The sequence below is a fragment of the Rhipicephalus microplus genome, chromosome X, assembly GCF_043290135.1.
Source record: "Rhipicephalus microplus isolate Deutch F79 chromosome X, USDA_Rmic, whole genome shotgun sequence".
Classification (NCBI taxonomy): Eukaryota; Metazoa; Arthropoda; class Arachnida; order Ixodida; family Ixodidae; genus Rhipicephalus; species Rhipicephalus microplus.
Genome location: NC_134710.1, coordinates 450,310,387 through 450,382,475, shown reverse-complemented (window position 1 = coordinate 450,382,475; position 72,089 = coordinate 450,310,387). Strand labels below are relative to the sequence as shown.

Sequence of the window (72,089 nt, the reverse complement as noted above, 5' to 3'; positions counted from 1 at the left end):
TCGTCGACTCGTGGGAGTGGGTACACGTCTCGCTTCGTGACGAGAGTGAGTTTTCTGTAATCAACACAGAACCGCAAGGTGTTGTCCTTCTTCTTCACCAGTACTACCGGTGATGCCTATGGGCTTTTCGAGGGCTGTATGACATCGTCATCGAGCATCTCCTGTACTTGTTTCTTTATCGCCTCCCTTTCTTTTGGAGCTACTCGGTATGGATGCTGACATACTGGTCTAACATGCCCTTCGATTACAATGCGGTGCTTTGCTACAGGCGTACGTCCGACTTTCGAAGAAGAGGAAAAACACTCTGCGAATTCCTTGATCAACTCCACAATGTGGTCTTTCTGCAGAGATAAAAGCTCTCGGTCAATATCTATTTTCTCGAAGACACTGTCCACTGTTGAGGGCGTTGTAGGTACTTTTTCTATGGTGCAAACATCTGAGACTTGTACGTAGTCATGAAGTGATGCTATGGCTGCTCCCTTCGCCACATGCTGTACCTCGTTGGTAAAGTTAGTCAATAGCACATCAGTATATCCGTTCCGCAGGTTCACTAGACCTCTCGCCACGCGTATCCCCTTTGTGAGCAGCAGTTCAATATTTCCATCAGCTAGTCAGGCATATTCACGAAAAACACCGCTTTTCACAGAAACTGTCACGCTGCTACGTGGCGGCACTGTCACACCTTCACCACAATACGTCTTCGTATTGTGGTGAAGGTGTTCGTCTCTTGACGAAACAATTCGTTGCTCCGCATGACACACGCAACAGCGTTCTCTGTGGAGAAAGAAACTTAGGATTTCTGCAAGTCGATGATGGCACTGTTTGCTTGCAGAAACTCCATGCCCAGAATTGCCTCACGGGAACATTCAGGGAGAACAATAAAACTGCAGACGTACACATGGCCTCTTATTCCCACTCTCACTGTGCACAATCCTACGGGGCTGACTAATACCCGCCGGCGGTGCGTATCTGCGGTCCGGTCCAATGAGTGAGAACTTTCTTCAGCTTCTTTGCGAGCATGCTACTTATTACTGAGTAGTCTGCACCTGTGTCTATTAACGCTATGGTTTCGACGTCGTCTATTCTGACTTGTAGCTCGGATGTCACGTCACCATTACTGCGCTTGTCCGTCGTTGTGTCAGTGTCGTCGTCTCATCCTGTTAGCGATGGAGGGTTTTCAGTTTTCCGAAAATCAGCGGCCCTGCCTCCACAGGTTGCTGGTTCTAGTTTTCCCATCGCGGGCTTGGTGAACGACGCCTCGCGAAAGTATATGATGGGTGTGGACTCGGCGACCTATTGCGCATTGGTGCAATCGACCGCGATTCATGTCACTGAGTTTTTGGATAGGCATAGCGCGAAGATAAATATTCTTCGATTTCGTCAGGGCGCTCACCGTTGCGAGGGCAGAATGCATTGACTGGGAAGCCACGTAGCCCGACCCGACGGTAGTGGCATGTCCGATAAAGATGACCTGCCTCCCCACAGTGGTAGCAGAGGGGCCGCCGATCTGCCGTGCGCCATACATCACTTTTGCGGGGTCTCGCTTCTGGCATCGGCGGTGGCGTACTGCGAGGAAAGGTCGGTGGCATAACGGGAGCTTGTGCAAAGTTCGGGCGTCTCATGTCTTGCCGTACGACCTGCGCGTACGACAGCTGTGGCTGAGGTTCCAGTTGCGTGTGGTGTGGCACCTGAGGCTGCGGTTGAATAATTGCTTGCCGCACTTTTCCGCGATTGAGGGCATCGCTGGAGGACTTTGGGGGAGTTGCAGTTTCTGGAGCTCCTCCTTAACAATAGCCCTCACCATTTTCCGGAGGACATCAACATTGGTGGGGAGGGTTGTTGACTTCGCCCTGACTGAAGAGACGCTGAAGTCTCTGTTGTACAGTCGCGCACGTTGTTGTAGTTTCCTTTCCATGGTCGTTGCCTCGGACCGGAACTCCACCACAGTTCACGGTGGATTACGCACCAGGCCTGCAAACATTTCTTCCTTTACTCCGCGCATTAGGTGCCGCAACTTCTTCTCCTCGGCGATGTTTTGGTCGGCTCCGCGGAAGAGCCGTGACATGTCTTCTATGTACATGGCCACGCTCTCGTTATTCCGTTGGTTCCTCGCCTGAAGAGCAGCCTCTGCCTTCTCTTTGCGGTCCGTGTTCGGATAGGTTGCGATTAGCTCTCGTCGAAAGTCGTCCCACGACAGCAAGGACGCTTCGTGGTTCTCAAACCACGTACGTGCCGAATCTTGCAGGGCGACGTAACCGTAACGAAGTTTTCGGGCTTCGTCCCAACCATTCAAACGTGCAACGCGCTCGAAACCTTCAAGCCAGTCCTCGGCGTCTTCAAAGGTCTCACCGTGGAAGACCTCTGGTGTACGTGGCGAATCCACAATGAGGTGAGATGGAGATGGCATCGACTGGGTGGCCATCGCAGTGACGCTTGTGCTTGAGGTCTCGACAGGTCTTGATGAGTCAATTAGGGGGCCAAACTTGGGCTGCTCACCACGTAGTCGGCGACTCGTGCGTTGGTTCACAGGTGTCAATTCTGCTGGCTCCAATCTTCTGGGATCTGGGCTTCTCTCCCTTGCCTGTGGTGGGCTTGGAATCATACCCAGCACCTCCACCAGATTGTTACGAATAAATATAGCACCTGGTACTATATAAACTCTTTATTTAGGGCGAACTTGTGCCCGTAAACTCAAAGCTATAAATGGTGAGCCGAAAAAGTGTCTCTGCTCGCTGACTCTAACTTCGTTGGTCTCTTCCTCTGCCCCTCGAGTCTCGTGCCGGTCCCATGACGTAGCATCGTGGAGCGTGCAGGACGGCGTTCCATGGCGCGGCTTTCTTGCTACTTGCTTGACTACTTTTACGAACGCGAATTGTGGTACGCGTCTTCTGCGATGGTCGAGCAGTGGCAATATGTAGAAGTCTTCTGAAGACTTCTACATATCAACAAACACTTATGTGTATGTGATATGTAGAAGTCTTCTGCAACCTTCGCACCTCGTTAGTGCCATCCCCGCACCCAAAAGAAGATTGACTTCTGAAATGTAAGTCCAGCTCTTCGCTTCCCAGTTGCAGTGCCACTTTCCTTAAAGTACGAAAACTTGCTGACAAACGAATTAGACATGAAATGCATAAATCAACATTGCAAATGTGCCTTCGTGCTAGAATAGCCCCCAAGGGTATGACACTCTCCCTCACACCAGCCGCTACAAATCTAGATGAACACGACCAAATAACATGGAAAAACGTCCTCCTTGAGGCATCTCTTTAACTAACAGAAATCGCTCTTAATCACAGTGATAAGCAGGTAAAGAAACTGGTCGCTATGACCAACACCATTCTTCGCCACAACACTTTATCGAACGAAGAAGAGATCACGCGATTAACAGAATTTGAACAGAATAAATACCAAGCCATCATGACCACAAAAATTCATAAACTAAAAAGAGACCATGTGCCCAAACCCACGTTCCCTGATATAGTCCCTTATCACTACAACACCACCACGCAGGAAATCACTAATAGTGCAAACGAGCACCCATCTAGGAACACACCCTGTGACACTGTGGTTGTAAACTTATCGGACACGAGCTTGTCACCTGACGAAGAAAAACTGCTATCTAAGGGACTAAGCTTCTGCCCGACCACAAAATTTTTCGATGAATTCCACTTGCTCCGAGACCTCAACAACTTCGCTCGAAGCTCAAGGTTGCGCAAATATTTCTTGGACAGGCCTTCTAACCACGAACCGGTTCACCGTCGTAAATCAAATGATTGGACACCAAACAGTAATCGAGACAAGTGCTTGGATCTTAATATCACCGCAGTACAGAAAGATATAGTACACGAATACCAAAAACAGAAAGGAAACCGAGAAAACTTGACAAAATTTGAAAAAATAAGTATGAAAAATTTGGCATCTAGGACAGACATAACAACAAAACCCGCTGATAAGGAGGAGCAATTGTAGCCCTTAATACAACCAACTACTTACAAGAACCATACCACCAACTAGACGACTCAAGATTTTACGAACGCCTCCCAGGTGATCCGACAGACGAATACAAACGTATCGTGTCAACAGAACTAAAGAAACTGTTGGATGCAGAAAAGATAACCAACACTGACCACAAACTGATGCGACCAGCATACCCTCGTCCTGGTCGCTTCTACATCCTCCCAAAAATTCATAAACCCGGTAACCCAGGTCGACCAATCATATCCGGCATCGGTACAATAACTGAACCCATATCAGGGTACGTGGACAAACTAATAAGCCACATTCCATGCACCCTCGCGTCGTACATAAAAGACACCACACATTTTCTTCGAGACATTGCAGGTCTCTGTGTGCCGAAAAACTCGTACTTGATTACTCTTGATGCCTCTTCATCATATACAAATATTTCTCACGATGACGTCATAGCTGCATTACAAAACATGTACACAAACCATAGACAATCTAACACCCAGATTTGTCTGCCATTGAAACTTTGACGAGGATGGTCCTCGAAATAAATTCATTCGAGTTTAACCAAGAGTATTTTCGACATATCAGCGGGACCGCTATGGGCACCAAAATGGCACATAATTATGCCAACATATTTAAGGGAAAGCTAGAATCTGAATTTCTTGCACAAAGTTCCTTGAAACCAATGTTATACAGAAGATAGATAGGCGACATCATTCTTATTTGGACCCACAGCGAGGACGAACTTCTCAGCTTTATCGACACTTACAATGCAGTACATCCGAACATACACTTCACACACACATACTCGCAAGTTACCGTAAATTTTCTTGATGTTACCATAACGATAGAACAAGAGAAGCTGTCTACAACCCTATATCGCAAACCAACGGATCGGCAACAATACCTCCATTACCAAAGCGATAACCCACGCCACTGTAAAAACAGTATCCATACAGCCAGGCTCACCGGTTTAAGCAAATCTGCTCTAGAGACGCTGTCTTTGACACGAGCTCACACAGGCTAAAACTTATGCTCGAGAAACAAATATACCCCCCACATGTAAATAATGACGCTGTTGAAAAAGCGAGAAAACAAAAGCGTGAAGACCTACTTCTGAAGCGACCACCACGAGAAGACCCACAACGAACAAACCTCTGCTTGACTTACAGCACACCTTCCCCAATGTAAACAAAATCCTTGAACGACATTACAACATTCTGGAACAAAGTGAACGTCTGCAACGCGCATTCTCATCCGCTCCAGGCGTCGTGTACCGACGACCACGTAACCTCAAAGACACCCTTGTTCACTCCCAAATTAACACATCACCCCCAAATAATTCATGCCGCCCTTGTTTAAAGCCACGTTGTCTTGTATCTAAGACGATGCGAGAAACAGACAAAGCAACCAGCACGCAATCCAAGTTTTCGACTAACATAGGAGGAAACCTAACATGCGATTCCTCTAATGTGGTATACCTACTCGAATGCAACGTGTGTGGTAGGCAGTACATCGGACAAACAGAAACACCATTTAGGATTCGCTTCAATAATCGCAGAGCCCGTGCGAAATCAGCCCCAAGCCTACCTCTATCAAAACATCTCAATTTTTCCAACCATGCATTCGACAAACTATCAGTAACGCTCTCAGAGAGGGAATTTAAATCAAATCGAGAACGTGAACAACGAGAGTCATACCTTATCCACCGATTTAACACCCTCGATAGAGGAATAAATGAGAATCCTGGCACACTTGCAGCAATTAAAGCATTAGAAAACAATAACGGCAACAATGAAAATAGTAACTGAGTTCACGGCACTGCAGCTGCGAAGAGCACTGGACAACCCAAAAAAATTCCAAGTGTAAAACCTCTTCCCAAGTGCAGCTGTCGTCTGTTTTTCGTTTTATTTTACTACCCAATCAATTGTGCCATGCATGACATGCCCAACAGCAACCCTGTGCAAACCGGGAGGCCCCCAATACACGCGTAATCCAGAAGCGGGCAAGGAATTCGCATTGCGCCCGCTTGCCAGCCTCTACCGCAATACGGGGCACCCCTCTTTTTACGACGAAATGTTGACAGGGCGCCGAGTAGTTAATGGCTTAGAACTTCCTAAAATGCCCGCTTACCAGCCTCTGCCACAATACGCGGCACCCCTCCTTCTACGACGAATTGTTTACGGGACTCCGAGTAGTTAAAGGCTTAGGACTTCCTAAAAAAGAGTAGTTAAAGGCTTAGGACTTCCTAAAAAAGCTCTATTTTGCCCCACACCGAACCGCCAGTGCCAGGAGGCGCCGTCTGATCGGGAGAAATGCGCTAGTGAAAGAAAACATACACAGGCCGCTGACATCAGAAAGGTGAAGGGGAGAAGGGGGAAAGAGATGAAGGGGGAAGTGAAGGGAAGAGTGGAGGGAAGAAGTGTAAGGAAGGGTGGAAGGGGGCGCCCGAGGGGAGTCCACAGTTTCTTATTTTTTTCTTCTCTCTTTTTTCTTCTTTTTCTTTTCTTTTTTTTCCTTTGTTTTTTTTTGTCTTTTTTCCTCTTTCCTTGCCGTGTGATTTGAGATTGTATAAAGCTGAGCACCAACACACTGTATCTTTAATCCTGATGAAGGCCAGACTCTAGGCCGAAACGTCGAAATAAACCACGTTGTGATCGCTCACGGAGGATCTACTGAACTATATATATATTTATATATATATATATATATATAATAATATATATATATATATATATATATATATATATATATATATATATATATATATATATATATATATATATATCAACGATGAGAATAACGTTTTGATGACGAATTCGACTCAGATTGTATTTTGTTACAACGCGTACGTGTTCTTCATACGGGAGACTACTAGCAAACAGGAAAGGCAACGGCTTCCAGAAGACCCCGAAGTGATTGAAGAGCTCCGCCAGCAATGACGTGCCCGTATATTTATGAGCTGCTAACGTTTAGTTTGGACGCGGGTTTCTGTCACTGAAGTTTGGGAATCCTTGTCCTGTTTGTGATTGTTCGTGGTTTAGAGCAAACCTGCGCGCTGAGAATCAACATTGAAACAGCCTAGCAAAGCTTAGCTAAGGCTTAGTGGCAACATAGTAGACTAGAACAACTTGTATCACCTAGGTAAGGCTTGCAAAGAACCTAAAAGCAACCAATTTCGTCATTAGAATCTTTCAGTTTCACCGTTTCAATCCTTGCGCTGCATACAAGCTTCACCAATAAATACATTTATTATACATCCACGCGGTTCCCTTCATCTGGGTCTGGCGTGATGTCGTGAGGCACCACAACCGGAAATGTAGTCTTTTCACGGGCATATTTATAGCACCCCCCACGCGCGTTCCTCTGCTCTTGTACACCCCCCCCCTCCTAAAGGGTGTTTAGAGGCCTCACGAGGCCACTCCACCAGCCGCAACATGAGTTGATAAAGTATCAGTCCTTTTCCTTTGTTCAACGTGTCTTTCTTGAATGTCATATATACGGAATAATGAAAAAAAGAAAGCTCAAAGGTGAGAAACGTTGGGGCATGGAAGGTGAGATGTATTTTTTAACAGTGAGGCTGTTTAAGCTATCGGCAACATCTAATTTGTCGTGCGCAAGTCCACCGGTGGGCATGCCCCAGGAATCAGGCAAGCCCCACTGACTAGCACAGAAGGGGTGAGCATTAAACAAAAGCTTTGCTCGGTGAAGCGATTACGCAAAGCACGTAATAGAGACGGGAAAAAATTAAAAGAAAGGGAAAACAGGTATATATAAAGAAAGTGAAACAGAAAACTTGAGAAAATAAGAAGAACATATAAATAAACGAATGCAAAAACGAGAAAGATTAGAATTATAGAGAAAGAGATGGAAAGGAACAGTCACAAAAAAGCGATAGAAAAACAAAGAGCGGGACGGAAAGAAAAAGAAACAGTGAAAAACAGAACGAAAACTGGAGAGAAAGGTAGATGACTTATTTGTGCACGCTATATTGTGTGGTTATAGGGGGAAGAGCCATAGCACGAAATTTCTTTCGGTTAGGGAGGGAGGAGAGGGAGCACTTGCTGAAGTTTGTAAAGTAGCACTGAGGCGGTTTTGCGTGCATATACGACATCTTACAACCTGCCTAAGGCAGTGTTTTTGAAACTTTTGTGTAAACAGCGGTGCTATGAGCAAAGAATGCTTGACCGAAGGAACGTCCCTCGCCCTTACGGCGCGCCCTGAGCGCAGGGGACAAGCGTGTGAGAGAGAGGGACACGTGGGTAGGTGACGTTGGCTTCGGGATCGAGTCGGGCCACCGGGACCACTCAGCTTGCTACCTTCGGGATTGTTCCTCGTTTCTGCTGCGATCTGCTGCCTAACGAAGCATCAGTTCTGCCAGTTCATAGGAATTTTTTACCATTACACCATTTTCTTGTGGCTGGAGACTTTCATCTTCCGTCATTCACTATTTTTATGTTTGTGCAGTGTTGAAGTGGATTCGCGATGTCGAATCAATGCGCGGCATGTGGCTGCTGCACCACTTTAGGTCGTGATGAGGTCGCTTTTCACAAGATTGCTCGGGATCAAAATATGACTGAAAAATTGGTTACCGCAGTAAAAACTAAAGGCTTCAAGTCTACGAGAAAAAAAAAGTGCTGTGTTCCAAGCACTTCCCTGATAGCGACTACATACGAAGCCCGGCTCTCATGCAGTCGTTGGTATGGACGTTTTAGTGTGTGCGACTGAACAGTGACGATGTTCCTTCTGTGTTTCCACGCCAGAGGGGACCCTCGCCGTCGCCACGACTTGCCTACGCGAAAAGAAAAACTGAGGCAAGGTTGTAAGACTACTTATGTGCCATAGCAGCGCGTCTTAGTTGATGAGCACCTGCTCACCGCAGCTGTGCTCCGCTCAGTGTGCTGTCTCGCTTCCGCGGCGCTCACTTCGAATCTCCGTGGAACGTGCGGATGGCAAGCTGTCACGCAGACACCGTTTAGCGTAGTTTTGCTTGATCTGGGACCCATTTGGCCGCGATCTCCTTCTTGCAGTGACAGCTTGCGATTACGCCTTTAAAAGTATTTATCAGAGCGAGTCTTCGTCGCGAATGAAAGTGACCATGTAAATCGCGCGCTTTATTTTGATTCCGACTCGGCTCATAATTTTTAACCAAAACGTTTACCTGAACTATGCGAAACGCTTTCTTGTTGATTGACAATCTTCACAAGAATACCAAGATGGCTGGTGTTGAGAAGGTGCCTAAATGTTCACCGGGTAACACAATAGTGTGACTAACACACCAACAGACCGACAGGGAGACCAAAATTTTAGCGTTAATCTTCTTGTCTTGTTCACCAATTCATCGTGGCACATACCCACTATAGGTGATTGGCCAAGAACCGAGTGGTTCTAAAACGAATTGTTCAGATTTAGAATAATGTAGATATAATAGAAAGATTACCGATAACCTAGGGAAGTGTAGTGCTTGATCTAATGCATACAATCATTTAAATAAAGAAACGAGCGTTAACGTAATTCACCAAAATGATGTTCTCTGTCCTAATAAAGCCTAACTGGAGTGCCTCATATGTGTTATGTGGCAGCTGAGGCATAAAGGGCGTTCGGCTTATTGCGCAGCATGATGAATAGAAAATATAGTGTCCATAGGGATAACATGATAATGTTATACAAGACGCACATGCCTGAACATATAGAATTTTTATGTATATTATTTTCGGGCTGCCTTGGTCATGAAACTTAACCACTGGTTCTCTTGGAGGGAGAAGCTCGACGCTTGTGTCAGGGGTCCCCTGGGTTTGCAGCTAATAATGCTGTTTATCAGGGACCATACCTTCCAGCATTGCTTCATCAATTCCATGTATTAACAGTACAAACACTTCTAAAATTGTGTTTCTCGCTGATGAGAAGATCTGAATACGAACTTAGTAGTGAGCCAGGCTTCTTTTTTCTCGCTGATTAGGCCATGGTTTCGACCACAACACACGATTTTTGTACTAAAGGAACTAGAAACCCTGAATGTGAAAATTAGAGAGATTGTTGTGACTATGCCTTAAATCGCAATATTATGATTCAATATGGTTGAATTTTCATCTACAAAATCTTCAAGAACAGAAAACGTTAGGCAGTTTTAGAATACCGTTTGCAAGCGCTGCGGGCATTGCGGGCGTTTCGGGCGCCATATGAGCTTTAGAATAGCCTTCGCCCTTCTGCGAGCCACAACGCAAGATCGCAGCGACATCGAAGCCTTGAAACCAGCGCTTACAGGCCACATGCGGGCCGCCATCAACGCCCGTAGCCTCGAAAACAGCGCTTGCAGGCCACAAGGGGCCACCATCACCGCACGCAATTTCGGATTTTTTGCGTGTGGTCCGCGAACGCCAACGCCGAATCACGTTTCGCCGCATGCGCAGTGGCAGCGACTGCACCGCGTGGGCTCGTGGTGCGCTATCCTAAACCTCCCTATTACCTCGTACATGCACAAACACATCACATAATAATCACATATGCTTCCTTGAATAACGAAACTGCCGCATGAGGATTTGTCCCCCTTTCGTTTGGCTGGTCATTCACCATGAGGCTGCCTATTTTCACTGATTGATTGCTGTGTGGAGTTTAACGTCCTAAAACCACCATATGATTATGAGAGACGCCGTAGTGGAGGACTCCGGAAATTTCGACCACCTGGGGTTCATTACCGTGCACCCAAATCTGAGCACACGGGCCTACAACATTTCCGCCTCCATCGGAAATGCAGCTACCACAGCCTGCATTCGATCCCACCACCTACGGGTCAGATAACTTAACCACTAGACCACCGCAGCAGGGCAGCCTAATTTTACTCCAGTTCTCGAAACATACCCTATGGCTATCTTAACGGCGCCGTGAAAACTCCCGACAGCGGAAAACAGTGTAGTCATATTACCAGATTTCCTTTCGGTATGTGCAGCTTTTTTATCTTCACATAAATTATTACCTCTGAAGAAGGCCCTATCTGGCGGCTATAACGGATGGCTTCCGCGAAAAAGTGCGGTGGCAGGCGCAACCCTTCGTGTACGCGCCCCCTTCCGAGGCTCCACATTTAGCGTATGGAGAAAAGTTACCTTCTCTTGCACCGGCAGTCGGCAATCTGTCGGTCCACCAAGCTTACGACACTGTTGCACTCAGACCCACCGCATTACGAGAGCCCACGACTGAACGTGCGGAAATCCAGTGTGTGGCGCGCTCCAATGATCTCTCTCTGTTACCACTGCGGTCATTATTATCATGTCTACCACGAGTGTACGTTTACCAACACACGGGCCACCGCGGCTTTTATTCAGATGCCCCATGATCCAAGGATGGTAGGCGGCCCTGTGCTATCACTGAGTACTTGCAAAGCCAGCAGTAGTTAACACTTCAGCGACGCCAGTCTCGTTCGCTGTCTCGTCGACTCTCCACGTCACCTGACACAAACTATACCTTTGCCGACGTCGCTGCGGGACGATTACCTAGCTTCCCAAGTGATAGCCGAAGAAGCCAGCTAGGAACAGCGATAGGGAGGAGGTCGTCGTTCATCGACCATTAACATGCCTTGCTCTGAACCACCTGCCGATATCCGATGACTTTCTTTCGCATACCATCGACGACAAACATGTATCTGCAGACATATTCATTCTTGTCGACCACGATCTGGTAGCTGCTTTGGTAGATATGGGTTCTACTATAACGTTATCACTGCTGACCTCAATGCTGAGTAGAGAAATGCAATAACACTTTGAAGATGTAAACCAAACCTCCGGGCAGCAGGAGGTCACCTTTTGACAGTGACTGAGATATGCACCACCTGACTCCAAATTTTATAAAAGTAAACATACGTAGCCTACATTCGATCTTCTTTTGTGAACGCGAATGCTCCTCAGAAATAATCTTCAGAATAGATTTCCTCCGTGAGCTCGCAGCTGTTATCAACTTTAGAGATCTGCTTATTACGCTTTCTGACGATAATGTGCCCTAACGAAAGGATACCATTACGCAGAGCACAGCACTTCAAATTGTTGACGAGCCCATCGCACACCCACCGCAAATCGGTACATTGGCAACTGTGGAGAGCTACTCCGAAAATACCAGTCACGGTGCAGTCCCTGGAATCTATTCTAGGGATAGCAGTCGTGGTATTGCGAAAGCCTATTTGTCAGTGGTTTTAGTTTGGCAAATCCGAACCACCCGCGATATAACCCAACTGAGACGTAGGATGACTCGGCTCCTGATCACAAATTTCAGTGGTGAGTGTCAACATTTTGCTAGGCGAACAGCGATCGCTCACTTTGAAGCCGTTGGTGATGAACCATCTTAAAACTTTGCTTCGATTGCCACAGCTTCTGAGCATGACATAACAGTGGCCAGTACAGTCAATGTAAATTCTAAAATTCAAATCGTGCAGGAGCAGATGAGCACTGTTTTACACACGTGTAGTGACTGTTCTGCGTCCACTTCAAAATTCGAGAGACCCAAACCGCGAAACACCGCAACATAATTACATAGCGCTCCGTATGCCCAAAATTTATTTACAATGAAAGTTTGAGGGTTCCTTCGGATGTTTGCATATTATATATATATATATATATATATATATATATATATATATAAGGGAAAGAAGGGTATACCTAAGGGCTCGTTTTTTTGTGTTTTAACACAATATTATTGAGATCTAACAGACAGTAATGCCAAGGAATCTACAGGGGAAGATATTAGAACAATGAAATGTAAATAAGAAGAAATAAAAGTGGATAAAAAAATAACCAGCCGTGACCAGGAACCGAACCTACGACCTTCGAATAACGCGTTCGATGCTCTAACCACTGAGCTACCACAGCGGCCTTCCCTCCATCCACTTTTTTGGGTTTATATGTGAATTTAAAAGTAGGAGTGACAGTCAGCGCCATCTATAAGCCAAACGACGAGTGTGAAAACACTCTTAATTGCATATTTGGCGTCAAGTAGCACGTGAACTTATTATGAGCGGGCAGCTGTTTAATTGTCCCTCTTATACAACCTAAACACACCAACTCTGCCAGTACGAGACCCTCGTTCAATGAAATAAGGGAAAAAAAGAGTATACCTAAGGGCTCGTTTTTCCGTGTTTTAACACAATATTATTGAGATCTAACAGACAGTAATGCCAAGGAATGTACAGGAGAAGTTTTTAGAACAATGGAATGTAAATAAGAAGAAAGAAAAGTGGATGAAAAAATAACCAGCCGTGAGCAGGAATCCAACCTATAACCTTCGAATAACGCGTTCGATGCTCTAACCACTGAGCTACCACAGCGGCCTTCCCTCCATCCACTTTTTTGGGTTTATATGTGAATTTAGAAGTAGGAGTGACAGTCAGCGCCTTCTATAAGCCAAACGACGAGTGTGAAAACATTGTTTATCGCATGTTTAGCGTCACGTAGCACGTGAACTTATTAGGAGCGGGCAGCTGTTTAATTGTCCCTTTTATACAACCTAAACACACCATCTCTGCCAGTACGAGACCCTCGTTCAATGAAAAAAAGAAAAGAAGAGTATACCTAAGGGCTCGTCTTTTCGTGTTTTAACACAAGATTATTGATATCTAACAGACAGTTGTGCCAAGGAATGTACAGGGGAGGTTATTAGAACAATGGAATGTAAATATGAAGAAAGAAAAGTGGATGAAAAAATAACCAGCCGTGAGCAGGAATCGAACCTACGACCTTCGAATAACTCGTTCGATGCTCTAATCACTGAGCTACCACAGCAGCCTTCCCTCCATCCACTTTTTTGGGTTTATATGTGAATTTAGAAGTAGGAGTGACAGTCAGCGCCATCTATAAGCCAAACGACGAGTGTGAAAACACTCTTAATCGCATGTTTGGCCTCACGTAGCACGTGAACTTATTATGAGCGGGCAGCTGTTTAATTGTCCCTCTTATACAACCTAAACACACCATCTCTGCCAGTACGAGACCCTCGTTCAATGAAAAAAAGAAAAGAAGAGTATACCTAAGGGCTCGTCTTTTCGTGTTTTAACACAAGATTATTGATATCTAACAGACAGTTGTGCCAAGGAATGTACAGGGGAGGTTATTAGAACAATGGAATGTAAATATGAAGAAAGAAAAGTGGATGAAAAAATAACCAGCCGTGAGCAGGAATCGAACCTACGACCTTCGAATAACTCGTTCGATGCTCTAATCACTGAGCTACCACAGCAGCCTTCCCTCCATCCACTTTTTTGGGTTTATATGTGAATTTAGAAGTAGGAGTGACAGTCAGCGCCATCTATAAGCCAAACGACGAGTGTGAAAACATTGTTTATCGCATGTTTAGCGTCACGTAGCACGTGAACTTATTAGGAGCGGGCAGCTGAATAATTGTCCCTCTTATACAACATAAACACACCAACTCTGCCGGTACGAGACCCTCGTTCAATGAAATAAGGGAAAGAAGAGTATACCTAAGGGCTCGTTTTTCCGTGTTTTAACAGAATATTAATCTGTTAATTTTCAAATTTCTCATATTGGCAAAAATGTACTGCAGTGAAATTTGAATAATAAAAAAACCTCATCTTCAAGTTTTCTTAAAATTTCGTAAATAGACAACCGAAGGCCGTCATACAGTAACATAGAAAAACATGTTGCATTATTTTGTTTTTAGCGACAATATTCGTGGTACGAATCCGAGCTTTTCGAGAATCCGCTGATAAGTGGAGAAATCTAGAAATTGGAACGGGAACGCGGCAATAAGCTTCAAATGCGAGCAAACGTGACCGCATTTGGTGAAGAAAGGCTGTTTTAGCACTGTGACAAATACGTACCCATGAAGGCGCATTTATGCTCCTGATAACACAGCTCTAATGGAGGAAATCTTCGACACTGTAACTCAGTTGCAAAACATCTGTCTATATTTGCAGATAAACTGAAACATGAAAATGTTCCAATGCAAGTGTTGGGTCTCGCAAGAAAAAGCATATGCGCTTGAAATACCCTCACTGGTATTTTGGTGGTGACTGCGTGAAACAAGAGATGCGCTCAAAATGGCTACATATTTTGCAGATCACATTTAGCAGTACGTGACGATAACAAAACACGACCACAATCAGTGCCCTCAGATGTGCTTAGCCAAACATGCCAAAAACGTATGCCTGGAATACGTGGCAACAATTTCCACTGGCTCCTCTTAAACTGACGGAATGTTTCTAGCTCGTCTGCATTTGCACACAGCAGCTTGACATTCCTGAGCTTCGCGCTCATTTGCACCATCATTTGGGATGCTGACATAATCACAGCTGAGCTTGCCGCTCTGAGGTTGTAGAGCGTGGCCTGATGCTTTATTAGGCCACCAACGCCGTCACGAGTTCTTGCCATGTCCTGTGGCCGAAAAAATCACTTTGTTTATATATATTCTTTCTGACATAAATAGAACAACTGGTACTTGGTTTTGAAGTGACTGCGTGCACCATCAGAAATATAAGTAACATGCGTGTCAGGCTTAAGTTGTTCCTTCATATAGTTCTGGATTATTTGTAGAGTAAAACAGGCATGTGCAGCATCATGGCATGTGCCATCACTGATGACGGCAAAACTTTGAATGGATTGCTTTCTTGTGATGACACACGTGAACATAGACACTTGTCTTTTGTCCCAGTGATACGACTGTACCTCAATCGGTAAAATGGCTGTCCAATTTTCGGCAAAATCAAAGTGAAAAATGCAAGATTTTTTTCTTGGTTCTCTTTCGCTTGGTGAATGGCTGATTCTTGAATATATCTTCTGTAATCATGGGTAATCCACTTCACGAACCATAGACTTAGCTCTCGCAGAAAAGCACTTGCCTGGGCTGTTTTATTTTACTAGATCGCCAGTTTCCCATACTGCATAGGCTACCTCAATATAGTCAGGGATTCCTGAACATGTGGCTGTAAGAGAGTCCTTCTTAGCACAATAGTCACAATGGCCTAAAAAACAATCACTTGTAGGGGAGCTGCAAAGACATAGTTCTTTCAAGATGTCCGCCGTGTAGGCACCATCCGTGACGTCTTCTAGGGCAGAAACACACTCCGTGACATTAGCACAGTAAATACAAAGGTACACTTCTTGGTGTTGTGCAAGAAGGACCCACTTCGGCCTCAGTGAATAAAACATTGAAAGCCCAATAGACGTGTTCGGATTAGCTTCTCTAAAGAGACGGTAAGCCTCTCGCACCAAACGGGCCATAAACCTGTTCGAAACAAGCTCCTTTTTCTTTCGATGATAACAGATACTACATCTTTTTGTTGGGACTCTGCTGAGAGCAGTTATACTTATCTTTGGAGTAGTAAGCCATAGCTGCCTGGACGTCCATTGGGTTCAGCCGTGTCCATTTCACCACATATGGTGCTAACCATATCCCGTGTTTTGCGCGTCGGGATCTGTATATTATGTAAGCTGACAAGGTTGGTATAAGCGCTTGGAGTTTTCGGCGCTCAATATCACTCGGCAACAGTGTCAACAAGCGCATGTGCTCTTGATACGAAGAACACGCTTCATAGGCTTGCTTGTAGTTCTTGAACCACTGGGCACACACACTGCATTTTAGATCTGATGGTTGAAAGTGGCGGTTACACACGTTACGGTGGGATTTCACGGTTACTGTAGACTTGCTGCTAAGTTGTCTAGGCTCTGCATGAACTTTGCGATTGTGCGCATGCAGCTTCTCCAGTCGCATATGTGACAATACTTAAGGCGTGTTTACGCACCACTCTTGACTTCTGCCTTTTTCTTCTTCCGGCAAAAACTCATCAGCTGTTTCAGCTGAGAAGCCATTAGACGAAGACAGCATATCTCTGAGGCGTCTGAAGCAGTTCTGGCAGACGTGTTCGTTGTTATATGCATGACGGGCAGCTTTCGACAAAAGCTTCTGGAGGGCAAACAGGCCGGTGTCTTGGACCTTGCGGAAGTTTTTTCGATAAGATATTTTCTTTTCATGCAACATGAGGTAATCTGAACAAAAATTTCTATCCCGGCTGCAGTAGTCAGCCATCGCCACGCTCCTTGAGGCTCAAAATACTGGCAATGCAACTATGCATGAAACCAGCAGCACGAAAGTGATCTATCTGCCGTCTGTTCCGATGTCTCTCACCTTTATTGAGAGCAGACGTAAAACAGCGTGCGCAAGTATCCACAGTGCGAATGCAAAACTGAAGTATAGTACGTTAAAATGAATTTAACAATGTTTTTGTCGATAAAATTACGGGAGGCGTAATCTTTGTCCCTACTTTGAACCATATGATCTAAAGCATTGCCTCCGAGTTGCGGCGCACAGCAATTCATCTGTAGAGCAGACGACGAATGACAACTTGCCCTAAAGCGTGTTCTTCAGTCTAATGCGGCAGTCTTCGTGCCCCAAATGATAAAATTTTGTTATGAATTGTTTATGAACTCATTCAACATTCAATTCTCTTACCCAACGTGTTGCAAACACATGGCCGTCACAGCAGCTCCATCTGCGTGTTAGTAATGGAGAGGCACCACATAATAGAAGTCTCAGTGCTCTACGTATAAGAGTGAATTAAGATACTGTAGAATATCGTGTTCAAAATAGTTACTTCTATCTGCTAAAACAGCCTTTCTTCACCAAATTTGGTCACATTTACTCGCGTTTGAAGCTCATTGCCGCTTTTCCGTTCCGAGTTCTAGAGTTCTTAACTTATCAGCGCATTCTCGAAAAGCTCTGAATTGTACCACGAGTATTGTCGCTAAAAACAAAATAATGCAACATGTTTTTCTATATTACTGTATGATGACCTTCGGTTGTCGATTTACGAGATTTTAAGAAAAATCGAAGATGGTGTTTTTTTATTATTCAAATTTCAGTGAAGGACACTTTTGCCATTATGAGAACTTTGAGGCAATATACAACAATTTAGATTAGCCCTACGGCAGCAATAATTTACGTACCTAATGAACACACTATATCCTTAAAACGTGTCAAGTTTGATAACGCTGCTTGCTTTACTTTCGGCGAAAAAAATGGGGATTACGTAACTTATTTTAAACTGTCGCAAAAATAGACATCTTTAAAAGCTATTTTCTTAGGGTCTACAAACTTGAAACCAGATAAATTCTTTCTTCATTAGACATGTATTTCGGGTAAAAAATATCTTCCTTGAAACAAAAATATTGTCTTTTTATAGCATCTGCAATATTCGAAAATGACAGGTGACGAAGGTGGTGCCTCCGTGTTGGTGAAGTTTCATATTTTTTTCTCGTAAGTTATGCCTTTAATCATGAAACAAAGTTTACTTTCGGGCTACCTGGTGAGAGGTGCAAGAAACATAAAATACTCAATGAAATCGAAAATATCAACTTTTGGATCCATGTGGATCTCTCGTGGAATCACCTTTCCGCAATTAAAGCATCGGGGACGTCTTGGTCACATTCAACGTTGATAAAAAAGCTGCTGCGGAGAGGTAGAGTAACAGACTCGGAAGATACACGTAGGGCAACCTTCAATGAAAGGGTGTTTTTAGGTTCAGGATAAAACAGGTCCTCGAACGACACCTGCGAGTCTCATAGGTCAGTAATTGCGCGGTATTCGCGAAGAAAGTCCAGTCCCAGTGTAAAAACTCGTGCAAGTTGATAGCACATATCTGAATGTAAAAACAGCGCAACCTAGAAGTAGTTACTTGATAACTACGGAAGCGAAAAAACAAGGACAGAAAAAAGCGCTGACTTTATACAAAGATTTAATGTCGGAGTAGTGTACATATATAGGCAAAAAAAGGAGAAAATTTGGGCATGCGTAGAAGGGTACAGAAAGAACCACTGTGTTACAATATCAGCAAAACTCTTGTCTTTTGTTGAATGATCTGAAAAGAAATGGACATGTAACTTAAAAAAGATCGAGATACGCAGTCTCTTTTTGCAACAACGCAACCGATGGGAAACTTACACATTTACCGTCAAACTTTTTAATTTGATAAGCTTCAATTATCTCACGCGTCGCCTGCGAGTTGTGCTTGCCTAATACCTCGCAACGCTCAAAAAGGGGTACGCAGCCGCAGCCTCGGCACTGGATTCCGAGAAGTCATGCCCGCACTCAATGCAATGCAGTTTCAAAGCACAGGTTAGCGCTGGTTACTCGAATGCCCTAATTTCTGCTGCTGCGCAAAAACTTTTGAAGCAAATAAAATTCAAGGAGGGGATATCAGCCTCAAAGCGCGTCAGTTCTCACAAACTCTGTTGTCAGTTCCTTATCTGCATAACGTGTCGCATCAGCTGAAAAAAAAATCGGTAAACGCGCTGGTGTCACTGTTGTATTTTCCGCCCCAGAAAAGCTTTCAAAGCTTTGTAAGCTGGTCAATAATCCAGCTGCTATTAGAGTGAGATGCACTGTGAAACAGAACGTGCTTTTTACCTTGTGTTATTAATGTCGTATATCTTATTCCAACATCATACGGAATGGTATACATAGGGCGAACCGGAAGGTACCTCAATGACCATTCGAGAGAGCACAATAATAATGTGCACATTGTGGTTCAAGGACACCTTGGAATTCAGTGCCGGGACTGCGACTGAGTGTCCCTTTTTGAGCGTTCGAAGTATTAAGAAGCACAACTTTCAGGCCACGCGTGAGATAATTGAAGCTTATCAAATAAAGAAGTTTGACAGTAAATGTGTGAGTTGCCCATCGGTTGCGTTGTTGCATAAAGAGATTGCGTATCTCGATCGTTTTTAAGCTACATGTCTATTTGTTTTCAGATCAATCAACAAGAGACAAGAGTTTTGCTGACATTGTATCGCAGTGGTTGTTCCTGCACCCTTCTAAGCTTGCTCAAATTTTCTCCTTTTTTCGCCTATATCAGAACACCACTCCGATAATAAATCTTTGTTGAATAGGGTTGAGAGCTGGGCTAGTTGGTGAGACATCATTTAACCATATGGTGTAGTAGCGCAAATTCACGGGGACGAAGAGGACAAGAAAGCGAGTGTCGTGTTTTCTTGTCCTTTTCGTCCCCGTGAATTTGCGCTACTACACCATATGGTTAAATTATCTTTGTTGAAAGTCAGCGCTCTTTTCTGTCCTTGTTTTTTCGCTTCTGCAGTTACGAAGTAACTACTTCTAGGTCGCACTGTTACTACATTCTGTTATGTCCAGTCCCAGAATGAGTGAACGGGAGCACACAGGTAATACGAGAAAAGACCCTGTGAACGTTGAAGCACGGACTCGAACACAGGCTGTACACATTCTAGTAGGCGTTATTAGGTGGCCCCCTGCTGTGCGCAATGGGGGCCCTTGCCAAATGGTAGTTACTTTCCTGTGTTAAGATGCCAGGGCGCTGCTCATAACCGAATATTCAGCGCCGGTGTCGACGAGGGCTGTGACGACGTGATTATCGACGTGTACGGTGATGTTGGCAAAAACAGTCTTGTGACTTTCGGAAACGATTGAAAAATCAGAACAGTCTTCGTCGGGTCTTTGCGTCGAGGGAGGCTCTTTGACAATTCCTTGGGACGCGGCTCCCCCCCCCCCCACAGGAGTTACGGTTTCTAGTTTCCCCTGTTGGGACTCGGTGACCGGCCTCTGAAAGGAACATAAGAAGACGAGCGAAAGATAGGTGGCATGGGGCGGCGAGGTGATGGTGATCGTGATTGGCGGCGTTGGCCAAGGCTAGGAGCTTGCTGACCCGTAAGGTACGCTTCGATGTCGCGGGGACGCTCACCGTAACGCGGGCACCAAGCATCATGCTGGAAGCCAAGGAGACCAAGTTGGCAGTACTGGCAATTGTGGTAGACGTGACCCACTTCGCCACAGTGGTAGCAGAGTAAAAGGTTATCCGACGTACGCCACACGCTGGCCTTCGTGGCGTTCTGCCACGATCCAAATGGATGATAAGTGGGTACACTCGGAAACCTTGAGGTGAGCGCCGTAGTCGAAGAGGTGCCCTGGAGTCATTGGATAGCCTGATCCATTATCCGCATAGTGGGAGCAGAAGCATGTGGCGCAGGAGATCGCAGGGTCGCTGCATAAGTCAGCACAGGGGCCTCAGGCCTTGTTGGTGCGAGTGGGGTGACCACCTATCGGATCTCATTTCGGATTAATTCTGCGAGAGCATTTACGGATGATTGGGGTCTCGCTGCTTGGAGTTGGCGCAGCTCGTCCTGCACGAGGCTTCTTAAGAACTCTGCGAGAGCATGCCTCTCGCTGTCAGCCCCGATAGAGCATGCAGCAGTGGCGACGTCGTGGCGTTCATACTGTGACGACTGATGCTCGAGAGTACGTTCCATTGTGGTTGCCTCATTTATGAACTCAGTCACAGTCGCCAGTGGGTTGCGCACGAGTCCAGGGAAAAGCTGGTCTTTTACCCCACGCATTAAATGCCGCACCTTCTTTTCCTCGGACATTGCAGGGTCGGCACGCTTGAAGCGTCGAAGCACATCCTCGACAAACATCGAAACTCTCCCGTTAGCTCATTTGTTCCGAGACGAGATGGCCTGCTCCACTCTCTCCTTCCTTTCGTTGCTGCGGTACGCATCGCGAAATTATCGGCTGAACTCTTGCTACTTTGCAAAGGAACCCTCGTGATTGTCATATCACGTTTTAGCAGAGTCTTCTAACGCAAAGTAAACTCTCCACAGGTTGCGAACTTCATCCCATTCGTTGATGCTGGCAACTCTATCGAAGTGGTAAAGCCAATCATCAGCATCATCATAAATGTTTCCATGAAATGAGCGTGGTGTTTGCGGCACATGAAAACATGCGGGAGAAAAGAATAGGCGTCGTTGGTCTGACTCGCCTGGTTGGCAGTCGATGTTGCCATATTGTCTTGAGAGACAGGACTGTATTCGGGGGATAGTCCTCGCAGGCGGCGACGGCTTCTTGCCGTGGGAGCTGTAGCTGTCTCCAAGTAGCTCGGTGTGTCGGCTGAAAATCTGCAGCCGAGGCGCATTTACCCAGCACCTCGACCAGTAACACGAACGAAATAACACAGACAGCCACGAATCGACGTCTTGCCCGGACCCAGAGCAGGAAGCAATGTCCTCTTCTTTCTCCATTTCCAAGCGATTTCACGCTACAGGTGATGGCTCATACTCATTTACCTGTGACTATATATATATATATATATTGTAGTGAAGAAAATGAGTGCTACTCAGAAAGGCAGGGGGTATGACTCAGTCGGTGAAGAAGATGACGTTTGGTTGGCTGGCTACTCAGACTGGTTCCGCCATTACGACTTCACGTCTTACCGCTCTCCTCTTTTATAAAAGAGTGCCACTCTAAAACGCCTCGTTATAATCGGTGGAGGTGCTGGGTAACGCCTCATCCTGAAATTGCGAAACCGTACGTTGCCTCCAGTTGCTACGATGTCCACGAACGACGATCAGCAGGCGGCCGCCTCGGCTCCAACTACTGCAGCTCCAGTCTGTCTCGGCTCCTTTCGGCAACGCGATTTGCATACCTTCAGTGGAACCGATGACAAAGACGTGGAAGACTGGCTCGACGAATACGACCAGGTGAGCAAGCACAACAAGTGGGACGATGCGCCCAAGCTTACTGTCGTCCAATTTAATTTGACTGACGTAGCCAGTCTGTGGTACCGCAATCACAAGAGAGACCTCCCCACCTGGTCGACCTTCCGAATGGCGTTCGCGGACTTGTTTGGTGATCAAGCGCTTCGCAAACTACGGGCCGAACAGCGCTTGCGTACTAGAGCTCAGCAGAATGGTGAGAATTACACCAGGTATATCGAAGATGTGGTCTACCTTTGCAGGCGTGTCAACTTGGCCATGACAGAAGCCGAGAAGATCAAACACATCTTGAAAGGCGTGACTGACGACGCATTTCAGATGCTTGTCGCCAAAAGCCCTTGAACGGTAGGGGAAGTGATCCAACTTTGTCAGAGCTATGATGAGCTCTGGAAACAGCGTGACACCACTCGTCGTGCCAACGCGCCATGTGCAACAATCTCCGCTTTAACGTCGCCTGGCACTACTATAGACCACAACACTTTGCTTCTCGAGATCAAGAAATTTGTACGAGAGGAGGTCGCACGCCAGTTGTTCCTCGTGCCTTATACCTCCGAAGGTGCCCCATCTACTTTAGCGCCATCAATACAGCGAGTAGTCCAAGAGCAAGTTTCTGAGGCGCTACCAGCAGCTCACGCACCACCAGTGGCTGCTCCATTGACCTATGCCGAAGCACGGAACGGAACCCGACGTCCACTTGTCGCGAATGGCCACGCCAATTTGACACGAACGCCTACGTCCACGCGCCCCTTTGTCGTATCGACTGAGCCTATGTACCAGGCTGCCTGTCCTTTCTCCCGACCACCACCTCCGCGCTTTCAGAACCCTTGGCGCACTCAAGATAACCGCCCCATATGCTTCGCCTCTGAAATTGCGGGGCACGTGGCATGATTTTGTCGAAGGCGTGAGTTTTTCCTGCGTGACGACGTCAGGCCCAAAAATTATGCTTTCCCACAACGACCAGAGCCTGCTGTATCTGGCGAGACTGCGACCATGGACATATTTTCACCTCGCCGGAACATCAACAGACACCGGTCGCCTTCACCTCAACGCCGTTCCCTTTCTCCTATGCTACGTCGACCTCGCCCTGTCCCTGAGGAAATCTAGGAGCCGGAGTTCTGGGGGCAAGAACTGAAAAACTTTGACGACGACTAAAAAAGTCAAAATGCCTCTTCACGACTTCGTTTTGAGCACTGCGAGCGAGCAACGAATTCGCCCTTTTGCTGCATGCACAGCACGTGTCACTAATGCTGACGATATTTATGTCGTCAAGTTTGTAGTGCTCCCGCAGTGTTCCCATGACATTATATTAGGCTGGGACTTTCTCTGCACTCATCATGCCGTCATTGACTGTGCTCGCGCCGAAGTGTAATTCGCGCCGTTATGCGACGCTGCTTCACTCGACTCGTCCCTTGCACCTGCAAAAGTTTTCGTTGCCGCTGACACTTCGATACCCCCGTTCTCATTCGCCCTAGTTCTGCTTTTCTGTGACGTCTCTAGTGGCTCAACTGTTCTTTTTACGCCTTCTGAAACTGCTGTTCGCCGCAAGTGCTTCCTGATTCCTTTCGCCATTCTGAATGTTCACGAGGCATCAAGTGCACTTTTTGTTTCAAATCTGTTTCCCTCGCCTTCCAAGTTACTGTACGGAGACTGCTTGGGCTTTGCCGATGACATTGATCCCTCGTGTGCACGTGTAGTTCCTGACCACTCGACTACGCTACCCATTGACGCTGTTGATTGCTGCGCGTCATCCTCTTCACCATCATTCACCGACGCAATTTTGCGCTGCATCGACACCTACCTTACGACCCAGGAGCGCACCGACATCATCGCCCTCCTCGAGCGCTTCTGTTCCAGCTTCGACCAGCATCAACTGACTTTAGGCCATCCTTCCACAGTATCTCACGAAATCGACACTGGCCTTCACGCTCCTTTACGTCAGCGTCCGTATCGGGTATCGGCATTTGAGCGTCACATAATTGCGAAACAAGTTGACGACATGTTGTAGCGAGGTGTTATTGAGCACTCTAACAGCCCGTGGGCATCCCCAGTTGTTCTAGTCAAGAAAAAGGATGGCTCAATAAGATTCTGCGTCGCCTACCGCCGCTTGAATAAGATCACACGCAAAGATGTTTACCCTCTACCCCGCATAGACGATGCCTTTGACTGCTTACAAGGCGCGGAGTTCTTGTCACTAAATCTGCGTTCAGGTTATTGTCAGGTTCCTATGGCTGAGGCTGATCGCCCCAAGACGGCTTTTGTTACCCCTGATGGCTTATACGAATTTAACGTCATGCCATTCGGGCTCTGCAATACGCCTGCCACTTCTTACGTCACCTTCTTACGTCACCTCCTATACTGCGACATTTTGATCCTCTTGCCCCGACGGGAATACACACGGATGCTGGTGGAGTTGGCCTCGGTGCTGTGCTCGCCCAGCGTAAATCTGGATTTGATGAGCACTTCGTCTCTTACGCCACCCGTGCACTCACAAAAGCAGAAGCCAACTATTCAGTCACCGAAAAAAAGTGTCAAGCCATCATATGGGCCATAGGCAAGTTTCGACCCTATCTTTACGGGCGGCCATTCAGCATGGTTACAAATCATCACACATTATGTTGGCTCTCCTCGTTAAAAGATCCCACCAGCCGGCTCGCCCGTTGGGCGCTTCGGCTACAAGAGTACGACATTCACGTCGTTTACCGATCTGGCCGAAAACATTCCGACGCAGACGCTTTGTCCCGATCACCTCTACGATGCAGTGACAAGTCGCCGTCTTCGCCTGCCCCCGACGTATCTGCACTTAGTGTCAGCGACATGCTACAGGAGCGACAAAAAGATCCTTGGATCGCTTCACTTATCAACTTGTTGAGTCAAGCTCCCTCGCAAAATATCTCTAGAGGTATGCGCCGTCAAATACAGCACTTCGTTATCAGAGATGGTTTGTTATACAGACGGAATTATCTCTCCGAAGGACGCCAATGGCTCCTAGTCATTCCCAGTCGTCTCCGCTCAGACATATGCACCTCCTTTCACGCCGACCCACAATGTGCCCATGCTGGAGTGTTAAAAACCTGCACCCGCCTGTCCCACCGCTACTACTGGCGCGGAATGTATCGCTTCGTTCGTCGCTACGTACGTTCCTGTCTCGCTTGCCAACGCCGGAAAAATCCTACTCCAAGTTCTCCAGCTCCACTACAACCCTTACTTTGTCCTGCCCGACCGTTTGACCGTGTTGGTATCGAACTGTATGGACCTCTTCCGATTACACCAGCTGCAAATCACTGGGTAATCGTCGCTATCGATCACCTTACGCGCTATGCAGAAACTCACCACTGTCTTCTGCATCAGCCAGTGACGTCGGTCGTTTCATACGGCATCAGATCATTTTACGTCACGGTGCACCACGTGAACTCCTGAGTGACCGAAGGGTGTGTTTTTGTCGGACGCCGTCGAATCGCTTCTCAAGGAATGCCAAGTCATTCATCGCACCAGCACCGCGTATCATCCTCAAACTAATGGCATTACAGAACGATTCAACCGTACATTAGGAGATATGCTCTCAATGTACGTCGCAACCAATCACACCAACTGGGACAGCATTCTCCCTTTTGTAACATACGCGCATAATACTGCTGTCCAGACAACCACCGGTTTCTCTCCATACTTCCTCCTTTATGGTCGCGAGCCCTCTTGCACGCTAGACACCATCCTTCCTTACCACCCGGATGTTGCTGAGTCGACGACGATGTCACAAGCTGCTATATACGCGAAAGAGTGTCGTCAGCTTGCTCGCTCCTTCACAAGTGCTGAACAGCAACGACAGAAACACCACCGCGATAGCCCGACGCCTCCAGCTTCTTATGCATCAAATGACCTTGTCTGGCTTCGCATCCCTTCAACCAGCCCTGGTCTCTCAACGAAAGTGACGTACAAGTATGACGGCCCTAACCGTGTGGTTAAGCAAACTTCACCCGTCGATTACATCGTCGAGCCGCTAGAGCAGCCCCATGATCAACGACGCCGTGGACATGAGACTGTCCACATAGACTGCCTAAAACCATATTATGACCCCTCTATTGTCTCCTGCCCATGAGTCGCCAGGATGGCCCTTTTTCGGAGGGGAGGAAAATGTAGTGAAGAAGATGAGTGCTACTCAGAAAGGCAAGGGGTATGACTCAGTCGGTGAAGAAGACGATGTTTGGTTGGCTGGGTACTCAGACTGGTTCCGCCATTACCACTTCGCGTGTCGTGACTGCTCTCCAGTTTTATAAAAGAGTGCCACTCTAAAACTCCTCATTATAATATATACATATATATGTGACGCTATGATGACTGGGAGACGTGGCGTGGCTCATACGCCATGTTTGTTCTGTTCTGCACTTCCTCTTCATCTACTTCTCCTAACCATCCCTGCCTTCTTACGTCACAGGATTCCCCCTCCCCCCAAAAGATGGCACCGGTTACAAACAACAACAAATTGAACAAGAGAATAAACAAAACAATGGCCAAGTTCACTGTTTCACGTCCCGACGGAGTTTCACAATCTCACTGAATATTCAAGGCTGAGGGAGCAGTCCGGTGATTTCTATGACGACTCTGGTGGACGAGCCTGACTGTTGCGTCCTAGATGGCATAACCACACCCTGGAAATCTGAACTGGTGATGACATCGGTTGTATTTTTGTGAGGAACGGACAAGGTTGGGAGGGCTTGTAGCATTTGAAGTTCGGATGTCGTTGGGGTGGTATTTTTCGTTGTGAATGGTGCCATCCCCGTGCTTCTTGCTTTCGTGCTTTTTGACAGACTGTGTGCCTGAGTGCTTGCGGTGTGCAAGCAGTGCTTCCGCGTCTTTCTCGGCGTTTTCTGTGGTGGTGCAGTTGGTGTAATAGCTGAGGCAGGGAGTGTCTCTGGTGACTTTTCTTTGTGCGAAAGTGTCTGATGTCTTGAATTGGTCTTTGGTTTCGAGGTCTTATTTTCCGACGTTCTTCAATTGGTGAGTGCACTTCCGTTGAATTTTGCGTTCTTCGATGCCCTCGTTGCAGTCTCTTTCGTTGTCTCCTGAGTTTGTGTACTTGGCTTTGCTTGCTTTGCTGGTGCTGCTCAGGAGATGGCTGTAGTGGCACCCCTTCTGGAATTGGGCATTCATTTCCTTCGAGGTTTGATGCGTCCTGTAGACAGCTGATGCATGGTGAAATGGTGTCTTGCTTATAGGGCATAGTTGGTAATGCGCCATCATTGCTAGCATGCTCTTCAAAAGCTTCGGTAAAGTGGTCCAATATGAACGACTCTGACAGACAGCTGCGTGTAAGGTTTGGTGTATGTATTACTTCTGCATTGTTTCGGTTCTTGGAGCTGTGAGCACTGGATGGGGATACCATAGGTGACGGGGCATTTTTAGGTTCGGACTGCGCAGCCTGCTGAGCCATAGAAATAAAGTCTTGTGATGAAAAACACCTATTCGTGTCGTCATGGCGTGGTTGGGTATTTTCCCGATGCGTCGATGGTTCCCCTATTGTGAACACGGTGTCCTTACGAGGTAGACGGTTAGCGTTACGAGCACCTGAGGAGCCACGTGATGTAAAACCGGGTGGCGGGCCATGTATGTGAGACGAAAAATAGGGAGCATCCAGTGGTTGAGCAACGTCTCGTGTCATATGCTGAAGCGATGATTTTGGAAGTGCCGTCTTGCGTGTAAAACGGAGGCCCGCGCGATGGTTGTGGTTTTCTCGAAATACGCTTGGTCGCCTGTCAGTGTACTCATGTTCCACTTTGTGTGTTGGCAGTGGTCGATTCATGCTGCGCGTTCGTAAGCTTGAAGACTGCTTGTGAAATTGACAACCGAGTGTGATTGCCTGTGGATGGTTGGTTATAAGCGAGTCTTCGTCATAGTCGTCATTGTATTCTTGAAATCGGATGGTCATTTCTTCTTTAATCTTTTTCCACGACTCGTCATTCTGAAATATGTGAGTGAGGTAGAATTTGAAAGCCTCGCCGGAGATGTAGTCGGTAAAGTTGATGATCATCTCCCGTTCCGACCATGATGCAGCGGTAGCGTGGAGCTCGTACAGGTAGAACCAGTCCTGCACGGGTCCATCGTCCGCTGCTCCGGTGTACTTGGGGATGTCAAGGTCGGCTGATGAATCTGTCATGGTGCTGGTCGTTGTGTCCAGGTTGAAGATGAATCGGTAGTGGATGTATGGTCAGGGCGTCTTGTGGGGAACTGCATCGATGATGAGCGACTGATGAAGGGGCAGGCAGGTCTTCATCCTGTCGACTCGTGTGACGCTATGATGACTGGGAGACGTGGCGTGGCTCACACGCCATGTTTGTTCTGTTCTGCACTTCCTCTTCATCTACTTCTCCTAACCATCCCTGCCTTCTTACGTCACATATATATATATATATATATATTATGCGTGTTGATTCATGCCAATGTCTGAAGAAAGTGATGACCCCTTACGATGGACCCACGTTGGTTGCTGCCTAGGGGTGAACCGTTCACCCTTCCACTTTCTGCACAGCCCTCGTTTTTACTGCTGGTATTCGACATCACATTCAGTTCACCGTACTGACTGACTGCTCTCATCAATTACTTTTAGAATGGAACTTTTCTTTCTTCTGCCTCCTCTGCTATTTACTATTGCCAACGCGTCGTCCACCTCATCGACACGGGCTGCAAGCTCTGCGACGACACCCGGAGGTCATTTCTTTCGACAGCTGCGGAAGAGACTGAATTACCACCATGTCAAGAGCAAATTGTAACTATTACCTCTAAAGACATCGACTCTGGTGACGTCTTGGTCTCATCACCATTTAGTTGCGTGGGTAAAGGCATCGTTCTCGCTTCCGGTGTGGTTCATTTTGGCAATGGTTCCACACTTGTCAGCGCCATGAATACAACCACCGAAAAAATTCTACCCCAGAACACCGAGGTGGCCTGCGTGACCGATCCCGAGCCTTCGTGCATCATGCCACTTCATGCCGTCTCCTCCAACGACCATCCTAGTGGTAAGCCTGCTTTTTCTTCCGCATTTGATGCAGCCATTAGCGACGACTCGACACCTTCACAGACGCAACAGCTGCCAGCTTTTTTAAAGAAACACGCAATATCTTTCGACGTGTAATCCTCGACGTTGGACCGCACTACTACTACAACGCATTTATTGCACACAGTCGGAACATCTGTTGTACGCCGCCGGCCCTACCACGTGTCTCCTGCTGAGAGAAACATTATCGAAGAAAACGCAGCTGACATGCCCCAACGAGAAGTAATTCGCCCCTCTTATAGTCCTTGGTCGTCGCCTGTGTTTCTGGTTCGTAAGAAAGATGGCTATGTGCGCTTTTGCATCGATTACAGGGTACTCAACAAGATCACTCGCAAGGATCTCTACCCAATGCCACACATTGACGACGCCCTTGATTCTATACAAGGCGCAAAATACTTTTCCAGTCTCGACCTGCGTTCCGGATATTGGCAAAGTCTTATGCACGAAAACGATAAAGAGAAAACGGCATCCGCAACCCCCGATGGGCTATACGAATTCAGCGTTATGGCTTTCTGGCTGTACAAGGCGCCCGCTACTTTTGAGCGCATGATTGATACCGTGCTACGTGGTCTCAAATGGAAGACCTGTCTGTGCTACTTCGACGACATCGTTATTTTTTCCTTAACGTTTCTCAGCACCTGCAACGTTTTGATTGACGTTCTGACGTGCCTTGCCACCGCTGGCCTCAAACTCAACACCAAAAAAATGCCGTTTAGCCACAAAAGTTATTAAGGTTTGAGGCCACGCCATGACCAAAGACGGAATTTGGCCGGATCCGGACAAAATAGCTGCGGTGCTTCGCTTTCCTCGCACGAAAGGCCAAAGAAGTTGAGTTTTCTTGGTCTCGCCTCCTATTTACCCGTTTTATACGGAACTTCGCATCAATAGCGGCTCCACTCCACCAGCTTCTTTCTTTTGACGAGCCCTTTCTGTGGTCAGAAGGATGTCAAACGGCATTCGACCTGTTAAATTGTGTCCTCACGTCTGAATTTGTACTCCGCCACTTTCACGTAGGATGGCCGCACCGAACTTCCTTCATGGGCACGCAAGTGACAGCGCTTTTGGTGCCATTCTGCTCCAACGCGACACCTGTTCACAAAAGAAAGTACTTGCATATGCCAGTAGAGTACTAACTGAGACCGAGAAGAACTTTACCATAACTGAGCAAAAGTGTTTGGCGGTGGTCTTGTCAGTGTAAAAGTTCCGTACCTATCTCCACGGCCGTCATTTCACGATTGTTACGGGTGCACGCCTAATGCTGGCTTTCCACGTTGAAGAACTTGTCTGGACGCTTATTTGGGTTGGTGGATTCTACGTTTACAGGAGTATGACTTCGATATAATTTATAAGTCTGGTAAAAAACACCAAGACGCCGACGCCCTTTCGCGCTGTCCGTTACCGCATACCCAGCTCAGCATCGGTCAAAGTTCAGCCATCAATCTACCACAGCACCCGCGCTTGCCTCAGTAGACCAGCTATTCTCGGACAACAAGCGCACACTTCAATCCTGCCAGTTGTCTGATCCGTACTGTGGGCGTATTATGGACGTGCTCTCAGGAGCTTCCCATCCACCTAACGCATGGCATCGTTGCCAACTTATGCGATTTAAGCTGGAAAATGGAGTTCTGTACCGTCATATCTACCACCCTGATAATCAACGCTAGGTTCCCGTTCTCCCACGCTCTCTTTGACTGGACGCGCTTAAAGCCTTACACGATGAATTGAATGCCGGCCATCTCGGTTTTCAAAAAACTCATGAGTGCATTCCAAGTCGCTTCTACCAGCCTGCTATTTCTACTAGCATCGCGCGCTTCGTCGGTTCCTGTGTCCCATGCCAACGTCGTAAAATACAGACATCTGCACCGGCCGGGCCTCTGCGGACAATTCCGTGCCCCATAACGCCATATGAGGTTGTAGGTATTGACCTTTACGGCCCTCTTCCCGTCACATCTACTGGCAAACGATGGATAGTGACCACCGTAGACCACCTGGCACACTACGTAGAGGCAATGTCTGTGTCAAGTGCTTCTTCTTGAGAAGTTGCCGACTTTGTTCTGCACGCCATCATTCTGCGCCACGGCGCTCCTCGTATATTGCTTACTGAACGTGGAAGGGTGTTCCTCTCAGAAGTACAAAATGAAGTATTGCGGGCCTCTGGAATCACACACAAGACAGCTTCAAGCTACTACCCTCAGACCAACGGTCTCACCAAGAGATTTCACCGTGCTCTTGCTGATATGATAGCCGTCTACATCAGTCTAGACCACAACTGGGATAGCTTTCTCCCGTTTCTCACCTTTGCCTAAACAACACGGCCGTTAGCGCACCACCAGATATTCGCCGTTCTACCTAGTTTATAGCCGTTCCTCTACTTTCTTCCTCGATGTTTCCTTTTCCAACACCGACATCAACTCGTCTCCGTCTTCCAGCGAAGAATACATTTCAAGACTAGCCCTGTGTAGCAATCATGCTCGCATCAACACGGAAGCGCGACAGCGAAATCGAAAAGTCATTTATACTGCATCTCATCGCCTTGTACTTTTCCGACCTGGTGACGAGGTGCTCCTGTTCCCACCTATTCGTACACTTGGTCTGTGTGACAAGTTTCAGCCACAATTTATTGGGCTTTACGTAGTTATTGAGCAGAATTCTACCGTCAACTTTCATGTGACCCTACTTGTCCCAACAGACCACCGTCACCACAGCACAGAGATCGAGCACGTGAATCATATGTAACGTTTCAGGCAACGTTCTCTTTCACATTTACTTGCTACAGCCAGGTTGGCCGCTTTGATGTGAGGGGAATTACTGTATGCATTCGTTATGCACTTTTTCTCATATATGCATGATCATAATCATCATAATCCGTCTGGGTCGGTGTCCTCATCTTCATTGGGTGTCACCACAATCATCATCGTGTGTGTGTGCGCTGTGTCTCAGGCTGCCCGTTCACTGCTGATCCCTTGACCTAAATAAACGCTGCCTCAACCCAGACGTCATAATTATATATATATATATATATATATATATATATATAAAATTATGACATCTATCAGGCAATCATGCAAGAAAAGTGTAAGAGAAAATATTACACCAAATTTCAATGTAGATGTGAAGAAAGAAAAGAAGATGAAGAGATTACTCGCCAAGTGCAGGTACCGGACTTGCATTATTCGAACGCGTTACTCGAAGGCCGCAGCTTTAATTCCTGCCGAAGACAAGTTATCTTTTCTTTCAGTTTTCTTTCTCTAAATTTACTTTACAATGAGGTTTGGTAACTTCCCCTATACTCTCCTTGGATTGTTGTCTGTTAGATCTCAATATTATTGTGTTTACAAAGAAAAAACGAGCCCTCAAGTAAACACTTCCTTCCGTCATTCCTCAAGGAGGGTCTCGCTCTGGCAGATTTTGTGCCTCTAGATAGTTTACGAGGGATTATTAGTCAGCTGCCAGCTCGCAATAATTTCACGTACTACGTAAAACGGGCTCCTAAAGAGTGTTTCACAGTCGCCATCCTGACTGCGGCTGGCACTGACACTCCCAGGTTTCATTCACATTTATTTCCAATGAAGTGTATTGGGTGATAGCAGTCGTGGTAGCTCAGTTTGTAGAGCATATAACGCGTTATTCAAAGGTCCTTGGTTCAGTTGAGGCCCACGACAAGTTATCTTTTCATCCATTTTTTTCGTTCCAAACATTTACATTACAAGAAGGTCTAATAACTTTCCCTATACTTTCCTTGCATTATTGTCTGTTAAATCTTATTATTATTGTGCATAAAAAGAAAAAAACGAGCACTTAAGTATACACTTCCTTCCCTACTCTTCATATATATATATATATATATATATATATATATATATGAGGTATCACTCAAAACCTCTCTTCCTCCCACTCTTTCAGTTCAATAAAATAGGTGTGCAGGATCATTGTCACACACCGCCCGCCGGCCATTTGTTTTCATGAAAAGTTCTTGAGCTACTTCTTATTTCGAACCAATAGGTTTCATTAAAAAACAAAGGTTGAGTACATAGGGCATCGTTCTATCCCACAATAATTGTCATATATTTTGCGTTCTTTTCCTCGCATTATCACCACGTTCCCGCACTTCAAGGTCATGCATGACCTGTGCGTTATCAGTGTGGCATAACATTCTTGGCAGGAAATTGGTCAGAACCCCATCGCGGCGGTCTAGTGGCTAAGGTACTTGGCTGCTGACCCGCATGTCGCGGAATCGAATCCCGGCTGCGCCGGCTGCATTTACAATGGAGGCGGAAACGTTGTAGGTCCGTGTGCTCAGATTTGGGCGCACGTTAAAGAACCCCAGGTGGTCGAAATTTCCGGAGCCCTCCGCTATACAGCGTCTCTCATAATCATATGGTGGTTTTGGCACGTTATACCCCACATATTAGTCCATCATCAAAAAATTGTCCAGAGCCGAGTTTTCAAGAAAGGAATCGCAAGTAAGATAGATGACAGTCATTGTCGTGGGACAAAAAGACACCCACTAATGTACTTTTTAGAGTGTTGTGCCTGTTTTTAACTGCAGGCCGCGGGACTGAATCCCGACCGTGGCAACCTAATTATTGGGAGAGGCGAAAATGCTTGAATCTCGTGTACGTAAACATAGGTGCACGTTAAAGGACCACAGATAGTAGAAATTTTTGAAGCCCTTCACCTTGACGTCTTTCGTAATCATGTCGTGGTTTGGGGACGTTAAACTTTATCATTTATTAATATTATATCTCTCTCACAGAATAACAAACCCGTTTTTAACTATATTTGTACAGCTTACGCTCATATAAATTCAAGGTAACGAACAGAAAAATGGATTAAGTAGGGAACAACCTTGATTAAAACTTGCGAAACACGAAAATTCGGCAACCATGCCACGTTATAAACAGATTCATTGCTTAGCCCACTATGCATAGTCCTCTATTCACTGCAAAAGAATTTGCAAAAAGACGCACTTGAAAAAAAGAGCAAGAGCATCTGCCCCTCTGACTACATATAATTACGCTTATCCTGTGGATATAGCAAATTTTTTTAAACCATGATCTACATGAAGGTCCTGTCCTGTCAGGTATAACTTTCTTCGCGCAAACTTCTTTGTTACGCAGTGACTTGCCACTGCCCAAAGAGCTCCCCAACTACATGCACGACACCGACATGCTAGACTACTTCCGGAACTACGCCGACCACTTCAGCGTCACCAAGCATGTGCAAACGAGGCACGACGTGGTGCAGGTGATGCCAGCCGCCGACTACGAGAATACGGGTCGCTGGGACGTGCTCTTCAGGGATCTGGCGACCAACAGCGACCGCATGGAGACGTTCGACGCCGTGGCCGTGTGCGTGGGCCATCACGTGTATCCGAATGTGCCCCACTTCAAGGGACAGGAGAAGTTTCGCGGCCGAATCATGCACACGCACAGCCTGAAGAACGCCGACAGCTTCCGGAATGACCGGGTGGCCGTTGTCGGCATTGGCAACTCGGGCTGTGATGCTGTGGCCGATATCAGCCAGGTGGCAGTCAAGGTAAGCGTGACGCATACATCTCTCTGCGATGTCCATTCGGTCATACTCTAGATAACCCAGAGAACTAATGTCGGCAATTTTGAATGGCGTCGTAATGTTACATTCTTGAATTTTGTTGGTCCGAGCAGCCTAAGTATCGCGTAGTGAACCGATCATGCCGAGATGACAACTTGACAAAATGGCGAGGTCGACAACAAGCCGAAATTTGAAACCAACCCTGAGGGGCATTTGCTTAGCCTTCTCATAACACCCCTGTTTCAGCACTGCGAATCCACACTCTCACGAAATAGTCGATGCGTCTCGCAGCACTCTTGAGGTGCTATAATATAAGCTCGCTGATGCAAGCTTGCCTGTTGCTAAGATAAGCAACTTGTACTTCGAGTAGCACGCATATTTGATATGGCACGGTACCATAGAGACTTGATGAGAGTCGAAGGGTGAAGGTTCGGCGCAGAGCCTCCTCCATACTATGTCAATGTATACACGCGAAATCGAACCTACATTTCCCCACTGCTTTATTATCGAATTCCCGCAGACGTATCTGTCAACAAGAAGAGGAGCTTGGGTTACCCGGCGTGTCAGGCCCAATGGCATGCCCGGCGACATGTTCATGAAATCGCGACTCAGGGCATACTTGTTGAGCTGGTTACCGAGATCGCTGGCCAACAGCTACACGGAGAACATCTTGAACGGGTTCTTCAACCACGAGGCTTACGGAATCAAGCCCAAACACCGCTACTACTCGCAACACCCGACCACCAATGACGTACTGCCGAGCCTCATAATCAGCGGGAAGGTACGCGTAAAGGAGAACATCGCCGAATTCACTGAAGATGGCGTGATCTTCGAGGGTGAGGACAAGGTGAGTTGTGGTGCCCTTTTTATTCATCGCTGAAACTCCGACTGCTAGTACCAAGGTGAATTTATTTACTTCTTAAAACCCTTATGTATAACCCTCTTTTGTCACAGTGGTTGCACAAAGCCATTCACATCACTGCTCACGTCAAGGCGACAACTTTTACTTATGCGCTGTTAGACCTCGAACCACACAATACAAGTTTGTCCGAAATTAACTAATCACCAAATATAATAAAACTAATTCATTTTAACCTTTGTTTCGGTCATATGACCGCGACAATCAATTTCTGGTTCACCGACTATTCTCTCAAGGCTTCGAGTCAAACTTCAATGGTCATCAGTGAATGTCAACTGGTAACATTCATCTAAGTCATACAAATTAGGAACATATACGACAAGTACTGGAACAGGTTGAGAAAATGTGGAGCTCACTCAGACTTCCCCAAGAAATACAATTTGACCTTTTAACTCACTCGTACACAGACTCACCTGAAATTTTTCTCAACTTAACTCACTCGGACTCAGGCTCACTCAGTTCTTCTCAACTTCACTCACTCGGACTTAAACTCGCCACAAGTTTCCTGACTTGGATTTCCTCAGACTCATACTCACGCCTCGATCTTAGTTTAAGTTAGTCTGAGGGAGTCGACTGATGAGTCCATTAGCGCATAAATGGCTTTTTAGACCACGGTGCCAATGCTCTTTAACATCAGCATATCGAGTAATCGGTGCTTTGCTTGGCGCTATTTGATCTCACACTTTCAAGTATCGCATATCACTGGCTGCAGTCAATTATTGAAAGAGATTACTGACTCGTGAAATTAGGGGTGATGCTGTTTAGTGCCCATATGCTTCTCCGGCATATGTCGATGTTCATGCGTTCATACTTATATCATGACGCCTTCGACATGGCAGTCAAAAAACCCACCTGCGCCATTAACAAAAGGTTTAAAGAAAATCCAACTGAACGGAACAATATAAAACACCTAGAAACACAAAGCTTTTATACTAGTCAGTGAAATCAACGTATACATCACGTACTTTGGAATCTAGATTTCCCTTCGACGCTCATTGTCTGCTGGCAGGCTGGTTAGAAAACTGTTGCTCTGGGTGACACATGTATGCATATGAGTAAAAACAAAAAATACAATAATGAAGAACAATAATAAACTCCAACAAGCACAGACGCTTTATACTAGTCAGCGACTTTAACGAAGACAATATGGACCTTAGGTCCTATAGCTTCACCCACTCATCATCATTCACTTCGTGGAGATGTTGTACAACCTCCTGAGCCGCTGTTGTTTTAACCAAGATCTTCCAGAGAAAGGAATTGCAGGGGCGATGTCATGGCACTTCCCTTCCTCCATAACTCGTGCCTCAGAATAATGAACACTGAGCAAGTGCATCAGCGGTAGTGCGTTGAATTATGTGTGAGGAGGTGGCGTGAGCATAAACATCTGCTGACCTAAGGCTCAAAATAACAATGACGTTGTGCAATAGGTACTGTACAGGAAAACTTCTTGATTATTACGTTGTCAATCACTTTAAGTACGCCTCAAAGGAGCGACCTCTCTGCTCACTTTTTGTTCTTTTTCTTCTGCATCAGCGGTAGATAATGACGCATACCTCACTGTACCATATTTCGACGTCCACAGAGCCATCCCTGTAATATGAAACTGTACGCAGCACTTCCCCGGCATGCGTGCATAATGTATCATCCGGTTTCCGCGAGAATCTCTTAGAGCAGAATTGACTTCCACTCATCTCTGCTGCCATGACTCACTAGTGTATCACACGATTTCACGACGAATGGACTCGCAGAATGAATTCAGCGTGTTGCCGGTTTTGGAGCTCGTGCTCGGCTTCTTGCGAAAAAGTACTGGTTCCTGCATAGCTTGGTGGATGCGCCCGACGTACCATCTCTACGAATGTTATCGTGTATATGCGTACAATAATGTTCGGTCACCTTTATTCCACCCTTTCAAGCTTATGGGATAGCCATGGCGCTGCAAGAGCGATGTTTGCTATATATGGTAATAAAGATGACCATTATATGTAGATAAATAGGTCCGCCCAGTGTTGCGGTTATTGGTTACTTTTCTACAATCTTGATACTTTACGTCCTCGTGTGGCAATGTAAACCTCAGGCTGGCTTTAAGTACAATGAAGTTTGAAATTTCAGCTGGTTGGCTTTGACTTGGATACATTTTGGAAGTGGAGCTACAACAGGGACAAAGAAAAATGTTCACAGGACGACCGATAGACATCAACTATATATATATATATATATATATATATATATATATATATATATATATATATATATATATATATATATATATATATATATATATATATATATATATATATATATATATATATATATATATATATATATATATATATATGTATGTATATATATATATATATCTTGCACTAGTGAGGGTGCAGTGACGCACTCTCCTGCCTCGCTGTCTAGCTACATAGCCTCTCAAGTCTCTCTTCAATGTTTGTTGGGACGGGATCAGCTAGAGATCCGGCAAGAAATTGATTGTGTTTTTATTTATGTTTTAAGCCATAAAAACTGTACAAACATTTTTAAATACTTTTGAACTTCACCCAAGAGGTCTTTCGAAATCAACGTTGATACCTAATTTTGTACCGTTGCTCTAAACGAAACACGCCTAATGCTGTACTCTAACTGTAATAGTCAATTATTTTGTGTGCTGTTAATTGAGGACCGTGGATTCTAGAAAGACTCACTTTCAGGACATACGGGGACAGTATACGCCTCTTCCCTGCCCCTTATGACAAAATATTGTGGCTAAGCTAGTGCTCCGTGCACTGAAAAGGACCACTCAACGCACAAGAAAACATACTGAAAACATACTGTGTCCAGAACTGCGTTGGCTTGGCCTTTTTCGACTATGGATCTACATATATTGATTGATTGATTGATTGATTGATTGATTGATTGATGTGTGGAGTTTAACGTCCCAAAACCACCATAAGATTATAAGAGACAACGTATTGAACGCCTCCGGAAATTTTGTCCACCTGGGGTTCGTTAACGTGCGCCCAAATCTGAGCACACGAGCCTACAGCATTTTCGTCTCCATCGAAAATGCAGCCGCTCTAGCCGTGATTCGATCCCGCGACCTACGTTTCAACATCCGAGTACCTTGACCACTAAACCACCGCGGTGGGGCTATCAATAAGCAATAAAAGGAAAAAAACTAAATTAGCAGCGGAGATTGCAATAAATATTCAACGCATATCAATGGAGTGAATGGTGATCCTTGTCTCCGAGAAACTTGATTCAACTTCGCAGTGTCTTTACAAATGCAAAAGGCACACAGTGCGGTTTGCACCTCGAACGCGTTAAAATAATGTACTTCGCGCTAGCTCCTTGGGTGAGTGTGTTGTTTTCCGAACACTATCATGGCTGCGCCTTGAAGACACACTTCCACAGCGCTTGAGCACAGTACGTCGACTTGCCACTTCTAAATGGTGGAACCATCGCTCTCAAAGGTGAAAACACGTTCACGCACGGGGAAATATATGTTTAGTGATCTTACTTCTATGTGGGTATAGTCATTCTATCCAGCTCGTTGTGGTATGTGGCAGCGTTTTTTCTCATGGACGTCATCAACGAGCAGAAGCAAGAAGATGAACTCACTTTCAAAACACGGCGCTCAACAGAAGCTATTGACCTCACTGCCTCTGATCCTTGACCTTAGCGTATCATAAGAAATTCATAGGGGTTGGGGAGGATTTTCATAATTGTGAGGCTGGTTAGGTCACGGGCTAGCAGAAAGAATATTCCACAACTATAGCTACAGGCAAATTGATCCTGCTACCTGTAGCCTAGTCTGAACTCCAAGACACCAAGGCGCAAAAAGGAATGAAGCCGAGAACACGACGGCCAGAGTACTCATTCACTGGGCGTGATCCCGAGTAGCTCGAACCCGAAGGTGGCTTTTTAGATTGAATGGCATCACTTTTTATAACCGGAGATAGGTATTGTCAATACCCTCTTCGTGCAAACCGGCTCGGCAAGGCTCAATGACGCATCTTCTTTCAATTTTCTATACAGAGAGAGCAAATTTAATAGAAGGCCGAGAGGTTGCCTTGAAACATTTCGATTCTTCGTTACCTGGCAAGTGTCAATGCTGTGAGGAGGTGGAACGCACATACCACATGGTTTCGGCTTGCCAGCTCAACTGAGCTCTTCTCTCCAACCCTAACGCAACGCGAGAAGAGGAGAAGGTGAGGCGGCCCTGCTTGTTTGCTCGGACTTCCAAGCCCAAAAGGCCTTCGTCTAGAGGGTTAAGCTAGCGGCTGATACTTATGGTGTCCCGGAATAGGCACTCGACGCATTGCGGAGCCCCCTATCGGCTGTGCCTCTCTTATTTTCAATGAAGGCTTTCTTTGATCTCTTGCTCAAAATTTTTCCAGCCTAAGGCTCCAATTTTGCTTATACATTATTTAAATAGACATGGTGAGTGATGTACGATATTGTGTCTGGGCGGGAATGGCGCATTGCCCCTTTTCGTGCCATCCCTTCTCGTTGAACCTCTGTATTGGCATATGCTCGAATTCGTTACGAAATAAACTTCAACAATCTTTTATTCACCTTTGAATCGGGCGAAGAGGTCCTGTCTGGCAACCAATGCATTCCTCCTCTCTAACATGCGGGCGATGGCTTGGAGTGTGTGTTGATGCTGATATGTATGGCGTTATTGAGTAATCTGCCGTGTATTAGGCTAACCTGTGAATTTTCTTCGTTACTATGACAGTCGAAAATTGCTCACCAGGAAACCACTGCGCTGTTTTGGGGTTCAGTAACAACTATAGAAAAAGGAAAATGTTGTCGGAAGAAATGTGCCATGTACATCACCAGACGCGGAGTTTTTGTGGCTGTGGACTCTTGAAGTAGGTTCGTTTTCCTGTTGACAAGGAGCAGCGGCTTCTATGGCTTGCAAACTTAAACAGGAAAACCTTGTACTTTTCGTGGGTACTCGGGCAAGTTGAGAGCACTTCTTCTCAGGCGAATGAGCTGCAACGACTTCGATACCGATGCTCAACCTCGGCTATGAACGGAAGGCACGCAGCCCATTCACCTATTCCAACGATGACAATATTTCCCTGATAAACAGCCCCGTGTAACATTTCTTTCTATTGTCGGTCGAAGTAACGCGGCACCAAGAGTCACTCAAATATCACGATTCAAAAAAGAAGATAAAAATGGGACGCGCTGGCACGTCAGCGTTATTTCATGTAATAGCTGTATTCAAGTGGAGACCTGTAAAAAAACGAGCGAGTAAGATACGGTGACTCATTCATAGTTTTCCCGGCTTCGAAGGCTGCAATTTTGATGAAGGCGAGAATGTCGTAGGCCCGTGTGCTCAGATTTGGGTGCGCGTTAAAGAACCCCAGGTGGTCGAAATTTCCAAAGCCCCCCAGTACGGCCTCTCTCATAATCATATGGTGGTTTCGGGACGTTATAACCCACATATCAATCAATTTAGTTCTTAAATGAGAAATAATTTAGACAAAAGTTATGGCGCAGTTAACAAAAACTGTCAGTGCCGAGAAATAAGGACGAACCACAGGCTACCCTTCAAAGCACGGCTTCATGCAAGAGCGGTAGCCGATGCGACCGTGTGACGTAAAGAAATCTTGGTAAAGAAGCAGATAACTACCGCTCAAGAAAAACATTCACTATGCTCTCGAAGTGCCGTTGCTCATTCTGGAAAGTAAAGACCTGAAAATATTGCACAACGTTCGAGCCGCGGTGCAATAAAGCTTTAGGTGAGGTAACGTCGCGAAGTGAGCGCTTGGCGGGAATAACCGATTATGTTCTCGTTTGCGGCGTGCCGATGGAAGCTCGCTGATCTGAGGACCATGCGGGCTGCTGCAAATTTCCGCAAAGAATATCTGGCACGTGAGCAACGGTTTCCAAATATGAAGACACCGGGTAATTGTGGGATATCAACCACGTGACACGCATAAAGCGGCGTCGCGAAAGAGGGGGTGATAAGGGTGGATGTTGACAGTGCGGGGAATGTAGAGCGTACTAAAAGTGTAGCAAGGGTGTAGTGGCAAGGATAAATGAGCACCACTACTTTCCTACACCGAGAAGGGAGAAGGGGAAGCCGGGGCATAAGGTCCCTGGGTGAAACATGTTTCCAGGGTAGCGACACTTTTCCTTTTTTGTCGCCTACGTTACTGCAGCACCCCAAGAAGTTTCAAATATTTCATCCGAAAGCATATGTTTGGGTTCAGTTGCTACGGTTAATAGATGTAAATGAAACAAAATTGAAAAAATGGGTCGTAGAATAAATGGTTTCTTTATGAACATAAAGGGTGCAACACAAGAGCAAGCGGGATGTGTGTTACTCAACTGGCAACGTTGTGCAGTTCTATATTCTGCACCTCTACCCTTCACGTCTCGCTTCTTACATCGTAGTCCGTCCAGTTATAACTAGTACAGTTCTCCAAATATGTTTTGTTCGTGCCGTGACACAGCGAACACGCTTCTTGCTGGATCCTGTCATTGACCAAAGCAAAGGGCGTGACGTTGTGACGAGTGATTACAGCTGGCTTGTGCACATGCAAGGAAAAACCATGGTCAGACTAGTACGAACGCTTGACTAGCAGCCCTGCGATGACGGTTATTTAAAATGTGCCCGATTTGACATTCGTGATGCCAGGTGATTCTGGTGCGGTGCGCAGATTTTCCTGAAAAGCCTGAGTTATACTGGTGAGATGTCCCGAAGCAGCACGTTTTGGCTCGTTTATGCCGCGTTCTGGTCAACTGGTCAAGCGTGAAATGTTCCTGAAGGTACGTTAATTACGCGCTCTAGATGCTTTGGATACGTACATACGTGCAAATATTTGCAACAACTGACATGCACTAGACGCGGATTAGACGCGCTCTGGTGTTTCAATAAAAAAGTTGGCAGCATATCCATGGAGTGAATGATGGAGAGTATGGCGAAGCATTCGTCCGTTCATTCGTTCTTGCTTTCTTCCGTTCATTGCGTCCGTCTGTGTGACCGTTCATGCGTCCATCCGCCCGTCCGTGCGTGCGTCTGTTCGTACGTCCGTCCCTGCATTCGTCCATTGAACCTCTCCTGCATCCGTTCATGCGTCCATCCATGCATCTGTCTGTGTGTCCGTTCGACCATCTATTTAACACTCAAGTACCACCATCTCGCATCTTTTCATCTTATATTCCCCATTTAGAAGCACCGCCATCCAGCGGACATTCCAAGGAATAAACGAGAGGTGGCACACGCACACTTTCTTACGGCTTGCGCTTCGGGTCTACTTCCCACCTTTAACCACCTCGAGTTCATGGTATATACTAGTTCAATGTATTCATGGCACTGCGGCCCAACGCTCGCTAAACATTTCTAAAACCAAGGAGGTTACGCCCAGCGTGTTTAACGTAGCAACCCTTTCCTGTCAGATGGTGCTCAATGTACATGCCGATGGCTGCTAATGGAAAATGAGAGACAGGAAAATTCGGCTTTTACTTTCTTACGGCTTGCGCTTTGTATCTGCTTCCCACCTTTAACCACCTCGAGTTCATTCATGGTATATACTAGTTCATTGTATTCATGGCACTGCGGCTCAACGCTCACTAAACCTTTCTAAAACTAAGGAAGTTACACCCAGCGAGTATAACATAGCAACCCTTTCTTGTCAGGTAGTCCTCAATGTACATGCCAATGTCTGCTAATGGGGATCGCAGCGTGTGCGTTAATTAAAAGCCGAATGCTCCTGTCTCTTATTCCCCATTAGCAGCCATTGGCATGTACATTGAGCACTATTTTTTATTGTTCAACAACGCACAGATGAAATCTCTCACCAGCACTACCGTGGAGGTCAAAATGCTATACTAGATACATACTACAACGGCTACGAGAGATGAACGGCTGCCGCTATAAAAAACCTTCGCCCCTAAAACCGTCAAACTAACTCACTTCGTAGATTTGCGTTGACCTGCGTCGACAGAGTTAAGGCTGGTGCACACCGGCGACTAGCAGCGGTCGCGCGACCATTTGCAACTGGTCGCAAATAGTCACGAACGGTCGCAAACGGTCGCACAGCGACTGCTTTGGCTAGTCGCTTTCTGTCAAATTTTTCAGTCACGCTACTGCGGTCGCAAAGCTGCTAGAACCAATCAGCGATGCGCAATATTTGTTTTTTGTTTTTGCATTGTGCTGGCGAGAACAGAAAAAAAAACAAGAAATGCGGCGCGCTCGGTTTGCTCCGCTCACTAAGCTGGCGGCGATCAGCTGATCGGCGCCGGTCTCCAGAGTTTTCGCTGATAACGAGATCCGGACGTGACTCTCCAGTATTTCGACTTCCGTGTTTCAATTATATACAAATTCCAAATCCAGACGGAGGCGGTCTGTCGGTGACGTCAACAAGTGGGCGGTCCGCAGTGGTCGCGAAGACGAAGGGAAGTGAGCAGCCAATGAGGGAAATGGAGCCTTGCGTTATCATTTTGACGTGGACTTGGGGACCGTACAGCAAAGTGAAAAGTGTTTGTAACGTGTTAAAAAATGTTCAACTTTTATTGATCACCATGAAAATGTGGTGGCACAAGTTTTCAAACGTTCAATAAGGAATACGGCACAATATAAACGTATTTTTCGCGTTATTGTTTTGAAATGAAGCTACATTTAGCGGGACGGTAAGTAGTGGCGCTAAGTACCACCCCATTTCAAGCAGTTACTGTTTCCGAATCTCCACCACTCTTCAAACCTAAACGGTGCAACTTTCGAAGTTGTTGGCTCAGTTGAGCGCAATTATGGTGGAGGGCAACGGCACCAGTAGCCAACAGCAGCAGCGGCTCATCCGTGTTTCCGAAGCTCAGCACGCGCTGGTGCTCGCCTTTATGGACGAACACCCCCAGCTCGTGGCGAAAGCCATCGAGCTGCGGCACGGCATCACCGACCGGCGGCGGCTGTGGCAAGAGCACAGCGACGCGCTGAACCATGAAGTGCCTGCGCAGGAGTGGCAAGCTTGGTGGCGCAGGCCGGTGCACGAGGCCCGCCTCGACGCCGCCGCCATCAGAGAGGCACAAACGTGAGTGACTGTCGAATGGCGCGGGCGATTTGTTCTTTGACATTGGTGTATATTTTCAGGGGCACTGGAGGGGGTTGGCTGCCTGGCTTCCACGGCCGGGTTATACAGTTGACTGGGATGACACGCTTCAGTGGCGTCTTTGGTCTCGCCTATCTACAGGTAAGCACTCTGCCGCCGCAGTATCACGGGTCCCTGAGCGGTGCCATGACAGAGTTTGATATCTGAAGGGGTACCTTTAGCGGAACCTTGTTAAACCAGAATATAGCGCAAGAGAAAGTATTAAAAAGTTGGTAGGTTTATTAACTAAAATCTCAGTTTGCAGCCCTTGCAGTACAAGGGGTAACAATTTATCATAAAACACGCAATGCCTGCGGGCAAGTGCATGCACTAAAATGGTAATACATGATATCAATGACCACTGAATAGCTGCAGAACATTTCCGCAGATGTTTAGTACGTAAGGTTGCGAAATAGCCAGAGTAATGAATACCCACTTTTTGAAAGATCATGCTTACTACACTTTCCAGCAGGCGGATGTTCCCACTGGTGCGGTGGTAATGGATGTGGAGGCCACTGAAGCGGCTGAAGGTGGCAGTGACACAGTAACACGCAAGCATCTGAGAACTTAGTGCTTTATTGAGCGCAGGACCGGAACCTTGAACAGAGCGACAAGGTGCTCAAGGTGAGAAGACCCTTTGTTTACATTTTACATAAGGGGCATAAGCATTCTCCATGCTCTATTATGATGACTGAAACCAACTTGGGCTGTAAACAAGAACCATGCATTGTGTTGAGGGCATTGTATCGGGTATCTGCAATGATAAACTGCCGGGCAAAAGGTTGGTTAGCCCTGAAAAGGGCTGTTTCATGGTGAGAGATGCATTTGAGGATATTAAAGAGTAGTTTCAACAAATGTTTGTTGGTTCGCACGAGGAGGGCATAGCTTGTACACAAAGCTTCACACTTTCAAAGGATGCCATCAGGCCAGTTGATCTTTAACTGAGGAGAAATTGTTGTGCGCGTTGCATTTCTTGGCAGCAGCAGCAGCTTCCAGCCACGAGATGGTTAAAAGTTTACCGGCAGCTCACTTAAAAATTTACACCATGATGATTCATCACAGTTGCTGCGGGAGGTGAAAAAATCAACCACCCGCGTCACTTCTGCAGCAAGGCGTGTGGCAGCGGCACAGGAGAAGGTGGCAGCGGTGCAGGAGGGCGCTGGCCATGGCTGAAGGCTTTCTGCGAGAAAGGGATACGTAGTTGAGTTTAATTTTTCGTCATGTGTTCAATGTTTTTTCTTGTCATCATTCATCAATGATTTGTCGGTTTCAATGTGTTTAGGTGCTGCTCTTCATGTTCAATTTTGTACGCTTCGGGAGACATATACATAGTTTAGTTTGTTTTTCGCCATGTTTTCAACTTTTTGTCATTTATAATTCGTTTAGTGTTTTTGATATGTTTACGTGTTGCCGTTCATGTTCTATATTATACGTTTTTTTGTTTGAATTTAGTACATATTACTAGATTTAGGTTAGCATTTACTTTGTACAAGGTCTACAGCATTTTTTGTGTTCGATATATGCATTTCTCAATGTATTTTCGAGCTTTTCCAGTGGCAGTGTTTTTCCCATATTTCAAAGGTGTCTAGTCATTCACACGGAGACCACGAGTGTATAGTTGACATTTTCTGTTAATGTTTCTGTGATATTTGTTTTGTCCCACTGTGTTTTCTAACTCACTGTGCTTTTTATGCAGCATTGCCACATAGTGTAGTAATGTGATATCTTTTTGCATCACACTGTTTTGCAGTTCACTGTGATATTTTCATTTCAGCACAATGAGACTAAGGTGCAACAACTACATTCTGAATCTTGTTTGAGAGCGCTAAGCTAGTAAGTGGTCATCTTGCACAGTTTCACAAATGAAAATGGTCATCATCACAGCCACATGCCAGCGATTGATTTCATCTAGTTCTCATTGTAAACGACTCGTTGCGGGAATAAATTTTGAACGTTCTTTGGTTTGGGAGCAACGAGAAGGCTGAGCGAATTATTCATGCTGTATGTTATCAAAACAACTCGCCTTTTGTTTGCAGTCTTGATTTACGTATTTTTTAGCATTGCAGCATGACTGCAGTCAAGAATTCAAATGAAATGTTATTTTAACATTTATACAATCTTTAGGACAATGATAAAAAAACCAGCACAACTTGACGAGCACAATTGCTCGTCAAGCCTGGCATGCACAATTGAATGCTTGTAGTCAGTCACTATAAGAAGATATGGACTTATGTATCATGTGTTCATGCAACATGTCACTAATTAAATCGCGATTTTTATGCGTTCTGATGAAATAAATTCTGAGACGTTGCTGCATTGTTCGCACAATTTTGTGATAGCAACATTCAGCACAGAGTGCCGCTCATATATGCTTGCTCCAATCTAGTCTGTTGGGACTGTGATCACTGATATGGAAAAGGGTGTTTCTGTTGCATATTTCAATGGCCATTTAAAGAAAATGCAGCATTTTGACATTGCCACTTTGCCTCATATTGAAGCACGAGTAAGTACTTTGTGTATTCAAATGTGGCAAACACAGCCCTGTCATGTCTAGATGCACTATAATCAGTGTAAATAAATTATGTGTGGGATATCAAAACTTGAAAACTCACCGTTCTTGAGTACTTCAAAAAAGGTCCAAGACAGCGCTGTGCTGCTGCCGTCTCTGAGCAGCACGTTGCATGGTGTGAGCATATGGCTCCCCCTTGGCTCCCCATCGTCATCCTCAGCTGGTGGCATGTCCACAACATACTCGTCCAAGGTCCAGTCGCCTGCATGCAACGCAATGTTGTGGAGAGCAAAGCTAGCATAGATGATTTGCGCTGCCCAATCGGGGTTGTAGAGCATCGTTCGAATGTGCTGCAAGCAGCGGAACTTGCTCTTCAACACGGCGATACATTTTTACACAACATTGTGCATGGATGCGTGCTCCTTGTTGTATCGGCCTTCGGAAGTGTTGCACGGTTGACTGCCAAGGACTGGAATTAGGAGCCATGGCTTGAGGGGATAGCCTGCGTCTCCTGCAATATAAGCATAAAAGCTGAGGGCTCTGCCCAGATAGTAGGCATCATTATTTACCAAGCAGATATTCGCCAGGCTGCAGATGAGCAGCTAGGCGTGCACGCAGTGGGTTGTGTTCCCACACCCAGGAGTCGTGGCACGAATCTGGGAATCATGGGTTCATGACAAGGATGCAAACCATGCATTGCACATCTGCGATGAGGAGCGATATAAAATAGTACTGAATTTATACTCAGAATAAATCCCTTTTTTCTACGCATACGCAGGAAACAATGGGTACTAGTACAGTGATTGGTACGAGGAGCTTCACTTAGAAGGAAACACAGGGTGTAGCACACTGAGGAGGGGGGAGGGTGAGGGCAACGACCCCACCTCTTCTGTACACAAGGCAACGACTTCCACTGAATGATCGGTAAGTGAAAACCTACGCGTTGCTCTTGGGAAAGAACACTCGTAAATGTCAAGGCCAGCTCGTGCAATTGTGATTGTAAGCACTTTCGTGTTGGAAATACTTCCCTGTTGTGTATATATTTCTGCTACGTCTGCTGCCCATATTACCGATTACTTCTAAAATGCACAACTCAATTGCGCATGCATGCCAGTGCAAAAACGGCAACTGGCTCACGTACAAAACACTTGCCACTTATTATTACCGAGGCCTTGCGAGCCACCAACTAGCTCGCACCCAATTCCCTGCAGGTTCTTTTTCATTGGTTGCATTATTACTTTTCTAGCTTTGGCGTCAAAACTGAACAATTGCTGCGAAGGGCGACTAAGAAAGGATCCTAACGGTACTTACAATCATGACGCTCAGGACATAATAGCCCTTTCGGGACATGAAGCTCGCCATGTCGGCCAGTCTGAATCCCTCTGGCTTGCGAGTGGTGACCAACGTGCCATCGGCACACGCCAGCACCCCTGGGAGGCAACCGCGTGGCACAAACTCCGCCTTTGCCTCATCCTTAGCAGCTGTTGTCAGTGGGAAGTCCGCCAGCTTTTTCCTAGCAGCCACGGTGATGATGGCCTGCGTCACCTCGTGGATAGTGTTGCTCACGGCCGGCTGAGACTTGCCGATGCGCTCCTCGCGACCAACGCTCCTCTAGAAGCAACCGCTCGCGAAAAATTGCTGCAGACACAAAACTTTCCTCTCTGTGGAAAGGCCACTGGCTCGCTGGCATCCGGTGACAGGGAGAAGTTCGTCGCACAAGCTACACACTGTTCGCTCGGACAGACGAGAATATTGCCGAAACTCTTCTTTGGTGAACCTTTTAAATGCATCTTTAACCTCGTTTCGTCGTCTCTGCTTGGCTGCAGCTGCCGCACAGGCGAGACGAAAAACCGTGGCACTGGGAAACGCCATGTTGTCCAAGTGCCCGGATGCTAAAAAGTCGCGAAGCCCTTCCATTTTAATCCAATCCAGGCCACCTTGCAGCCATTTCAAACCATCCAGTTCCTTTCGAACGGTCTCGCCGACCGTTCCTTCGCCTTCCTCCGAAAATCGGACAAAAACAGTCACGTGACACCCAAGCCCACGTCACTCAGAACGTCACAGCATTCGTCACGGCTCGTATAGGCCAATCGCGTGCGACTCAATGGAACAGATCGCCTTTGTCCGGATTTGGAATTTGTATATAATCGCACCACTGGTCGCTTGCATAGAGTTTCTCAAAATAAACTAGATGGCACTCCGGCGCTGCGATAGTTCAACGACCATGGGAATGATGGGTAGTACACACATTTGCCAAGTCTTCGTACTTGCGGGTTGCGAATCGTACTTGCGGCTTCGTTTATTGCTGTGTTTTGGTTTTGTTTTGAAAGAAAGACTGAATGCTTTTGAACTTCGTAAGCCAATTTGGAAAGTAAGTCTACAAAAATAAAATGGTGAAGCGCAACCGCTGAATATTTGCTAATACTTGTTACGTAAGAAAACAGCTCCAATCCCACGAACACACACGGAGCCAAAGGCAGGCCAGAAGTACGAATATTAGACAAATGTGTGTACTACCCATCATTCCCATGCTCGCTGAAGCGCCGTGCGTTGCAGTTCCCATAGACACTAGGGCCAGAGTTCCTTCTAGTAAGTATTGTGGGTAACTCTATGGTCACTCGCATGCAGCCTCTGCCGTTGTGAACATCAGTCGCTCTTTGGTCGCAATCGCAAATGGTCGCGCGACCGCTGCTAGTCGCCGGTGTGCACCAGCCTTTACACGAAAGCGTTCACGTGAAGTGTTTCAAAGCTATACTTCACGGCGTGCTTTATTTCGGATAGTACAAGGTACGTCGAAGAAAGCGAAATTGTTTTTCGTTGCTTTACGGCAACCATGCATTGTTGAAAAACTCGTATACTGCATTGAACGAGCACCGCAAAACCATCTTGGCCGACTCGGCGCCAACTAAAGCGCTGCTCCTCATCAGTCTGTGTCCTGGCTACGATTTCGTCTTTGGTCACGGCGATAATCCAGCTGCAGCCATATGTGAATGCATACTCGTTTGTAACCTTTTTCATAATAATAAATAACACCACCAGCTACTTGCAAAATCACGTGCAAGGAGTGCACCAATTACAAACCCGGATTTCAGAAAAACGGAGGGGTAAGCGAGAGGTTGAAGAGGACGGCTCGTTAACAATGAGTGATGCTACCTGGGAAACATGTTTTATCTAGAGACCTTACCGGGACAAAGTTTGTCGCGCCATCTCCCAGTCTCCTAGCGAAGCAGAACATTCTTGGGTAGCAGATAGTATCAGCGTTCGCTCACCTAAAGTATTCTTGCACCGTGCATCGAGCAGAAAGTCAGTGCTGTCGATATATTGCATCAACATAGGCAGACTCGTTCGCATCACTGTAAAATAAAACAGTTGACCCTCAAAGGCTTAAACCCTATCATAACGTCTCATAGATTAACGTTCTAAAGAAGCTGCATCACTTCAGTCCAAATTCACCACGTAAAAACTAAAGACGAACAATAAAACCGCAGCCGCGCGCTTACTTTCTATGGGAACAGCGAGCTTCCCGCATGCCAGATGGGTTGCCAGACCAGGAAAGCACCACTCGTTCACAAGACGGTGGCACCAACGAAAAACGTCTATATTGGGGTATGTGTAAGTTTTACAGTGAAGCTGTGTATAACTAAACCAGTCCTAACCCCTGAAAAGGAACTCAGCCAACTTTTAGCACAGGGCCTCAGTGAATCGGTAGGGTGGTGCTAACAAATCAATATAAACACAACTGAATGGTGCTGACAATTGCACAACAAAACTGAACAAACCCCACTATTCTTCACTAGTCCACTAAAGATGAAAATACATGTGAACGACGGTAAGTCAAACGTTTTCTTCTTAAAAGTTTAACTTGAAATAGTATCCATCCTTTATGTTGAAGTTATTCGCGTAAACAACACCAAACAGAAAATGTATAAGCATTTGAAGGTACAACTATACAGCAGACTATATACTTGAGATACGACATAATTTGATGTCAACGAACGTTGTTTCAGGTTACCCCTTTGGATGACATCATCCTGGCCACGGGTTACCAGATCAAGTTTCCATTTTTACCGAAAGAAGTTGTGTCTGTGGAGGACAACCAAGTGCAGCTTTACAAGTACGAATTCCCGCCTCATTTGAAGCATCCTAGTCTGGCCATCATAGGGCTGGTCCAGCCGGTCGGCTCCCTATTTCCCGTTGCCGAGATGCAGGTAAGCCCGCGTTAGATGCTTCTGTCTTGTGTAGAGTGCATACAAGTCTGTGTAAACTCAATCAAGACTGAAACTTGGTTTAGTGGGTGATGGAGTAATGGGGGGAGGGGTAAAAAAACAACACCCAAACGAACGCGACGAAGGTATACGTTTATTACAACAAAAACGCCGTGTTTTCTGTATACCTGACTGCTCTTATAATTGTCCAGTTGAGAACAGTGCACGAAAAGACAGGACAAAAGTAGGTATAAGACAACACAAGCACCGTGTTGTCTCTGTAGCTGTGTATTCTAATAATTGACCAGTTGAGAACAGCGCAAAAATTGACGGGATGAAAGTATACGTATGAAACAACACACGCGCTGTATACCTGTATATTTTATAATAATTGACCAGTTGAGAACAGCGCAAAAATTAACAGGTTGAAGGTATACATAAAAGACAACAAAAGCGCCATGTTGTCTGTGCACCTGTATTTTCTAATAATTGACCAGTTGAGAACAGTGCGAAAATTGATTGGACGAAGGTAGGTGTGAGACAACACAAGCTCCGTGTTGTCTGTGTACCTGCATATTCTAATAATAGACCAGTTAATAAGAGCGAATGAAGGGACGAGATTAAGGTAGGTATATAAGCAACACAAGCGCCGTGCTGTCTGTATACCTGCATATTCTATTGAAGGACCAGTTGTGAACAGCGCACGAACGGACGAGACGAAAGCAGGTATAAAATAACACAAGCACCGTGTTGCTTGTACACTTGTACATTCTAATAAATAACCAGTTGAGAATGCGGCGCTTGCGTTGTATAATAGCTACTTTCACCCCGTACGCTTGAACGCTGTCCTATCCCCCCCCCTATAATGTGTAAACCCGATAGAATAACGCAAGAAGCACGTGTTGATGCACGCCCTGGTTTGAAATGTCATTGCAATAACGTAGTTTCTAGTATACCTTTTCAGAAACTCCCAGGCTTCACTGACTATGTTCACTCAAGTGATGCTCACATGCATTCACCTAAGACGACTCAAAACCGATAGGCATTTTTTTTCACTCCTCTCAGTCGATATATAGCCTCCCAACTCATAGCTTCCTGCATCTGAGCACTGCCTCCGTGGTCGGCCCACCTTTGACTAAGCGACAATGATGCCATGACGTAACGTCACGTCATTTGACGGCGTAGTATATCATGATGACGTCATGGTGATGTAACGAATCTTTCCAATCAGGAACGTCAAGGTCACTTCATACGGTGGCGTCTTCATCAAGTGCTGATTATTTGCATCACTTGTTGACGCCGACAGTCGGTTCCCGCGTTTGATATGACATCTAGGGCTTTAAATATTAACGAGCGATTCCGATCCGGGAACAGCAGATGATCACCAAAACTGTGTAAAACACGGCGTGAAGGGGAAAAAAGAATTATATAAAAGCTAAAGTAAGGCGCATAACTTCGTTGAATTATGGAATCCTGCCAGTGCTTTCTTCAAGCTTTCCATTCTAGCGGCGTGCGTCTTTTCGGTGTGAGATGCGTCTTGCCTAGTATTGGTAATAATACATAGGGTTTAACGTCCTAAAACCCCGATATATAATTATGAGAGACATCCTAGTGGAGGGCTCTAAAAGTTTCCACCATCTGGTGTTCTTTCGCGAGCACTTGACATAGCACCATGCCCGTGTCTCTGCCATTTCACCTCCATCAAAATTCGACTACCACGTCTGGTATCAAACCCTTGACCTCCACAGCCGAGCATCGTAGCCACTGTGCCATCGAGGTGGACGAATCTTGTCTGACTTGTCACATGCGCTTGGCATTTTCGGCACGATCGTCACCGGTACTGGCCACCGGTGTTTTTTTCTCTTCATATAAAGAAAAAAAATCTGCCCCGTACCTGCGGTTTCACTAGAAATTTCGTTGGAAGACGATAGTCCTGCGTCTACAGAGAGCGAAAAAAATGTTTATTTGATGTTCTGCGCGAGATAATTGCTGAATTGTATTCTGGAGGTGCTGCGTTGGAGTGTGTCGATCCGTGAAGCGAAGGCGAATGAGCGCATCAAGGCACGTGAGACAAGTGCGCTATCTGGCAGTTATCTTCTAAAACGAAGGAAGGCGCGTGCGCCTGTCTCGAAGGCAATAAGGTGTAGAACGCAAAGTGACGGGCAGGTGACACCACCATATTGTCTTAGCAAAGCGTTGGAAACACTTGCATTTTTACATAGGGTTGTATTGTCAGCGCAGTGTGATAATGCTACGGTCCTTAGAATTACTTATGTGTGCCTTCTTTGGTATAAACACACACATACAGAATAATGGCGTGTTCTTTTTGTGCCTCAGTTGGGCGCAATATTTGCTTTTTATTTGACTATTGCACAAGAATGAGCGCTGAAAATTGAGCACAAATGGTGGGAGCTGCGAATGGGGTTGATTTTTGACATTTTGGGGGATCCTTTCATTGGACAAACATAAAAATGTACAGACGAGACAGACATACAGACAGACAGACAGACAGACAGACACAGACAGACAGGCCACAATTTTTGCATCAAAGTCTCCCTAGAAAGACTATCGTCTTTAACAATATTGAGCAGCAAGGTCTGTTCGATTTCTGTTGTGGGTGACGTGTTAGTGCGTTTTGCAGGAACCAGACAAACAGTCGGCCACAGTGAGCTCCCACTTCTAGGATTAGTGCGACGAGCTAGAGTCGTGCCCAGGCATGTATATCTCAGCCGTGTGTTTCCTTACATAGCTTGTTCAGTCTATATAGTTTTCCCAGGACCGTCAAAGCCTCACATTTGGTGCAGTCGACGCCAGACATTTCCAAAGCAAACCAGCCACGGCCACACAGGAACACTGGCCAGTACCCATAGCTATTTTGACCGCGTTTTCGACTGCGGTTTGACCAGCGTCGCCTCACGGCGCATCATGCAAGCAAATAATTGGGAAAAGCTTCATTACTCGACGCAACCATACTGCGGTTCGAAGTCAACCTTATCCGCAAAAAATTGACTCACCGCGAATTAGGCAGCTCCGGTAGCGAAGAATAACTCGTTCAGAGTGTCGAAGCCGACAATCGGCAATGCCTTGAAGCAAAGCCGTGGTCAAACATCGCTATTACTGTATCAGATCTGTGACGAGTGGAAGCCATTAACAAAGACCGCATATTCAAAAAAGAATGCGTATATATCGCATGCAGCATGATAACCACGTGTGGTCATCATCTAAGATTAGTTTCGTTGACGGTGGTGCATGCATGCGCATGGCTTACAAGCATTGCTCGATCGATACATCTTCCCGCGGGAAAACACATCAACTTAAGTTACTTGATTAAAGCTACTGTCATAGCGTAGTCAATCCGGTGGTCGTGTCTCCCGAGCAGACCTGCGTAGGGGAAGAAGTACGCCTTCCTGAGGAACTGAAACTTGTGCTGGCGGCTGCTCGGATGATCTGTTACTGGACCTTCGGTGTTCGTCACTGTGCTTATGCCGAGCCCGTCCTGGCTCGTCGAGGCCATCACGTTCATCGCTTGATGAGGACTCACTTTCAAAGTCTTCTCGATACTGCTCACCTGTCCACAGTAGGTGGCGCCGGTTACGTCAAAACCTTCTGCCGTCCTCCGTGGCCACCTCGTAAAATCTCGGTGCGACTCGTTTTAGCACTGGCGCCTTTCTGGTCAATGCCTCATCTTCGCATACAACTTCGCCTTTTTTTAGCATTGGCAAGCATCTGCGCCGATCATCGGACAGTTTGTGCTTAGTCACGGGAATGCTTGAGTGGGGGCTAAAGTCTGGAAGTCTCGTGCGTAGGCGTCTGCCTTGGAGGAGTTCACCAGGGGAATGACCATCTTCGAGGGTCGACGAATGAAAGCTGAACATTGCAAGCCAGAAGTCCTGTTTTGTTTCCGCAGTCTTCTTCACGATTCGTTTGACAATTTGAACGCCTTTTTCTGCGAGGCCTTTGGACTAAGGGAATCTGGGGCTATATGTCACATGCTGGAAGTAGTATCTGGAAGCAAAACGTGCAAATTCATAGGATGAGAACTGAGGACCATTATCACTGCAAACTTCTACTGGGATGCCATATCTAGCAAAAATGGCGCTCAGCTTTTCGATTACAGATATAGTGGTCAAGTCCGTTAGTTTTTCGACTTCTGGGAAATTAGACTAAGCATCGAAGACACAGAGGTATGAACTTCCTACTTGCTGCAAAATGTCGACTCTAACTCTGTACCACGCGTATTGCGGTGTCGGTCTCAATACTTGCGGCTCACTTTGCTGTGCATAAGCGTACTTGTGGCAGGCTGTACAGCCCTGTAGCATCTTCTCGATGTTCCCGTTAAGCCCTGGCTAGAAAACCAGACGTCGAGCTTTTCCTTTGGCTTTGTTCATACCCAAGTGCCCTTCACGAATGCGGTCGAGTATTTCTCGCCTCAATGACTTTGGGATAACAACTTTGCATCCCCTAAATAAAATGCCCTGTACGAGTGATAAGTCGGATGCAAACGTTGTCAATGGGCCCTCGAGCTTTCCTTTGCCGCGCAAGTAGTCGATAACGGCTCGAAACTTGGGATCGGCTGCAGTTTCCTTTGCTAGGCGATCGATGGTTTTTTTGCATACCAACTCAGACAAAATTCTCGTTGCATAGACTTCCATGTCCTCGTTGAATCCAAGATCTCCTGCGGCACTTGGTGACGCCCTGGACAGCATGTCCGCCAGGAGCAGATGCTTGCCTAGCACGAAGTAAAGATCAAAGTTATTGATGAACAAACGCAGAAAGAAACGCTGAAGTCGTGGAGGCATGTCACGAATAAGTTTTGTAGCAATGCCAATCAACGGACGAAGGTCAGTTTCAATCACAATCTTGCGTACATAAATAAACTGGTTAAACTTTTCGCATCCGTAGGTGATTGCCATCGCCTCTTTTTCGATCTGAGAGTATCTTGTATTTTTGTTTTGCATCGCTCATAGCGCGAGATGCATAGGCAACTGGTCACCAAGTGTCACCGTAACGCTGTGAAAGAGCTGCTCCTAGCTCGCATTTCGAAGCTTATGCAGAGATTTTAGTTTCTCTAGACGCGTCAAAGGTGGCGAGCAGTGGTGGTTTGATCAGATGCTCGCAAATAACTGCGCACTCACGCGCATGGTTCTTTGTCCATTCAAAATGGTGTGTTTTTTTAAAAGACTGCGCAGCAGGTTTGTCTTATTAGCCAGGTTGGGTATGAATTTGCAAAAGTAATTAGCCACGCCTAGCATCCGGTGTACGGCTGCCTTGTTGGCCGGGTGAGGTAAATCGCCTTGTGATGCGCTCAACAAAGGGTTTGGCCACAGTGCCAATGGTACGCGCTGCGCTGGCATTAATACTGGTGCTGAATCCTTGCGCAAAACTATGTGGTACTGTTGATGCAAGCAGCCAGTTTCACCAAATACATCCGGGAATTCTTTGACAATGTCACTGGTGGCATCTTTTCTGACCATGTTTACGTTGCGCGACACCTGACCCAGAGTTTCACTTGTGTCTAATCCCAGAATAGCGGGGCTGCTCTTTTTCACAACGAAAAAGGGGATGCTACAGGACCAATCATTCGTCTCAACTTACAGTGTTGCCACACCGACGTGTTTGATAACACCTTCGCTGTAGGACAGAAGTATGGCACATCTTGGGTAAAGCTTCAGGTCCCCCTTGTACCTTAGGTAGATAGAGTAAGGCAGCAGATTTGCCTGAAAGCCTGTGTCAACCTTAAGCACCACCTTTCCACCCGCAACCTGCGCTTTGACTGTCCCATCTTCCCTGCTGTTGACGTTGCAAATTTATACACCCAAAACGCTGAAGTCATCGCTTTCTTTGGAAACCTCGTCTACTTGACGTTTCGTGCAGCACCCAGCGAAGTGATTTCTTCCTTTACACACGAAGCAAGTTTTTCAAAGGCTGGACACCTAGCACGCGCGTGAGAGCGATTGCATTTGGCACAAACGGGCTGTTGCAATTTTTTAACCACGTCTATCTGGTTGTATGCATGGGACCACGCTTCATTCTGTTGGGCGGATACTTCCGCAGCTCGACATATTTACCTTGCTTTGTCGAGTGTCAAGTCCTTCTCCTTGAGCATTTTTTCGCACATCTTGACGTTGCATGTGCCGAAGACTATCTGGTTCTGTATCAAAGATTCTGACAAGAAATCGAAGTTGCAGCGGCGTGCCTGTCTCTTGAGGTCACGTAGAAAATGCTCAAAGGGTTCGCCTTCTGCTTGTGTTCACATGCGGAACAAATATCTGTCAAAAACCTCATTTTGCTGCTCTTGGCAATATTCATCGAACTTCTTCACAACCGTCTCGTAATCTTGCTTGCTTTCACTCTCAGAAAAAATGGAAATTGTTGAATACTTCGAGTGCTTGGTCTCCCGCAAAGCTCAGCAGGAGCGCGGTCTTGACAGCTGGAGTCCTGGGTTTCTTCGCTGGTGATGTCGCCTCCAAGAACAGCTCGAACTTCTGTTTGAATCTCTTCCAGTTCTTTGCCGTGTTTCCGGATAGCAGCAAGTGTTCTGGTGCCTTGAGAAGTTCCATTGCGAGTGCTCAATTTTGCCAGGCAGCCGTGGCTTCCAATTGCATAGACCGGTTACTGCTTGCAGCTTGCGGGCCGATTTCATCTACGCCGCGGAGCGACACGCCCACTTCTGACACCTTGTATGAAATCTGTGACGAGTGGAAGCCAGTAACAAAGACCGTTTTTTCTAACAAGAAATGCGTATATATAGTATGCAGCATGATAACCGCGTGTGGTCATTATCTAAGATTAGTTTCGTTGACGGTGGTGCATGCGTGCGCATGGCTTACAAGCATTGCTCGATCGGTACAATCACCACGGCCACCAGCAATGCACGTTTGCTGTTTTGATACAACAGTCGAAAACATAACTATTCAGTTCCAGCAGCTTTCACGCCCCTTGGCAACAATTACCGCCCTGCCTGACTTGTCCTCGTACATAGCGCACTTTGGTGATTCTCCTACACAAAATTTTACCGCATGGATCAATGACATCCGCCGCAGGCAACAGCTTGCCGCACTGACGACGCTACCACACGCCTTATTGCCGCAAGCAAGCTCAAAGACCCAGCTCTAAGTTGGAATGTCACCTTTAGACGTAATCATACGACATGAGAAACGTGGAGCGCGGCTTTGAAAGAGGCATTTTCATTATAATTGGCATTCACCGAGTGGCAGGAACGCGTCATCAGCATTCGACATAGCTTAGAGAAGAACCTACAAGAGTACGCTTACGCGAACCCATGGGAGATTCACAACTACCTCGTAATGCTTGCCGGCGCTCAGAAAATGGACTACTTACTGCAAGGCCTTAGTGAGGCCAAAGTTATTGCAGCCATCACGACTGATCGACCTTCGACGATGCGCGACTTCATATCAACGTGCACAAGCCTGGACAAGTGCTTTCCAGGATTATAGTGTGATGAACTCGAGTGAAGCCATACGCCCTGACTTGTGAAGGCGTGCCCAGCCATTTATATCTTATCCGCGTGTTTTGTTGAATAGTTTGTTCAGTGTAGAGTTTTTGTTGGACCAGCACAAGCCTCACAGAATAGTACCGACGTGACATAAGGTTTTCTGCTCTCGGAGTACTACTGAACTGACAAAGAAAAAAAAGTCCCACTCGTTCAATGAAGACTCTCGTTTCCCTCCGGATACGGAGTGAGACTATTGTGCAATTTTCGGTTATTTTTTCGGTTGCCGTGCTTCCATGCCCTTGTGAGTGTGGTAGCGTTAGGAGGAGGCCGTATTTTTTGCTCGCGAACCAAAGTAACCTGGAATAACCTTATTCAATATGGATAAATTTCTTGTACTTTAGCAAATTTCCTTTGCTAAGGGTTTTTTTTACTACATACACGCTGACGTAAAAATGAACCATCGTTCTTCAAGGTTGCAAGAGCAGTAACTTTTTATCCTGCTTCGGTTTTTGAGGGAGTATAGAGAGAGTAGTTTTTACTGTCTTTTTTATGTTTCAGGGGTGAATTCTGAGAGTTAGTTCAGGCGGTAAAAATAGAATCTGACGGGTGCAATCGGGCGTTGAGTCCACAGTTTTATTAAACAACAAATGACGCAGAATTGATGACACATACAGAAGTTACCATCATTAGAGAAATCAACATAGACACGGCCATACACATAACACAGCGATTGCAGAATAAAAAAACAATCTGAACGGACTGCTCGCGTTATGCAACAGTACTTATACAATCCTGTATATGTAGGCACAACATTTTTACCTGCCATGTAGTGCTGGTAGGAGCGCTATGTCATTTTGCATCGATAAACTACAAATGCTAAGTGCACGTGTAAAATAAAGTCACTTGCAAGTGGCCGTAACACCGACCTTTTAGTGTAAAGGCACCTGATCTCACCTTTTTGATTATCCAAATATTTAGCTGGCACTCCAACCTGTTGGCGCCACCCGCGTTAGAACTGCTAATGTACAAGTCCACAAATTATGCCTAAACCACGGCAGTTAAATCATTTACATTGATTGCACAAACACAGCAGTAGCACGTGTTCAAGAACGCGGCCAAAGAGCGGTGCCGCGCCCTCACAGGCTCCGTACCGATGGTGTCAGTAGGCGTTTTTAAAGAGCATGGTTACGCTATGAAAGACATTTGGCGATCAGAGAGTGCACAATTTTTATCTTCATTTCAAACACAAATGATAAACGCGTGTCCGATATTTCCGGCGTCTTAAGGAGACCGGTACTTGGGACGACAGAAACGGACTACTGCCCGGGTATTCACCGTGCTCACAAAGTGGTTCTAGGAGCGAAGGGAAGAGAACAGTGAGCCCCGTAACTGTCTGAATCGCGGTGCGACACGTCAACAGTAGCTCACAAGAGATAGGGGTGAGGAGGGATTAAAAGGATAGGATCAAAGGTATATAGAGAGAGAAAGATGCGCTATGCAAGCGAGTGAGGACATATCGATGGGATAGGAGAGATAGAAAAGATAGAAACACGGTCACAGAAGTCCGAAGACGGGGCACCACTTGCGAGAGCTCTTGTCGGCATCAGGAGATGGGGTAGGGCAAGTCCAGTAGGTCAGAGCTGCGCTTTCGTCGAAGGTTGGTGTCAGGAGATTACGTGGGGCAAGCCCAGTCGGCCAAAGCTACGCTGATATTGGAGATCGCGAGAGCACAACCGGTCGACACGGAATACAGCGAGCGAGTCCCCGCGCTCACCCGCGGCTGTTCGTTGTTTGCGTCTGCCTCGTATCGGTGCGGGCGTTCGCGCTGGATGTTAGACAACACTTGGCGTATGAAGTGGACCATTTGGGCTGCACTTTATTCCAGCAGACGTCGTCTTCTGAGGAATGAAATCTATGCGACGCTTCTTTCACCTGCCCCGGACACGCACTCACACTGGCCGCTGGCCGGCATGGTACCAAAAACATAGCGAAGCATTTCGCTTAACGCTTTGACGTTGTACGGTCACCCTCAAGGAAGCAAACACGGACGACGACACCAGATTTATTTTGGTACCGCTGGAAGCTCTTCGCGATTCTGCACGGAAGCGAGGTAGCCGTGACGTCAAGGTTCGGAGGCTCGCGTTCGGAAGCGCCATGCCACTCGACGTTAGAATAAGCACGTGAGACTCATAAGGTCAACCAGACACATACAGCGCGAGCTTCTTACACCACCCGTCTCCAGGGCCACCGGACAGCGAAAGGCAACGATTAGCGGAAAACTGCCAAACAACTTCCCAATAGGTTTTTTCTTTTTATTAGAGCAGGGCTTTTTTTTATTGCGATAGCAATTATGTAGACACTCTCGGCTGGATTTCGCCGCCGGCGTCGGTGTTCATGTCATGCACCGAATACGCGAAAAAGAAAACGAATCTCAGAAAAAGAAATCCGGCGCGCGGAATCCAACATGGGACCTCCGCGTCGTGAATGCGAGGCATTACCCACTGAGCCATTGAGAAGTACCTCCTACAACGTTCAAACGGCAAGCTATTCATAGCTAACACTTGCCGCTGTTGGTGGCCATTTGAGGGGGGGGGGGACTACCGTGATATCAACATTATCACCAAGATGGCGTAATAAGCGCGCGGCGGCTCTCATCTTTCACGCGTACTTTGGTTCGCGGAGAGGAGTAGAGGACGATCTCCTGCAGGCACTTATCTCCCGGTGGTGAGGATCTTACGGTATGGCTGGCATTGGGCTTGAGCTGGAACGATTCTGTTGTAGTTACGGGGCGCACAAAGGTCCCTGCAATTAATGAACAGCATTCCTTTGCGAAAAGGGCGCGCTTTTAAGACACAGCGAAGTAACAAATGAGACGCTTATTCCCGTTCATCTCTGCCTGTGAGTACGTTTCGAGCGTCATTTGTGCGTGAAAAACGTGGGGCACGTTTCGATCTGCCTGGCATTCTGTGCGTGATTTTCCAATTTGTTGCTATCACGTTCATTTCTTCACCTTTGCGGCGAAGTTGTGCCCTTTGTTTTTTGGTTCATGGAATTTTTTTCTCGCTCGTTGTGCTTATGAAGCTCCCAGTTCCAGTGACTAAGCGTTGACTCGAGGTCAGCCATGAGGCTCGACGATTCCGTACCAGTCCTTGAAAAAAAATCACAGCATGCCCACGGAGTGAATGATGTTGAGTGGGGCGAAGCGTCCGTCAGCCCGTCCGTGCTTCCGTCCATCCGCGCGACCTTCCGTGCGTCCATCCGTGCGTCCATCCGTCTGTCCGCACGCCCGTCCGTGAGTCCGTTCGTCGTCTGGTCTTTCTATCCGTCTGGTCTTTCTATCCGTCTGTCCGTGCGTCCATCTAGTGAACACTCCAAGTACTGCCATCTCCCATCTCGCATCCCCTGTGGCACATAACCACCACCGGTGGCTTTCTACTACTACTACTACTACGTACATTGGAGGATGGACACACCCATGGCTTAAGGAGCTTCGCCCCTAAAAAACATTTGTGGGGCTCGAATACATTCAGTATTACTGTGAGTGCCGCCTCGTGGGGGGGGGGTCACGTGGTAAAAACTCACAAACAGTGGTTAAAATTCACGTCATAAAAACAATCTCGAGGTTAAACTGGATTCTGACACTCTTTTACTACGTTCCGCAGAGGTGGTCGTAAAACTATGTCACGTACAACCTTTTACTCCAGCACGATGTAGTATTTTAAACCCTAGAGAGTTTTTAGAGGTTATGAGCGGGAAAACCCTCAAGCTCAGGTAATTTTCGCTTACAGTTTACGTATTTATTCCAGTTCAGCAGCGTTTTTAAGTTTCGGGCTCTGACACTTGTTCGTCCGTGGTTGTCCTGCGTATGCTCCTTTCATGCGTGCTTTCACCTTGAGGTGCACGCTGCAAGTTCCGAGTTTCTTAACGCTCATCGTGTTTTTCGTGTGACTAGCATTCATGCTTTTATCTTTGTGGCAAAACACTGCACAATTACTGCTCAACCTCCTCTGCGAGTACACGTTTCTATGTCGTGTTATACCAATTCCTAAAATAAGGGATCACATGTTTTTTTCGCTGCAAATGTTTTCATTTTAGTTAAAGTTATTTGATTGTATGTTTGAATGTTTGATTGATTGATTTATTGACTGATTGATTGACTGATTGATTGATTGATTGAAATGCATGCGAAGAGCCGTTGGATGGCTGAGCTGCTATTCAACAAACGTTCGCTGCCCTCGGAGGAGACCATGTTAGAGGAAATCCTAAACAAGCGAGAGTCCATGCGGTGCCGCTACGTCACGTCACCGCGCCACATGATCCAGGAGGACTGGGTCAACTACATGGATGAGCTGGCCAGTCAGATCGGTGCCAGACCGAGAATCTTCAAGTACTTCTTCTCGGACAACGAACTCTTCCGCGCGCTGCTCGGACCCTACGTGCCGTACCAATTCAGGCTCGAAGGCCCGCACGAATGGTCCGGCGCGCGGCAGGCCATCCTCGAGTCACGCCGCAGGGTGATGTATCCGCTAAACGAGCGATGCACGTCTTTCAGCAAGAAGGGCTTGTCAACGTTCCTCTTTGTTTTCTTTTTCTTTTTCGTGCTGGCCATTGCATACGTCCTTTCCGGACTATGAGAGCAATCCTAGTTGCTTCGCTCGTTCTTATTCATAAGGAGACCACATGCTCTTGTTCATACCTATTGAAAAACACATCATACAATGAAAGGGCATTGTGCCCCCTAAAATGTGTAAGTTAAGCTGCAATGAAGTAGCACAAAATTCTGCTTGAATATTTTGTCAAGGCATAGGTGCCAGATGCAAGTGACATCATCTGTTTTGTGCTGATATACCGCTGCGTATGAACATAGCACGCCTGGCACTATAAACAGTGCTTACGGGCTAGACGCATACACAGGGATGTAGAGCTTACCATTGACCTTGATCTTCTAGGTAATATCGTGTATTATTTTGTTAGAAACAAAGTGACTGCTGCTTCGCATTGTCTGTTGCCCTAGCTTTTCAGAGTGTTCCTTGCTAGCACATGTTCCCTAGAATTGGCGTTTCCCGTAGACGCGCTTCGACAACATACAGCCATGGCCGCAAAACCAGCAATATCACTTACCATTGACCGATTGCGAGAACCTTGCAACTGAAACACAGAGTTCACAGCTTAATCCTATTCTAAAACTACAAGTAACGCTATATCTAAAAGTTCTGCTCTTCAAAGGAGCACTACATTCACCTTCGAGTGACTGGCTGGTATCTCATTGATCGCATATAAAAAGTGAAATTGGTCAAACACTGCCGGTGGAGTTGACAAGAACACTCACGGCACCAAGTACGCTATGTTGCTGAGAGTGCAGGTAAGGTCACTCATACTACAATTTATTGCAGTGAGTAATAAAGAAAGTAATACACCCTTTCGAAATATGTAATTAGCAGTTTGCAGCCCCGCTGTGTTGTTTGCTTCACAAAAAAGTTTGAAAGCCTGTTGCATTCCCTGTTGCGCTGACCATTACAAATTCCTCACTGTGAATGTGAAGTCTTACTTCATACTTGCTATGTTTTTCTACGTTATTCCAGGTGTATAAATTAAAAGTTTACGAATTATGTGAATTGGCAAATATCTTTTGTGTTATATACTTGTGCTTCGCTAAATAGATGATTGAATAAACATTCATTTGATGTGTAGCCCTGCCAGAGTTCTTCCAATTTAGCATGTGGCTCATTGTATGCTTTGAATGGTAAGACAGCCAATTCTTGCCAGAACCCTCTTTCATGGGTATACATGCACTCAGGATTTAATGGCTGAAAGGAATTCTCGCCCACTTATGATATTTAAAAAAACAGCTCCAGTGCACAGAACCAGCTTGTCTAACACCAGTGGCGTAGTTAGAAGCTTCTACTGGTATTAGGGGAGGGGGTATGGAAGTTGTGGCAGCGTTCAAATCTCCCTGGTTCCGCCATTGTCTAACACACGCGAAGAAGAAGGGGATCATACGTAAAAAAGGACAGATTGGTGGGCTATTTCGTTGTGCGCAACTCAGAACTATAGCGCAATTATTCACACAGACGATGACAGAAGACAGGACACAGCACTGTGTTCCAACTTGTTCTGTCTTCAACTGTGTGAAGTTTTGCGCTACAATAGACCTTTTTCAAGCACACTAGCATGGGAAACGGGCCCGAAAGCGCTTATGAGAAAAGTTGGTACGTCGCAGCAGCCACCGCGATGAGCGTGCGGGCCTCACGCTTCAACTTTCCGTTTGCACTGGGCTAGCGCTTCTGAGATCAAGTGAACTCGGCAAGGTGTAATGTATTACTGTGTGCCTCACTCAAAAACTTCAGTGTTTAGGTGTGATGGCCTGTTTACGATTCGCAGTTGTCCCCCTGTTCAACCAGCTCAGCGGCTCAGAAGAGTCAGTTAATATTTTTATTGTTTAGCGTCAAACCACCTTCGGCATAAATAAAAAGAAGTGAAACATAGTTAAACGTGCAAGCACTCCCATAATGTCATGGATGAATTAAGAATCAATGTCTTTTGAAGCTGCTTCCAAGTAAATTGTACGGTTTTGGTATATTTAAAGAATGCTAAATTGGGGGTGCATCGCGCAAGTCACTAAGAAGCAGAAAAAAGCAAAAAACAAAGGCACCTGTTTACAGTTGGTAATTAAAGTTCAGTCTCTTGTGGTTTAACGATAGCGAAGGTTAATTGACTTAAACAAAGTGTGTTGTTCTCCAAGATAAGTCTTCGAGATTTCCACAGTGGTCTGGTTAAGGTGACTGTGTAAGATTACCAGATCTTCAAAGGCTAAATTGAATTTGTATGGCTCGCACTGTGAGGTGCGATGAGATGGCTCCATTAATTAAATTTTGATGCTGACTCTGCAAGGCTACCTGGCCTTTAAATATGACATTGCATTTGCATGACTAAAAACGCGAGGTGCGAATAAATGGTTTCAATTATTAAATTTTGATGCTCTATCAGGCGCGTGTTGATACATCAACCAGTCTGACCAAGGCATATATGTGCACACAAGAGGAATACAGTTAGAAACATTTGCACATCAAATAAACGAACAACTGGCAGGCCTTTTATGGTACTTTTCTCTGCCAACTGCAGATCATTGCGACCTTTTGCGCTCTACGGAAGAACTGTTACTAAGCTTATTGGGCGAAAAACACAACCCTCACTTCGTAGCGCTTCCCAATTTTCGTTTGGACTGCGCAGAACCACGGCCGCTGGATGAAAAATCTCATGGTTATACGGCCCTCCCCGTGCTCTAATACCGGCGTGACAGGTCTAGTTTTCTTGAGGGGAGGATTCTTTAAGAGAAAAAAGAAGGAAAAGGTGAAAAAGCATGAAAATGGGGTATGGAGTGCACAAAAACTGTTTTTCATGTAAGGACACCTCAACCAATACACTCGTAAGGGAACGGGGAATGAAGAGACAGGGTTAAGAAAAAAAAAGAAACTAGCGTGGTGGGAGGAGGAAACGCTTCATTGTGGTGAATGGCTTATAAAAGTCGCCTGGACAAACTCGTGTCCTCAAAACTCGCAAGGGCAGAGCGGCGATGGTCCTCGTAGCCGGTGGGGTGTAGGAGGTCCTGCAGGGTCGCACACGGCAATCTGATCAGACGGTATCTCTTCACGAGCTGATTGAGCGCTTCACCAAGAGCAGGACTCTCACACAAGAAGTGGGACAGTCTTTCCACTGCGCCGTCGTGAGCGCAGCCCAGAGGGCTCGCGCCGCACAGACGATGCGTCCATTCAGCTGGCCACACGGAGTTGGTTCTCAGGGCTAGGAGGAGCTGTCGCTCGCGGTGGGTGAAACCAGTCGCTGCCATGTGTGGAGGGGGGCGTCAGGCGGCAACCCGAGCGTCGGGATGCTCGCTCGTGAGCTCCCAGCGAAAGTTGTTCGGTGCCGATTTGAAAGAGCTTACATAGTCGGTTAGCGGGGTCTCGGCGCAGTAGGTTCGTTTGGCAAGCTTGTCTGCCGCCTCGTGCCCCGCGATGCCGACGTGTGGTGGGATCTACTGAAGCACACGATCACAGCCGCGCTCTTGAAAGGCCAGTAGGTTGCGTGCAGCGCGCTGAGCCTGAAGCGGGCCAGGTTCCCTCCTCGGGAGCTGACTCAGGGCCGGTTTTGATTCGCAGAATACTGTTGCGCTCTTGACGGCTGTCGAGTCGCGTAGGATGTCGGCAGACAACAAAAGCCCGACTAGCTCAGCTTTTGTCGAGGATGCACAATACCGCAAGCGGCAGTGTCGCTGCGAGCCAAGCTTAGGGGCTATGCAGGCGGCAGCATCAGAGCCATCCCGCTGGACGGACCCATCAGTGAACATTTACGTCCTTCCGGCCAGGTCATCGTACAATTGTGCCGCAGCCTCCTGCGTTATGGCAATGAGCGTGGTGTGCGCTTCGATCGGACTCCCTGCCAGTGCAGGTTCGCTCGAAGGGGCACTCGCCGGTGAGGCGGCGGCCAGCGCGAAGGGCGCGCGAGATCGCCGGCCACGACACCATCATATACATTCAGGAGTTGCCAACACGGGAATTTGGCACAACACGTATCCGCACGAGCAGGCGGCCAGCATCGGGTGCCTGGTGAAGACGCTCCAAGTGGCACAGTGCGCGCCGGTCCACCATGAGCGACGCAGGCTACGCGCGAGCTTCCGCAAGTGTCTCGGACACACGGAGCTACGAGGCATTTCGTGACACATTTATTTTATTTATTTTTATTTATTCAATACTGCCATCCACCCTTTGGCAGCCAGGGCAGGAGTGGTACAGTGCAGAGTTTGAACACAAAGTTTACACACGACCAGTAACACGGTCCGTGGTACACAGGGAAGCAATAATGCAGTAAGCTTACAGATTGTCACGACACACAAGCGTACGCAATCAGTAACACGGCCCACGATTCGCAAGCAGTAATTCTCGTTACAAATAGCTACATGAATATACAATAAAACCGGCAATGCTAGTCTAATGCAAAACACACAAAGTACACTACGTGCATTGACCAGGAAGCGTGAAAAAAAAATTAATCGGATGTTGCCATGTAAAGATAAAAATATTGCGCAAACAAACAAAAAAAAGAAAAAAAAGACAAGCAGTGTGCGTTGTGGCATGGTAGCAAGATAACACGTGAAATACGTTAGTTCAATAGAACAGGGGAACTAGACCAGCACTTCCAATCATACACAATTTTGAATAGCCGTTGAAAAAGCATTTTGATTAGTTAAGTTAGTAACGTCGCGTGGCAAAGTGTTCCATTCTGCTATCGTTCTCGGGAAAAAGGATGGACGGTGAGCGTTTGTTCTCGTGAGAGGCATTAGGATTGTTTTGTTGTGCTTGTTCCGGGTGGGGCGTGACATGTTGGATTCGAGATAAGTATTGAAGTCAAGCTTAGAATAACCATTGACTATGCTGTGTAATATTTTAAGTCGATGTAACTTACGGCGGGACTCTAGTGTTGGTAGGTCAGAACGCCTGCGCAGTTCTGTCACGGATACTCGCCTGCTGTATGCGTTGTGAATAAATCGCAGCGCTTTCTTTTGTACCCGTTCGAGCATCGCTGAATCCGTCTTTGTGTGTGGGTCCCAAACAACGTCTGCATATTCGAGCAAGGGGCGGACCAGCGTAGTGTACGCAACGGTCTTCGTTCTGCTTGTACAGTGCTGAAGTCGGTGTCTTAGAAGCCAAAGTCTGCGCAGTGCAGATGATGTAATATTTTGTATGTGTTTGTTCCAGGTGAGGTTTGATGTCATGGTTACACCCAAATATTTGAACTCGTTAACAACCTCTAATTCAACATTGTTAATTTGATAAGCATATTGAAATGGAAACTTTTTGCGCGTTATTGTCATTTGGCGGCACTTTGTTGTGTTGAGGCTCATGTTCCAATCGGCACACCAATTACTAACAGCTGTTAAGTATTTGTTGAGAACTTTCTGGTCATTTACCGATTCAATAGGGAGATAAACAACGCAGTCATCGGCAAAGAAACGGAAATGCACCGGACAGTCGAACTGTAAATCGTTTAAATAGATAATGAAGAGCAACGGACCTAAGACGGAGCCCTGTGGACTCCAGAATCAACTGATGACAAGTGAGAGGCAGAGTCACCTATCTGAACGTACTGATACCGGCTTGATAAGTAGGAGTCCAACCACTGAGTTATTTTCTCATTTTTGACCAAGTTTCGAATTTTTCACATCAGGTTGCTATGGGGTACTCGATCGAAAGGTTTTTCGAAATCGAAGAATATAGCGTTAATTCGCCCCTCCTTATCTAAAACTTTTGAGATGTCGTTAGTCGTGTGTATTAGTTGTGTTACCGTGGAAAATACACGCCGGAAACCATGTTGATTGCTCGTAAAAAACATGTTGCTCTCAAGATACGTTACTAGGTGTTTAAATATAAAGTGCTCCAAAACTTTACCGGCTGTACACAAAAGGGATATGGGGCGGTAGTTTATTACAGAAAGTTTATCGCCGGATTCATGCACAGGAGTAACTTTTGCAGTTTTTCAATCGTCTGGAACCACACCGCTTAGAAGACTTTCGTTAAATATAATGTAAAGGTATTTCGAGCACCACTCCGCATACCGGTAAAGGAATGCATTTGGTATTCTGTCGGGACCTGCGGACTTTTTAGGGTCAAGGTTGAGCAAAGCCGAAAATATTCCCGGCTCGGTAATAGTTATATCGGGAAAGCCAAAGCCAGGAATATTGAAATTAGTGCAGCACTGGGTTGCACGTACAAATACGGACGAGAAAAAAGTATTAAAGGCCCTTGCTATCGAGCAGGCATCGGACACTTCCCTGTCGTTTATTTTAATTTTGCCGACTGGGTCTTTCTTTTGGGTGATGTGAGTCCAGAACTTCTAAGGGTTGGTGACAAGAAAGCCGTGCACCTTAACTATAAAAAAATGATACTTTGATTCTTAGACTTTTTTCCGTAGGTCAGCCCTTAGGGAAGGTAACACGTTAGGCGTTTTGGGCGCTCTGGAGAGACGCTTAACACGACGTTTTAAGTGAATTATGTCACGCGTAATCCACGGGCTTTGGCGGTTAATCTTTCTTTGTTTTTGTGGGACATATTTGTTAATACAAGTATGCACGGCCGTCTTGAAGTGCAACCATAATCCGTTTACGTCGAGATACCCGTTATTGTGTTTGCTCTTAAAGGTGTCGAAATCTAGTTCGAGGAAGTCCAAGATACTTTTATTATCAGCGCTGTTAAAATCTCTAAATGGCTTAATGATTGCCCGCGAAGTTGAGGGCAACATATGACTTTTAAACTGTACTATTTCGTGATCTGAAATTCCGGGCAGAACATTGACATCAAAACCGAGCCGTTGAACGGGTTCAGAAAGAAAAACAAGGTCAAGTAGTGACCTTGAGTTTGTCGAAACACGAGTAGGTTCATGCACAATTTGGCCTAATTTACAAGAAAAAACAACATCAAGCAGTAGTTCGGAATGATCGCAGGTAGGAACGGCACGCATCGAATCCCAGTCGATTCGGGGCAGATTAAAATCACCGCAGAGTACCATATGCGTGTAGCGCTTGGCATACACGCCTACATAATCTGCAAATGCTTAAGTACTGTAATGTTGGAATTTGGTGGTCTGTAAAATACACCGATAACGATGTTGAGTTGCGGATGGTGAAGAACAATGCAAGCCATTTCAATGTTTTTGTGTTGGGGAAGGGGGGTATAGTCCAGGCCTTTTTTTATTATTAGTGCCACACCCCCACCTTTTGAAGCCCGGTCACAGCGATAGATTTCGTGGGAGCTCGGTATCGCTACCGAGTCTGGAATTTCGTCACTTAGCCACGTTTCTGTTACAGCCATGACGTCGGGATCGTATACGATGAGAACGCTTTCCAGATCATCAGACTTGTTTAAAATACTTCGTGCATTTATATTCAAAACAGAAAAGGGTTTGGAATTCGTGAGCGAAGGCACATTAGAGTCGCTCTTTCCTTTGCTATCAGCTCGGTCGTGGTTTGGTGGCAATCGTCACTGCGGAGGAAAGGGACTCTCGCTCCAAGAGTGTCGTCCCACACAAAAAGCTTACCATCGACTTCGATCTTGTCGAACGACTGCGTCACTTTTATCCCCTTCTTTCTTAGTTCAGCAGTGCTATCCCAAAGTTTTTTTCCGGACAGCCCGGACGCGAGACGAAAAGTCTTCTTATATGCCATATTCCGTGTCTTTCAAGTTTTTACAGTTTTTTAGTATCCTCGCCTTGTCTCACTGCGGATGGCGTGGCGGTGGTCTTGGTCTGTGAGTCACCACTGAAGTGGTTGGACTTTGCAGAAGATCGGCGGCATGTACTGCGTGGTAGATAAAGCCATCGCCTCGTTATTGTGCACGCGAAGGCAGCGGGGCAGCCGTTGTCGCGGGTGAGTATATATCTACAGACGGCGCACAGCCGATTCCACGCGACGCATCGTGTGGCGTACGCGCAGCACCACCGCAAACAATTCAAGGCGATTGTCTATAGTGAGGCCGAAGTAGTGGACGTCGCTGCGCTAAACTATCGGAGCACTATCTAGCTCAAGGCATGGGAGACGTCATCGGGCCTCAGAACGAGGGTGAACGACGAGAGCCTTGTAATTCGGCGCCGAGATCAGAAGGCTGGTACTTCTAACGAAGGTTCGAAGCAGGGCGTCCAGCATACAGGCAGCGCACCGCTGACACTTAGGAGTTGGTCCACGCACATAAAGAATGACGTCGTCTGCGTACACAACCGAGCACACAGGAAACACAGCCATTTGTGGAATGCACTTCGTGAGTAGCGCGAGTACTAAATTAGCAAA

At 46.4% G+C, this 72,089-nt stretch overlaps 1 protein-coding gene across 1 annotated transcript; it reads left to right on the top strand.

Annotated features, from left to right (window-relative positions):
* The first annotated feature begins 25,555 nt into the window (after positions 1–25,555).
* LOC119163497 (flavin-containing monooxygenase 5) lies at positions 25,556–64,947 on the top strand. The gene is made up of 5 exons (XM_075876082.1): positions 25,556–25,766; positions 34,647–35,064; positions 35,600–35,926; positions 51,604–51,804; positions 63,448–64,947. The coding sequence occupies exons 1-5, from the start codon at positions 25,729–25,731 to the stop codon at positions 63,889–63,891; spliced, it is 1,428 nt and encodes a 475-aa protein (XP_075732197.1). The 5' UTR covers positions 25,556–25,728; the 3' UTR covers positions 63,892–64,947.
* Positions 64,948–72,089: the final 7,142 nt, after the last annotated feature.

What these genes read in the sequence shown, in the direction of transcription:
- LOC119163497 (XM_075876082.1), top strand. Translation starts at nt 25,729, where the DNA reads ATGGACCTCTTCCGATTACACCAGCTGCAAATCACTGG. An exon ending in CACCAGCTGCAAATCACTGG is followed by an intron (nt 25,767 to 34,646) that starts GTAATCGTCGCT and finishes TTTGTTACGCAG; the next exon opens with TGACTTGCCACTGCCCAAAG. An exon ending in TCAGCCAGGTGGCAGTCAAG is followed by an intron (nt 35,065 to 35,599) that starts GTAAGCGTGACG and finishes GAATTCCCGCAG; the next exon opens with ACGTATCTGTCAACAAGAAG.